This window comes from Sorghum bicolor, chromosome 10, assembly GCF_000003195.3.
Source record: "Sorghum bicolor cultivar BTx623 chromosome 10, Sorghum_bicolor_NCBIv3, whole genome shotgun sequence".
Lineage (NCBI taxonomy): Eukaryota > Viridiplantae > Streptophyta > Magnoliopsida > Poales > Poaceae > Sorghum > Sorghum bicolor.
This window is the reverse complement of record NC_012879.2, coordinates 7,269,132-7,320,492: the sequence shown is the minus strand read 5'-3', so window position 1 is coordinate 7,320,492 and position 51,361 is coordinate 7,269,132. Positions and strand designations below refer to the sequence as shown.

At 44.3% G+C, this 51,361-nt stretch overlaps 3 protein-coding genes and 2 long non-coding RNA genes across 7 annotated transcripts; all 5 read right to left on the bottom strand.

The window, feature by feature from the left end:
• LOC8080034 (MADS-box transcription factor 55) lies at positions 6,652-21,072 on the bottom strand. Its single transcript, XM_002436665.2, has 9 exons — positions 20,712-21,072; positions 18,239-18,320; positions 17,428-17,489; positions 17,226-17,325; positions 17,093-17,134; positions 14,507-14,548; positions 14,247-14,404; positions 13,530-13,876; positions 6,652-6,675 (listed from the first exon to the last, which is right to left on the bottom strand). The coding sequence occupies exons 1-8, from the start codon at positions 20,891-20,893 to the stop codon at positions 13,867-13,869; spliced, it is 678 nt and encodes a 225-aa protein (XP_002436710.1). The 5' UTR covers positions 20,894-21,072; the 3' UTR covers positions 6,652-6,675; positions 13,530-13,866.
• LOC8080033 (mediator of RNA polymerase II transcription subunit 6) lies at positions 28,533-32,305 on the bottom strand. The gene is made up of 5 exons (XM_002436664.2): positions 31,632-32,305; positions 31,363-31,537; positions 31,075-31,144; positions 29,237-29,346; positions 28,533-29,059 (listed from the first exon to the last, which is right to left on the bottom strand). The coding sequence occupies exons 1-5, from the start codon at positions 31,865-31,867 to the stop codon at positions 28,901-28,903; spliced, it is 750 nt and encodes a 249-aa protein (XP_002436709.1). The 5' UTR covers positions 31,868-32,305; the 3' UTR covers positions 28,533-28,900.
• Positions 35,160-38,701, bottom strand: LOC110431071. The gene is made up of 5 exons (XM_021449764.1): positions 38,611-38,701; positions 38,179-38,454; positions 37,430-37,722; positions 37,217-37,352; positions 35,160-37,096 (listed from the first exon to the last, which is right to left on the bottom strand). The coding sequence occupies exons 1-5, from the start codon at positions 38,699-38,701 to the stop codon at positions 35,160-35,162; spliced, it is 2,733 nt and encodes a 910-aa protein (XP_021305439.1).
• On the bottom strand, positions 39,333-39,706 carry LOC8080032. Its single transcript, XR_002448220.1, has 2 exons — positions 39,645-39,706; positions 39,333-39,564 (listed from the first exon to the last, which is right to left on the bottom strand). It is a non-coding gene; the product is annotated as an uncharacterized LOC8080032 (long non-coding RNA).
• Positions 40,709-44,506, bottom strand: LOC110430855. Of its 3 annotated transcripts, XR_002448244.1 has the most exons (6): positions 43,855-44,502; positions 42,519-42,664; positions 42,327-42,421; positions 41,224-41,287; positions 41,017-41,145; positions 40,709-40,929 (listed from the first exon to the last, which is right to left on the bottom strand). It is a non-coding gene; the product is annotated as an uncharacterized LOC110430855 (long non-coding RNA). The 3 variants fall into 3 exon arrangements; XR_002448245.1 differs by having other exon boundaries at positions 40,709-41,145; positions 42,519-42,691; positions 43,855-44,506; XR_002448243.1 differs by having other exon boundaries at positions 40,709-41,145; positions 43,855-44,499.

The window sequence follows — 51,361 nt, the reverse complement described above, 5'->3', positions numbered from 1 at the left end:
CTTTCCAAAAAGATAAATAGCACAATTTTTGGTTAAGCACATGTTTAGTTATAGTGGTTTGAATTACTGTTACAGTTTCTGTCTAAACCCAGACAGAATTGCATTGTTTGTAATGTAAGACCTTGTTAGTGGTAGATTTAGCTCTAGATGTTTATAACAAAGTTGTTAACAATTTCGTAAGATTTCTAGAAAGTACACAAACATAAATTATGGACATGTGAACCTCAAGTTATAGCTGTTTAATGTGGCATAACAAATTCTGTCCATGTTCTGGACAGAGATGTCTTCATGGGGTTAATTGACCTTGTTAACTTTGGATTCATCTTTAGATGATAATAAGAAAATTGTAGGAAACTTTATGAGCTTTCCAAAAAGATAAGAATCATGTTTGCTGGAGTTCTACAACTCCAGTTATGCTTCCTTGAATTGCCTATCAGTTTTCTGTTTGTAATTGTACTTCTACTGTTTGGTAGCATGAGCAGTTTTAGTTATGCAATTAATTCCATGATATAAATGATGTTAGCTGTGAAGCTTGTATATAGAAAAGATGTAGATAATTCACTAATATATATTGTGGTAAAGTTTCATTTCATTTGGCTAAGTGGTTTGTGAGTTACAGTAGTATGAATTTCATCCTTTAAAATGCTTGTTCTCTGGAAATTCCTGGACCAGATTATATGGTTATGCATGTTTGACTTGGTTAACTTGTTAATCATACTGAGATGATTAAATATGAATTGTAGATAATTTTATATTATTTCCAGAATGTCCTATTGCATAGTTTTTGGAGTTGTGTAACTCCAGTTGTGATTTAATTACTGAGTTGTTGCATGTATGTCCAGAATTGCTGAAATACACGAATGCTTAATTGCTTTACTTGGTGTGTGCTAACTATGATGCATGACTTTAGTGGTGATTAAGTAATACACTTGTAAACTTGTTAAACTTGTGTCATGATTAATATGTTTGCTCTATATAATTGGTTGTGTGATGTTAGCTAAATAACTTTAGATGCCTCTGTCTTGCATACTTTTATGTGATGCATGTTGTGTTATTATTCTTTATATTCATGCACTTGCATCTTGCATCTCATCTAGGTGCGCTAGATGAATCACGTGAAGGGCTTGGTGTGGGAATAAACCCGAAGACGGTGTTTGGTGGACCCATCCCGAAGGTGGAAGGACTGAGCAAGTGTTGCGACCTAAGATGTCATCAAGATGGAGTAACTAACTGAACTGACTCCGTGTTGATCCCAGGCAAGCCCCGGAGCATTATAAGTCTCCCACTACTTTTGAATGCAATTGAGAATATATGTTATATATGTACTGTTGCATTAAGTATAGGAGTTGGGTGAAACCCTTGCTGCATATAACACTCCTTGTCCAGCAAATATACCTATAACCCTATGTAGATTCAGGGTCGAATCTAAATGCTTAGCTATGCTTAGACCGGTAGAAGCCAGGTGATGTCCTGTCACCTGAGCAAGATAGGCGGACACCTGAAAAGATTGGCTATATATGCTATCATGGAAATAACCAAGTGATGAGGATGAATAATTGGAGACCGGGCGGGACGATGATAGAGAAGCAACAAGGCATGGAGGTCTTGGGTGCCTACCTATCCCCGCTTGTGTCGATTAAGGACCGATCGTTGACGGCCCTCTTGTCATGTTGAACGCATGCCCCACACTTAGCTGGAAGGATAAGTCGTTCCGACCGCGAAGCCTGAACACTATCCGGGCCGGGAGTCGAGCCGCCATGCGCTGTATTGGTGATGGTTGAGGACAATGACGAGGGCGCGGCGCGCAACCTTGGTATACCTTGGATACCTCGGTCGCCGGAACAGTCCTCGGGTACTGGCGGTGCCTGCCGAACCCGCGAATTGGTCCTGTATAGTGTAATATGGTGACCTGTAGCTCACTTGATCAGTGAGTGTGGTTTGTGTGGGGAATAACTCGCCAGCTGGTCAGAAATCGATTCGAATCGCCATCGTTCCTGGATAGTGAGCACTTGACTTGAGCTTCGTCATCGTAGTAATGTTTATGGAACACTTGGATGGTTATGGTACGATGATGATGTTGGAAATGCCACATCGAATATGGGTACTACTGTTGTATCTTAATCAAGTGATTGCTCTAGTACAAGTGCTAATATAGATGACAGGTAATGATTATTAACTTGAGCTAAATACTTGAAAAGTTACTTACTTGTAATCTAAGCTTTTTATGCAAAAAGTGTTGTCAAGCTAGCTCCACCAATAAAGCCTTGCATACTCCTTGGTGTCATATTATTTCTAGTTTATGACGGGTAAGTCTAGCTGAGTACCTTCTCGTACTCAGGGTTTATTGTTGATATTTGGGAACGCAATAAGGAATTGATCCGCAAGCGCACGGATATCGGTGAGCACTTCACTCGAGAAATTATCCAGAGTATCGTATTTATTTTTTTACCACTAGGAGAAAGAGTGCATCTGACTAACCGGTCTATTACTACTAACCTTTAGGCACAAAGAATGTCTTTCGATATGAGTGATAAATAGAGAAGACTGCAACCGTAGTCTCCTTCTAACCTTGGTAAGGATGATCGACTGTTCTAATGGGGAGGCTAACGGAATCTAGACAACACAAAGGATGTTCGACCCGCACCTATAAACCCTATCCTTCCTGCTAACGAGATGTGATCTACAAAGGTAGCTCGGAATTGTCACGTTCCTCACTACTACCACGGTCCAGCTAGTCAGGGAATATCTATGAGTACCCCAGCCTAAACACCACGTTTATGCCAGCAATGATTACTCTAAACTCTACGCGAAGAGATTAAAGTAAACTCATAAACCATAAGAACAATAAAACAAGAACTTACTAGAATTTAGAAGTCGAATTACTGAAGAATCCTAGGAGCAAGCTTCGGGTTAGGAGAACTTGATCCCGCAGGTACAAGCTTGGAGTAGACACCGACAGGCCGGGCTTCCTCCAATCTACACCTCCACTCTATCTCTCTCAATCTAGTAGAAACTAGAAGATCTATTTCTACCTTACATTGGTTGCTAAGCCTAAAAAGAAATATTAATTAGAGAAGAGGTTTTCCTTCGAGGGCACCCCTCAGTCTCTATGATAATTTCTTCATGTCTTCTCCAGGGGCCAGGGAGGCCTTGCTTATATAGTCCTCCCCTTCTATGCGTTTTTGGGTCGATAGGCGAGGTGGTACTATGTTTTTCTTGATCCAATAGGTCGGTGAAATATCCCGAGCGAAGAGAGTCCTGATTGGCATCCAGAGGGGGGCGGGCGCCCAGGTCACCAGGGCTGGCGCCCTGGGCCTGGCCCCGTTTCGCCTCCGCTTCGGTCTCGTGGCTTCTGGAGTCTTCTAGATGATGTAAAATCGTGCGGTGCGTTGATATCTCTATGTAATCCCGACATGTGGGCCTTTCTTCCTTATTTCCTGATAACCCCCTGCAGAAACAGATAAACAACAAAACTCGTGGAATTCTGTCAGATCAAACCCTAATTCTAGGTGTTGGTTGCATATTGGTCCTTTCTCTTGTTTATTTGATAATTAAAATTGATACTTAAGAACCGTCAACATTTATTCCCACTTGTTGCAGGTTGTGATGTATCATGGCTACTGCAAGAGTTGGATGACTCCTACCATAATAGAGGAGTAAGATCATGGGCATGATCCTTCTTAGTTACCTCATCTATGTTGCTTTTGTTGGAGTTGACCTGAATACTGGCATGTATTTGAAATGAGGGCAATATTAGTTTCAAATTACTTTGCTTCCGCTACTTTTTAACTCAAGTTGTAATAACTATATTGAACTCCAATGTATATCTAACTACTTGTGAAATGGATGTAACATGTGACTTGTTATGTTGAATCACTACGATCTTGGCTTGTATGATGGTTGGTTTGAAAACCCTCATGATTTCACAGACTACCGGGTTTATGAGAGTTCGATTATGTTAAAGCAACTGCTTTGGCGGGAGTTTTTCATAGTTGATCTCTTGTAAATTGGGCGGTTTGACATTGCCTACTCATCGACACATACTAAACCAACCGTCTTTATTGTGAATTATGATAAATAAAGAGACAGTCTTAGTGTCAAAGAAATTATTAGGGGCTTGTCATGTGTGTTGGAGTAGATTGGATAGAACTTAGTCTAATTTCCACCCCAACCTACTCCAACATATAGATTGAAGTGGATACGGTGCCTAGGGGATATGCAAGATAATAGCAAGTCCAATAGATCTCTTACGTTACACCCTCTCTATAAGTTGTTTTAGGAGAGTTAATTACAACCATTCTAGAATATAGAAAAGCACTATCACAAGATTATCTAAACTTAAGTTGTCTCCTTTCTTTATGCTGGTAAAACAATTTACTGTTAAGAGCATCCCCAACCGTTTTGCATAATTGGTTTGGCAAATAAGGGAGTTTGCCAAGTCTCAAAAAAATATGGCAAAGGTGAAAAAAGGCAATCTCCAATGGTTTGGCATTAATCACTTCGCGCCAATTTCCCAATCCCAAGTTTGAACAGGTTTGGCATATATGCCAATCCTTCCTCTCTTTTTGCCAAGTTAACAAAATTGCAAAGTCTAAATGCCAAACCGTTGGATAAGTGTTTTTAAGACTTTTTTGCAAATACATGAATGCAAAGCTTATTTGCAAAACGGTTGGGGATGCTCTAAAGGAATCATTAGGGGCTTGTAACGTGTGTCGGAGTGGATTAGGGCCACCCTAATAATCCACTTCAGCGTGTGAATCAAGGCATATATGACTGCATCCAAATAAGGTCAAGAGAATATACCCTCTCCGTACTCAAAAAAAAGTTATTTAGGACAGCGACATGGTCTTCAAAGTCTAACTTTGACTCCTTATTTTTATAGAAATATTTATCCGAAAATGGTATAGGTATATTTTTATGAAAGTATTTTTCAAGACAAATCTATTCATATGGTTTTTATATTTCTAAACTCAACAAGTTAAAAGTTATTCGTGATTTATATTCCGAATGTTTGACCTAAACCTTGTCCAAAACGACTTTCTTTGTGAGTATGGAGGGTGTACAAAATAAGAGCAAATCCAATAGATCATTTATGTCATTTCTTCTCCAGAAGTTGTTTTAGGAGAGTTAATTACAGCCATTTCAGAATATATAAAAAAACTTGACGGGAAGGGATAGACCATACCCTCATTTTTTAATTATATAAGAGGATGCAGGGCTCAAACCTATGGGCGTGATTGGTTGCGCAAACGGTGGCGTCCTAAGGCCCATCCGGTATGATTTTATGCACCTAGCCCGTGTTTGATTCCTCAACTCACATAGTTTTGGTGTATCTTCTTATTCCCCTCCGTCCCGGCTGAGGCCGTCTTCTCGAGGCAAGCTTCCCTCGCCATCCCGGATGGTGCGCTTCTTGGCATGAAGGGGAGGCGCGAGCGCGGGAGATTGGGGCGTCCCGGCGTTATAACCGCGCGCGGGGGTGGACATTAGGGTTACCTCCCCCATTTGGCGCCTCTCCTTCCTCCCCCTCTCCCGGTGCGGTGACTCCTCTTCCACCTTCTCGACCGCCCTCCGCCGTCATCGCCATTGATCTCCAACGGACCCTTAGCGGTCCTCCCCAGGTCACGTTGGTATACAAGTCACCTCCCTCTCCCCCTCCCCTTGTATGAGCTTTGATGTGTGTGGTGATTTTGTTTGCAGCTTGCATATGGAGCTAGGGTTCTTGATGTTATGTGATTAGATCTGTGCGGTACTTTGTGTAGATCTACCGGTCAACGACTTTGTGATTTCACATGTTTTAGATTCAGATATGTGATGGTTAAACCTTTGTTTTTTGAGCTTTGGGCACGTGGTTTGCTCTTGCGCTTGCACATGATGAAGCTTTGATTTATTACAAACTGAGCAAAGTGCCTAGGTTGATGATGTGAATGTAACCGTAGGCGCTAGAGGAGCACCTTTGAGTGTGGGAGCCGCGGCTTGTTTATCTTGTGATGGCTGAACTTTTGCTTGCATTCTGTACTCATAAGTAGTATTGGTGAATTTGTGTGATAAGCACTTAGACCTATGGCACTTTGCAATGATGTGTTATTTCTTCTCTTACATTTTTGTGCAGTTAATGGAACTTTTGGTGGTATCGAATTGCCAATGAACTGATATCTGAGGCCAATATGTTGAATATTACTTGCTATGGTTTAGTCTTTGTTTTTGCTGGTGACTAAAGTGGTAACCTCACCAAAACTGCTCACACCTTCTGTCATGCACCAAACCAAACACAGCTGGGCACATCAAGCCATACCATAAAACTGTCCACATAAGCAACCAAACACGATTCCTATGATCCAGTATGCTACACTCATTTGCAACCAAACAGACCAAGGTGCATGGTCTCATCTGGGATAGTTTGAGCCTGCACAGGCCCTCCATCCCGGGCTCCCGGCTAGCAGACCAAGGAGCAACCAATCACCCCCTATGTCTCTAGACCGAGAGCACGCTCTAGTAATCAGTCGCCCACGAGAGCACCTCATTCTAGTTCTAGAATATAGAAAAACACTGTTGCAAGGTTATCTAAAATTTGTGTTCTCTTCGTTTCTTCAGGGGAGATAAGGCACTTTTTACTTTTTTAGAAATAGTCTTAAAATTCTAAGTAGAGCAAAATAGATAAACAACCTGCTACTGCACCTAAATTTTTTTCTCGACCAGGTGCCCGTATTTCATTAAGAGGAAGGGAGTTATAAAAAACAACACAGCGTGCCTGATAGGCAGCGGCGAGTAGCCGCTTAAAACCAGCACAACAGGAAAGCAAAGAAGGAACTGAAAAACAGACCAAGAGTTTCGATTACAGGGCAGCACTCAGATGCGACCAGCGCGCAAGAGCCTCTCCAAGCGGCAGAAACCCAGCGGAGACCCAAACGTCAGCCTCGTGCAGGACATCGAACACCAAGTCGCGGAAGCTTCGAGTAACTCCATTGAACGTTCTGCCGTTCCGTTCTTTCCAGATGGACCAGGAGATGAGAAATGTCACGGCGTCGAACATCGGTCTAGAGTCCATGGGCAACGAGCCCCTTGAGCGTAGCCACCATTGAATCAAAGTGTCCTCTGTGGAAGCTTGGATTGACGCCCACCCAAGAGGCGACAGGAGGGCGAACCAGAGCTGCCTGGCCACAACGCAGCCCAAGAGAAGGTGATCTGCATCCTCAGGTTCCTGGCAGCATAAGACGCAAGCATCGTCATCCTGTAAGCCATGGCGCTTTCTCCGTTCCGCTGTCCACAATCGCCGGTGCAATGCGAGCCAAAAGAAGAATTTTACTCGCGGCAGCGCCTTAACACGCCAAAGCTCCCTAGCACCAGGCACCTCGATGGAGCCATAGAAGAACGCACGATAAGTCGAGGATGCGGAGTAGGAGCCATCGGTCGACCATTTCCAAACAAAACGGTCCGAGGCGAGAGGATTGAGCTGGACCTGACGCAGAAGCTCCCACACTCTAAGGAATTGGCATAGCACCGGCGTTGTGAGTGCGCCCACAATTCCTGATGCCCAACGGCTGTTGAGCAGCCCATCCTTGACGCTTAGCCTTTTACAGTTGCGCGACGCCGCTGCGTACAGGGCCGATGCGAAGTGGCATAGCGGTCCAACCGACGTCCAGTTATCAGTCCAGAGCTTGGTGCTCACTCCATCCCCTACGACCACTGAGATGCTGGCTGCGCTCATTGCTTGCACATGTTTATCCGCTATGGCCGGCAATGCTGCCCAGGAACGAGACGGATCGCTGCGTCGCAGCCATTCCCACCTCAGCCTGAGAGCGATTCCAAAGTAACGCATGTCGAGAACGCCAAGACCACCCAGTTGAGTTGGATGGCTGACCGTGGTCCAAGCGACTTTGCATTTTCCACCAGAGACGGTCTCAGCCCCAACCCAGAGGAAGGCACACCGCCTTTTGTCGATCTGCTGTATTGCCCATTGGGATAGACAAAGGCGATGCTCAGGTGGACTGGGATGGCGGACAGTGTCACCTTCGTTAGCAAAACCCGACCAGCCGAGGTCAGCATCCCAGCCTTCCAAGTCGGGATCCTTGCAGCAATGCTGTCGACCACCGCTAGCTCATCCGCCCTCCTTAGGCGGGTTAGCGATAACGGAATGCCCAAGTATCTGCATGGGAACGAGGCAATGACACAAGGAAACTCCTGTCGCGCCGTCTGGATCATTTCCTCAGAGCATCGGATGGGTGTGAGGGCACATTTCTCCATGTTCGTGACCAGCCCAGACGCCCCAGCAAACAGCGTCAAAATCTGTCGAAAGCATCTGAGGTCCGGAATCGTTGGCGCTAGCAGGACGACCAGATCATCCGCGTATAAAGATGCACGATGGGCGATTGTCGTCCCTGGTAGAGGTGTTAGCATCGCGTGTTGATCAGCTGCCCTGATCAGAGAATTAAGAACCTCCATGACGATGACGAAAAGCATGGGCGAGGTGGGGTCACCCTGCCTCAGTCCTCGGGTATGCGCAATTCTGCGAAGCGGCACCTTGGTGCTAGCCGTGGATAGTAGGATGGCAATCCATTCTCTCCACCGTCTGGGCAAGCCGATGAACTGCAAGATCTCCAGGAGGAAGTTCCAGGCGACCGAATCAAAGGCCTTAGCGATGTCCACCTTGAGCAGAACTGCCACAAACTTCTTAGAGTGAAGCCATCGACAAGCCAGTTGAACCGAGCGGAAGTTATCGTGTATGGAGCGGTCTTTAATAAAAGCGCTTTGATTTAGTGCCACTATGTCCTTTAGGTACGGCGCAAGCCGGCGAGCTAGGCATTTGGCGAATAGTTTGCTGAAGCTGTGAATTAGGCTTATTGGTCTGTAATCCTGTAGCCGAGTCGGTGACTGAGTTTTGCGCAGCAGAACCATCTGGGCACCATTTAGCAGGTGGAAGCTCCTGGCATCTAGCGACCAAAGGGCGTTGAAGGCATTGACGATGTCCCCCTTGATGATTTCCCATGCATCCCTGTAGAATCTGCCAGTAAACCCATCAGGCCCCGGCGCACGGTCCAGTGGCATTTCTCTGATTGTTGCCCAGATCTCAGCCTCAGAAAAGCAAACGTCAATGCCTGAAAGTTCCAGTTGCGGTAGCAGGTCTTGTAAGTGTAGTCCGTGGCTTCTGCTGAACGGTGTACCAAGAATACTGTTGTAGTAATCAAATATCAGATCTTCCTTTGCCTCCTCGGCAGAGAAACATTGTCCATCATGCTGGAAGAATGGAATGTAGCTCTTGCGCTTGCGGTGACACGCCTGCAGGTGGAAGAACTTGGTGTTCGCGTCACCCTCCTCCAGGAAACGGATCCTGGAGCGCTGACGTGCAATAGTTCGGGAGAGGGAAGCTAAGCCCAGCGACTGCCTCTTCAAACCCTTACGCAAGTCAGTTTCTTCTAACGACAGCTCCCTGGTGTCTTGTGCAGCATCGAGCTGAGCAATCAGCTCTCGGACCATGAACAGCTCCAACCGAACGCTTCCTATTTTCGTCATACTCCAGCTCTTGAGTGCTTTTGCCGTACGCCGGAGCTTGAAATCAATCGTTCTGCAAGCGTCTATGCTGTCCAGATTGCACGACCAAGCCTGTTGAACAACATCAAGAAAACCATCCATCTTCGGCCAGAAGCATTCAAACCGAAAACACGGTTTGGGCCGTAGCTGCATGTCTAACCGTAAAAGCAACGGTGCGTGGTCGGATGAGTCAGTGGATAGGGAGCGCATGTGGTGATCGGTGAACTGTTGCATCCAGAGTAGCGAGCCGAAAGCCCGGTCGATCCGTTCAAGAGTTGGATGGCGCCGCTCGTTGCTCCAGGTATACAGCCTGCCGTGCAGGTAGAGCTCTTCCAACTGAAGATCATCAATGACTCGACGAAACCTCCTCATAGAACGGATATTGAGGCGGTCATTGCTCTTATCTGCAGCCTGGTAGATCAGATTGAAGTCACCACAGAGAAGCAGTGGCGTCGGGCAGTCCGCGTGAATCTCACGCAGCTCTTCGAGGAACTCGGCTTTCAGCTCATCATCAACCGGTCCATAGACCATTGCCAACGACCAGGTCGGTTGCGCCGACACCAAGGATTGAATGTCAACGGTGACCGAAAAGCGTCGCATAATTTGACGCTGCACAGACCAGAGGTCACGACGCCAACCGATCAGGATTCCGCCCGCAACCCCCACGGATGGGAGGAACACATAATCAAAAGACGATCCCATTAAATCGCAGGCCACTGAGGGCCGAATTACATTTAGTTTTGTTTCCACCAGGCATACGACCGAGACGTGCTGTTGCAGGATAAACTCACGCACAACGTCACGTCGCGCCCGAGAGTTTAGCCCACGCACGTTCCAAATAAAGATGTTGTGCATTGTCATAATAACATCATTGATGGCGACCTTTATAAACATACTTAGGTGGCGCAAACGGGGTGCGAACCCCGCTGCTTCCTGCCAGAAAGTAACACCCCCATGGCCTCCCTCTTGGAGGGGGAGAGTGGCAGCTTGAATGCCACTTGGAACTCTTCGAAGGTCGCTGTGTCGGGATGCTCAGTCACAACATCGATGTCAAACTTTCGCATCATGATCTTGCGCGCCTGGTCCTCTAGTCGTGGTTCCTTGTGCCTGTACTTAGCCGCCAACCTAGCGCTGCGCTTAGGGATGAGTTCTTCATCTGTGCGGTTGCGGGACCTGGCCAACGTAGTGGTTCGCAGGCGCGGTGGCGACAGCAGGATCGGCTGCTCGAGCGGCTTCCTGAAGGAGTCGATGAAGGTGTCGACGTTTATCGGTTGGGCGGGAGCCTGCTCGTCCATCGGTGGCGCAGGCAGCACGACCAAAGATCCGTCCTCCTGGGCTCCCCGCGGTGAATTAGGCGCGGAACGTAAGTCTTCCGGCCCTGAGAGGTAGAGATTCACCTCCACAGGCAGCCCACGGTCGACCATGGAACCAGTGTCGTCAAAACGGTCCGGCCCGAAGCTAGGCATGGATTCCGGCCCATAGAGCGACCCAAGGTTTAGTTGTCCTGCCGGGGCGACCCAACTTTCGAACTCCAGGTCCAGAATACGACCCGAGTATCCTTGGGAGCAAAGATTGGGGGATCTCTTGTGAGGTAAGATATCAACGGTGTGTGGGCATACCTCAGGCGCTACCGGCGTATCGGGCAGGCCCTCGGACAAAGCTGCCTCCATCCGCATTGGGTCGTCCACTGTGGAGATGACAGGGTGTGGCCCGCCAATACCCTCGGCACTGCGCACAGCAAGCATGTCTGGAGAGCACGTCTCCCACGTCCGGCGGGCAGCGGGAATCTTGCTGCCAAAGATGCGACAGGGCGCGCCGCCCACAGAAGCGACCGGGCACGCGACGTCCCCCACCCGGATGACAGACTTGGCCTCCCGGGCACGGAATGCTGGGCCCCACCCATTACTCAGCCGCGGGTCTCCAGCGGCCCCCAAACGCGTGTTTCTCGGCCGACGACCACCGCCACCGCTGGGCTGCTCCCCGGGGTGGTAGCCATTGAAGTTGTTGTCCCCGCTGTCACTATCGTCGTCACGGTAGGTATCGTCTTCATCGTCATAGGACGGCGGCGGAGTATGCCAATCCTGGAATTCCACAATACGAATGTGCACAAGATAGCAAAGTGCGGGGACTTCTGTGTGGATTATCTCATGCGGTCGGAGGTATAACGGCGAACCTCCGTCGGTCGTGGTCTTCTTCCTTCTCGGGCACGGCCATGATCATCTCATCATGGATAAGATCAGGATGTGCACACCATGCTGCAACGAAGAGCTCACGCTCATCCTCAGGGTCCTGGACAGCGACTGGGCTTGCCAACTCCACACGCGCACAGGAGGATCCGAGGATCGCCTGTGCAACCTCGGCTGTATGCGCGTGCGCCGGGATCCCCTTCATTCCTACTAGGACCTTGAAACGGAACGCACCGGCGGAAGCCATGAATCGAAGCCGGAACGGCGCTCCCGCAGGCGTCGCAGAGGTGAGCACTCGCTCGAGGTCCAACACCGAGGAGAATCTCACTATGAAGTCGTCAGGTCTGGTGCGGCGCACGGACGCACGATCCTCAGTGATCCCGTAGAACTGCAGCAAGTGGTTGCGCACCATCTCCGGCGAGACGAACGGGCGGTTGCCCAGCACCAAAGCGACCAATGCCAAAGATAGTTCGTCCTCCGCCGCTTGCAGCTGCGGCGTACGAGGGACAACCACAAGCCCCCGCAGCGGCGACCTTGCGCGGGAGCGCGGGGATGCAGGCGGGGCCATCGCTCGTCGCAGAAGGGAGCGAGGTGGACCTGCTGGGCGCCTAGGCGGCTCGTCCCCGCATTGAGCCCCACCCAAGTCTTCGTCTTCATTAGATGCGGCAGGCGCCCCCACCGAGGAGCCTGCAGCTTGGCGGCCGTCGCCCGCGTCCTGAGGCTGAAGCGCCGAGGAATGCACCGCCTCCCATGCCGGCGACCCCACACGGGGTAGCGACTCCCCAGCCGCCGCGCGGGGGGTAGGTGGCAGGCACACTAGCGGCACGGAGGGGGATCTGCCAGTAGATGCCGAGCGCGCAGAGACCGTGTCCGCCGACTGAGCACGGCGAGCCCTGGCAAAGCGGCGCCGAGAGCCTCCTCCTTGGCTCGAAGGGCGCCCAGGAGAGCGACCACGTTTCCCTCGAAGGTGTCGACGCTGCCTGACCGGGAGAGGGCACTCTCTAGCTTGGTGCCCCACAGAGTCGCAGTTGAAACAGCGCGGCGGCAACCGGCAGTCTGCACGAACGTGGTCGGTGGCGAAACAGTTGAAGCACTTCCCCACCAGGTCCTGAGGCACCGGCTTCCGGGGAGAAGGGGCGCGCCGCCACCGACGACGACTCTGCACCTCGTGGAAGCCATCCGCATCTGGGGCCACGGACATGCGCGGCGGGTGCACCACGAGGGATGCTAGCCGGCGTGGAGGAGGTGACGACAGCCGGGCGTCGGCTGCAGGCGGCGCCATCCATGTCCCCCGTGGACGGCGGCGACGGCGCCTCCGAAGCCGGCGCGGCAAGAGAGAGTCCCTCCGGAGATCCGACGGGGCGTCCGAATCAGCCAGCGACCCATCTGAATCCGTGAGCTGCACCCTGTCCGCATCAAAAGGCACCGCGAGTGGGTCGAGGGAGCTTGCCTGAAGGACGGAGCGCGGGTGGGCGGCCGCTGCTAGCGGAGGGAGTCCGAACAGGGTGGATCCGGCAGTGGGGCGGGCGAAATCCTCATCCCCAGCCGCCAGAGCTTCGTGGCGGCGAGTTGGCGACCTGGGGTCCATCTCCAGGACGGCGGAATGGGTGGACGTCGGGGCCGGAATGGCCGCCGACGGTGCTGGTGGACGTCGGGGCCGGAGTGGCCACCGACGGGGTGGGTGGACGTCGGGGCCGGAGTGGCCGCCAACGGGAAGGTGGACGTCGGGGCCGGAGCGGGCGCCGGCGGAGCTCTAGCAAACTTTGCGTCGGCGTCGTTGAGAAATGATGCCTCCGACAAAATCTGGTGGTACTGCACCTAAATTTCATAAATGCTGCTAGTTTTTAGGTACACAAAAGATTTGCTGAAGCTTCCTTAATAAGCTCTAGGTTTCATATAACGGTGAAGTGCATAATACACGAACAATGTAGCCCCGGCAACGAAACAATACAGATATTTAGAACGAAGATAACGCATATACACCATTACAACTTCAGCGATAATTACTTTGAACTACAGACATGCACAAGGATAGCAGATTTGGTTAAACCAATCTCCCGTATGGGGACTATGAGACTATCCCAGTCTTTCTCTTCGTAGGAGCACTGATGTCCGCCCACTCAAGCAGATAATATCTGATGGTCCTTCCTTTAATTCAAGGCAACCTGCATGGTCAAAGAGTTCATAGTTGTAGTGCGTACCCTTTGAATTTAAGAATTCAATGGGTACAAAGAAAACCATGCATGTACTGTTTAACTTTTCATGAAAACTCCTTTCTACTTCCAAATGTAACTACTCCCATCCTATAACCAGTATTGGCTGAGAGGGTATTGAGCATGCTGTTTTTTATCGAGTAAACCCGATATGCATACTGTTTCTAGCGACAACTTCAGTATATATAATGACTCCGATCAAGTATGTAACCAACTTAAAATATGTAGCAAGGTATCAAAACTTCAAATACCTTCAGGGAGGTAACAAACAAGTGTTTCGTAATTGCTTATGCAAAGTATAAATGCTTTGGAGTACACTCACGATAACTTCAAGCATATATCAGAACCATCATCATTGTCGAGCGAGCTTCCTGAATGCAATGCAGTCATTACAGATTCAGACGACTGTCCATCTTCAGTGAGGATATTTTCTGCACCAGCACCAACCACCATTGTGCCAGCTGTTAACACCTGAGGCATCTGCTTAATTATAAAAATAAGAAAGGAATTATAAACATGCTCTTTGCTGCCAGGGGATACACTAGAAGTCTGCGCACTATATAGAGAAATATGATTTGTTACTTGTTCTTTTAGACGCCTGTTCTCATCTTCCAGCTGTGTTCCCTGCAAGAAACGGACAACAGAATTGCATCATTAAATCGTCCACTCATTTTAAATGTATTTGGTTCCATTTACGCATACACAGTGAAGGATTCACTTGTTTCAGTTAATTCCATTTGAAAAACTCAGGGAAAAAGTCACACTCTACTTCCAAACATCCCCACAAAAACCTGTTGAATTGCAGATGCTCCTCCATTTCAATGAAATATGAAGTATCAGTTCCAAATAGAAACGATTTTTGGCCCAAAAGAATATATAGATAGTTATGTGAAGGAAGATGGATTGCATGGAAGAATAGATTAATTATCATAGAAGAGCAATATTGTATATCCTTGTATAGGCAACTTTATCATACGTACGGTTTGCTGGGACTGTGAGAGCCATTACCGTGAGTTGCAATACCAATTTTATCTAATAATGGCGGCATGGCCAAGCAGCAAGGCATCGGTTTATAGAAAAAAAAGCTGGACAAGGCAACACGGAAGCCATGGGCCAGAAAGCTACGATGTTTTTTCCCCTAATAATGGAGCCCACCATCACAGTCTAATGACCGTAAAAGGGTCACTCTAGGAATAAATACATGTATTTAGATAAAAAAAGAGATTAAAAAGACACAAAATGTCATTACAGCTTATTACCAATATTTGGAGTCCTATTTCAGAGAAACCAACGTCAGAAATCCTATTTTGAAGAAACTACACGATTAGAGTCCTATAATAGTCAATTTCTCCTCATTGAGACTAGCATTAGGTAAGGCTTACAGAATTAGTACCCACCATATATGGATGGCCTACTAAGATGGACATACAAGGCCAAAGCTTTGCCAGCCAAACCAGCTAACATTCGTCATAGTTCAAAAATATTTTAAATGATAATACTACTTAGGCAAGCATCATAACAACTTTAGAAAAAAGTTGGCATACATTTGCTCGCTTTTTATGTGTGCGTCGATAGACTATGCCATCACCAGCTTCTTGGGAGTTATATCGGTTATATAGAGATGTGTAGGATTTTTTTATTTGTAACCCCTTTTTTGAAACAAATTCCAAATTTGACTCTGAATATATATATATATATATATATATATATATATATATTAAAAAAACTAACGGCCGCGCCATCATGCACGGCGCGGCATTACAACACTGCCGCGCCGTGCATGGTGGCATGGCAGGGGTGGCCACGTGGCCCACTCGTCTGGGTATAATTAATTCTCTAGAACGACCCCGCTTGTTTCAATAATTTTCACGATACATGTCGTTCATCTAAATAATTGTTTCAGCAAACACAAGGTACAATAAATACTACATACTAAGAAAGCAGTTGTTTCAAAATTAAAGACAAGATGAATATCTCCACAACGATGCGAAAAAAACGAGGAAGCTGAAAGAAGAGGAGGGAGAGAAGGGAAGGAGGCTAGGCGAAAGGTGCTGAGAGAGGGGGAGGGGTGGGAAGAGGAGGGGAAGGAGAGGGTGGCTCGGGCGGCCGAAATAGAGTGCCGCTCGCGCGCCCGAGTGCGGCCTCTTATTCGGCCCTGCCGCGCCATACATGGTAGCGCGGCAGGGCCGACACGTCAGCAGGCCAGGGTGGCCACCTCTGCCGCAGTGTTATAATGCCGCGCCGTGCATGATGGCGCGGCCAAAAGGGGTTAATTTTAAAAAAAATATTTTCAGTGTCAAATTTAGAATTTGTTTCAAAAAAGGGTTAAAAATAAAAAAAAACGCTCAGGAGGCCTCCTCTTGTCCGTCTGTGTTCAAATCATGGTCAGCTTCTAAAGGCAATGCCCAGAAGGCATCTCCATAGTGGTCAATGTGTGTTTTTTTAATAAACTGTACTATCCATTCTTAAGAGATTGGCACATGACCTACCACCCATGTCTCAACTGAATTTAATTTTACAATTTTCATAGGCCCATATATCACTGCTATATATGCATATCCTATGTAGCAAGCATCTCTCTTTTCGATCTACCTATTTTTCTACTAATTCAGTTACCAATCCTCTTTATGTGGTTCCACTAAAAATGATCAGCTTGTCCGACTAAGGTCACTTGGAAACATGGGATAATCTAAGCTGATCACCAGAGAGAGTTCGTCCGATTGAGATATCCTGGAACATGGGATAATCTAAGCTGATCACCAGAGTAGCTGGCAGGTATCTAGGCTTTGATCCAGGCTAGCCCTTATACTGGCTAGGCCATCATTTTAGGATGTTGGTTAAAATCTGAAGTTCTGAACTCGTAAAATTCAGGATGAGATTTTCCAAATAAAATATGGGGAAAAAAAAGAAAATTACGCGAGATCGTTTATTTCTTGAAACAACATTCTATCCCACGGGCCTGGGAATTGGGAAAATTTTCCAAGATTCTTGCAACTTCAATTTTGATACAAATTTCATGTAAAAATAGCATATAGATGAAATGGCAAGATCTCAGACAAGCAACTTAATTAAAATGTCATATTGTACACTGAAAGCCAATAGTTTGCTAGTACATATTATCTGATATAAAATTCACAAAAGCAATCAGGTTAAATAATCATTTCTCACCTTTTGTTGTAGTTCGCTGATTTGTTGCGTGAATAACTGGTCCTGAAGAGAGATGCATTGTATGGAAAAACAGTTATACACAAACTCAAACAAGAATCTGAAGGATGTAGAACTCCTTGATTAGTCACCGTACCTTAGTACTAAGCACTCTATGCAATCCTGCTTCAAGTTTCCTTTCCATTTGGTGCAATTCCTCGACACTCAATCCCTCAAGGTTTTCACCTCTCATCTGTCTACAGTATCGAACAGTAAAGTCATTTGTTAGCTTCAAGGGTCCCTTTTCTCTCAAACAAATATTCTTTGAATCACATGATCAATATGGAACAAAGCATAACCTAAGTCCATGAGTTGCTTCTGCAAGTTGCTCGTTCAAACCAGTGTACTTGCTCTGCTCTATCTGAAAATTTATAAGGGAAAATAGGATTACTATATGAGTAAAATCAAACATTAATTATACATATACATCCTGTTAATTCTCGTGACAGTAGTGCATGCAAACTACACTTGGAGAATAAGAAGTCCTAGACTGATTAACACTAAGATTGCAAGGAATACTGAGTACTATATGGTACTATGGAGAAAACACTTTTAGTTCACCCTTGACATATCACATTGAAGGAAAAAATGATAGCTTGATAAATTTATCACTCAGTTCCCTTCTCAGAAGATAAACATTGATTTTTCTACAGATGGTTAGATAAAAGTAAGTGTAGACACTAATATTGCTCATGATTAATTGATCAAACAGAAAAGAGTACTTTATTTGCAATCTTTATTCATTCAATGTATCTCCCCTTAGTTGAGTATGCCCAATGCTCATGTAGTCACTTACTCAAAAAAAATGCTCATGTAATCTGATCAATGATACTCTATACTAAGATCTATGAAAATTTGCATCAGCTAAGAATTGACCAAAGACGCATATGCATGATTTAATCACAAGGAACTACAAAAATGTAGTTCATACTAAATCATTTGCGCAATAAAAAAATGTAGCTGTCGTATATGCGGACCTACTAGCAGACTTCCCATACATTTCTAGCTTTTTTACATCTGTCCTTCCTGTCAAAATGCTTTACACATTAACCTACTAGTAAGAAAAGATCAAGTTAAAAAAGAAAGAAAAATATTGCTAACATAACATACATTCAAATCAATAGGAGACTGCTGATGTGATTTCCCCAGATTCTTAGAATGTGTACTGTACTTGTCAATGATATGATTCATACTGTCACAAAAGCAAAAGCAAACTGTAAATAATGAAGACATATAAAGGAAGCTTAGAATGTAAGGAGGATATGAAATTTGAAAACAGAGCAATATAGCAATGTAAGCATCTTCAGGAGTCAGCTTGAAATGCAGAAGTTTAATAGGAAACAATTCGGTTCCAGTAGGAATTGAGAAAAACATTCCATGTTGCAGCCAAGTCTAAGGTCAGCACTAAGCTAGAGGCACTTGTGGTGTCATATATATTAGTAGCCTCTGTCTAGTCTTTTAGTATTATAGTCACATACAGTGTTGGACATGGAAATGTATGGATCTAGTGACATGCCTGTATTAATTATCAAACTAAAGGTAAACATAAGCTAGAACAGCTAGAAAATAAGATTAAATCACATACCATATACCTTTTTTCACTCTAAACACAAAAGATATCTACAGTGTAAGGGGGTGGATCTCACCCACACACTTGCACCCAGAAGTAAGTTAGCAAGGCGAATGTGCAACAGAACTGAAAAAGATCGATGACCAAATTCAAACAAGCATTGTGATCTATCCCAACCAAAGAGTATTGAGGGGCTGAGCCCCATCGTGTATGTTAGATGCCAGAGATTAGCCTCATCGATCAACTCTCACAGAACAACCTAAACCCATGGTGCCCCACCACCATTGAACGTGCAGTTCTTGTAGTGTTTCTAGAATCTAGAGCCACAAGCTCCAAGGGCAACCATGAAATTGAACCCTTTTCATAGAGATTTGTGCACAGTGTACTCACTAACATGCCTGATTATGCCAGAGCCACAGTAGCAAACATCGAGGCACCTTGATCAGATGCTAGGTTTCAGAGCCCGATAGCACATACTGCATGCTTTGTAGCACATTCCATCTCATATAAAACACAAATAGATAAATTTCAAACTAAGCTTATCTTGTTAACTAAGAGCATCTCAAAGAGTCTTTCAAAAAATTTACTCTAAATCATCAGTCATTTGAGTAAAATTACTTTGTACCCTCAAATAGTTGTTCTATATCTTCTTTTTTGGACAACAATAGCTGTTCTATATCATGTGAGCAGGGCTGGTTAGAGAAAAATCTAAAATAGAAGATGACTATATTTGGTGATCCAATTAAAGAGGAGGGCATTTTTTTACTAAATTCTCTATTTCTATAAATTAAGAATGATATAAAGAGTCTCTCGGAGTATCTCTAATATTTTGTTCAATTTTCTCCTAGTCTATGTAAAATGTGAGTTCCATAGAAACAAAACATTATTGAATCAAGCAAGTGACATGTAGGCGAATGCGTCTTCTAATCTGAAGCACAAAAAATATATATTGGCGAACGCTCATAATCAAACATTCTATAGCTAAGCCGTACATATTTATATTGCTATTGCTAAGCCGTACATATTTTTATATTATAATAGCATGTTAAAATTTCGCTTGCGCACCAATAGCAAAATATATGGTAATAAGAGCTACTACCTACAACCTGATGATGGGTTAATAACCGGAGGTAGCACCAGCCACAAGCAGCAGTGTACTTGTCCAGAATAGTTTATCCCACCAGCACGAATAATCACGAAATGCTTCAGCCCGGGAATGATCAAGTCTCGTGCATGAGGCAAAACCGGCACATAAAATCACAGGTACGGCCGTGCTCCATGAGCTCTCGACCCGGGGAGCACGCCGTTTAGCTTATCAACAACCGCCACGCGCTGATCCAAGGAGTTCGATCAGCTCTATCGGCAGCGTTTTTACCGCAGGACATGCGGCGGACCAGAGAATTATCCGGACACTAGAGTGCTCTCGGAATCAACATGTAGTATATAAGTACTACGAGCTACAGCAATCTGCTATATATATATATATATATATTTATCAGCAATTCAGCACGTACACACCGTAAAAGACTAAAAGTACTCTGCGAGCTTTGCGATCGGGTCCTTGGGGGAAATACTGTAGAAAATTCCCCATTTCTATGGGACGTCAGGGAGTTTGCAGGACCAGAATCGACACAACGAAGGCTCTAGGTGTTCAAGGGGAAGCTTGATTTCAATTCCACACAACGCGTAGAAACCGATCGTACTCGAGAAAACGAATTCCCTCATAATTAAGCCAAACCCTATGAAAGAAAGGACTACGAGAGAGAAATCTGTAGGTAGCCACTAGCCAAGCTAGCACGAAACCCTAGCTAGTGCAAGGATCCGAAACACCAAGAGGCACCGTGTTGGCACTTGGTAGAAGAAGAGCCAGATCTGCAACAAATCGATCATTCCAAACGAGAAAACGCCATGGCGAGAAGTTTCGAAAAACGGCAGATGTGATCGAGGTCGGATGGGCGGCGGAGTGGAGCTGCGCGCGCAACGGTAGGCAGCCAAGCTAGTGAGAGTGCGTGCCTGGTGCTCGCGAACTGCGAGAGCTTGCCGGTGGCGGAGAAGACGACGAGCGCGACGTCGGCGTCGCAGAGCACCGCGAGCTCCTCCGCCTTCTTGAACAGCCCGCGCCGGCGCTTGGAGTAGGTCACCTGCCGCGCTGCCGCGTTCTCTATCCGCCGTATCTCCCGCCTCTCGCGCGCCATCTCTCTCTCTCCCTCGCCGCCGCCGCCCGCCGCCTACTGCTCCTCCGGCCCTCTCGTCCTACGAATGGCTTTCCAGGAGAAAACCGGCCGGTGGATGCATCTCGCGAGGAAGGAAAAGGGCCCCCAAAAACGCGAGGCTCATGGGCACGCCAGGCAGGGAGTACGAAAGCGACCCACCAATTGGTGAGAAGGGAGGAAGGAGGGACTTGACTAGGGAGGCGACAGTAATTGAAAGCGAGGCGAGGTGATGCGTCGGGGTCGGTCTTCTTTCCAATTGGCAGATGCCCCTAGCACAGTACTACTCCAAGGCAACAGGATTTTTCTTTTTCTTTTTTTTTTGGTTTGGAAATCCAAGGCAGCAGGAATTGAAAGCGAGGCCTTGTTTAGTTCCAAAAAATTTTGCAAAATCAACACTGTAGCACTTTCGTTTGTATTTGACAAAAATTGTCCAATCATGGACTAACTAGACTCAAAAGATTTGTCTCATCAATTTCGACCAAACTGTACAATTAGTTTTTATTTTTATCTATATTTAATACTCCATGCATGCGTCTAAAGATTCGATATAACGGAGAATCTGAAAAATTTTGCAAAATTGTTTGGGAACTAAACAAGGCCTCCCTTCCTATTGGCAGGCGCCCCAGCACAGCTGCACAGTAGTACAAGGCGATAAATATTTTATAAATACGTCCGGTTTAGTGCCTAAAAATTTTTAAGATTCTTTATCATATCGAATCTTACAGCATATAGTTTGCATAAAGTATTAAATATAGATAAAAAAAATTAATTACACAGATTAACTATAACTTGCGTGACGAATTTTATTCTTTAAACCTAGCTAGTTAATTTGTAGTTAGACAATAATGACTAAATACAAACAAAAATACTACCGTTTTCAAAACAAAAAATTTTTAGCAACTAAACAATAGTAAATGGATCAAGCCGAGGACACTCACTTGACCGCCGGTCGTTGTTTATGGCTCGGAAATATCGGCACGCTCCCGGCTGACACGCGGGGCCCCGTAGCGTGGAGGCGCAAGCCCAGGGGGGCCAGGGCCGAGGTTTTGAACCCTTCCTGATAAGGAACAGTAGTAGTAGTACGAGTACTCCACTGGCCGCAGCCCAGCAGACAGCAGGCACTGGCGCGCGCGTGTGGTAAACGAGAGCCGCGCGCGCGCGCCCGCCGCCGGGATTCACTGTTCCGGCATGAGCCGGGTGGCCTTTTTTTGACGCAGGCTCGTGTCCGTGTTGTCTGTCCACCTCGATCTCGGTGGGATCGGCGGCGCCGCGGCACACGGGCGGCGGGAGGGAGGGAGGCCAAGGCGGCTTTTTTCACGTCGTTGGCTCGTCGTGGGATAGCGCTGGCAAGCCTGGGCATACGGACGTGTCGGGGTTGCCGGGGCTGCCTGCTTGGCGTTGTAGCCTGGGCAACAGTTTCTTCTAGGCACGAGGGGCGAAGCGACGGGGCTGACGGGGGCCGCCGAAGGGGTCGATCACCGAACCACCGTGATATGTAGTGTTCCATCTAACCATCTACTTCTTGGGTCCCTTGCTTGCTTGGAGTACTCGAGTACACCAGTCACTGTTCGGCTTGTTGTTACCGCTGCGGCTGGCTGCATCGTCAGTCACGAGGTACTGTAGCACCGTACCAGCTACAGCAGCAGGCGCAGGAACTGCTTCGAGTGCGGGGATTTGTGTAGCGAATCGTGTCACCTTTTTTTATATATATTTCAAACAAAAAAAAAGACGTGCTGCAGCCTGTTTGCCGCTTGTTGCCCTGTTCCCCACCCACCCAGAATCTTTTCACCCATAAACACATGTACGGAGTATTATGGTCTTATTTAAGCCTTGTTGAGTTGGCAAATTTTTTGTTTCGGATATAGCACTTTTGTTTGTATTTAATAAATATTGTTTAATCATAAACTAACTAGGTTTAAAAGATTCGTTTCGCAAATTACAGTTAAACTGTGTAATTAGTTTTTGTTTTCGTCTATATATTAATGCTACATGCATGGTTGATGTGACGGAGAATCTTCAAAAATTTTGGATACTTTTTGATAACTAAACAAGGCATATATGTAGATTAAAAAAACTATTTGCACAATTTGGATGTCAATCGTGAGATGAATCTTTTAAGCCTAATTACTCATGATTACTCATAATTGCTACAGTAATCCTACATGTGCTAATGATGGATTAATTAGGTTTAATAAATTTGTCTCATAGTTTTTAGACGAGCTATGTAATTTGTTTTTTCAGAGAGAATAGTCTCTATGCTTAATCTAACTATCATATCTAAAACATTAGATATTTATAAAACCAAACGCTCCAGAATTAGTCTGAAATGTATATGAAACAACAAAAGAATATCGGTAGTTGTACCATCGAGTACAACATAATTTACAGATCCCACTACTACATTAATTTTAACAGAAGCAGGCGTTTTGGCTTTACCGAGGCGGGCAAAGCAACCGCCTCGATGCTAAGGTCACGGTTAATTAATCAGACCTTAACGGAGGCGGTTTTCTTGCCCACCTCGGTTAATAGAGTAAAAAATAATAAAAAAATTATGCCCGTCGGTGAGCCCATTTCGAAGCCCATCGGCGAGCCCGCCTACACCACGTGACCCACCGCCACCCGCATCCCCCTGCGTCGGCGAGCCGTCGGAGAGAGGAGGGAGGTGGAGCCACTAGATCCGGTCAGGGGAGGAGGAGGAGGAGCATCGCCACGACCCGCGCCCCGGCCTGATCCGTTGCCGCCGGTGTTGCTGGAGGAGGAGCGCACCACGGCCTGCGCTCGACCGGATCCAGAGTGGGCGCCGCTGCTGGGGGTCGCGCGCTCACCACGGCCCACGCTCGACCAGATCCGGAGGAGGGTCGCGCGCTGGAGGAGGGTCAGGCCGTCGTTGCTAGAGGAGGCCCCGCACGGGAGTGGGCACCGCTCTGCCTCGTCACGCACACGCCGGCGCCGCTGCTGGAGGAGGCCTCGCGCGGGATTAGGCGCCGCCCAGCCTCGCTGTGCATGCACCCCGTGCTACGGCCTTGCCAACGCCTGCCTGAGAGAGGGAGGGAGGGGAGAGGAGGAAGAGGCGCATGGGGAGTGACTGAGGGAGACGACAAAGGGAGGTTCATCACGGGGTGGGTGAGGAGGAAGCACTCGTGACTTCGTGACTCCGAGAAGGGAGTGCGGTGGGTGCGGCTGGTGAGGGGTGGGAGGGAGTGAGTGCTAGGGTTTGTCATATATATATATACTACGAAGAGTTATCGAGCCTGGTCTGGGCCTGCTGGGCCTGAGGAATATTAACTGAGATGGGCCTCTTAAGTGGACCGCCTCGGTTAATAGGGCTGTTTTTGGAGGCGGGCTCTTTTATAATAACCGTCTCTGTTAATTGTATTTTGCGAGGCGGTTTTGTGTAATCGTCTCGGTTAATAAAAAGCGAGCGCCTCGGTTAATGCCTCCATTAACTGAGGCGGTTTATATTCATGCCCGTCTCGGAATGGGTTTTGAAAAGGTCACGGTAAATATTTTTTTGTAGTAGTGTCCATTACCTCCAACCCTTACTTCATCATGTATGTCTCTTTATGACTATCGACAATAAGATCAAAGACCCAGAGTCACTATGTTCATGTGAGTGCTTAGGAGCACCCCTGCAAATAACGGCCATAAGTTGGCCTTTTGGCCTTCTTCCACTGAAATCGACACCTACAACGATAACCTCATTGTAGAAGTCAGCGAAGTCATCACATGTGACAAGATCCTATTTGAAAAACCATTTGATTTCATACTAGATTTATTTTAGCTAAATCCTAAGCAAACTAAATCTAAACTACCACACACTACTATAGGAACTGACTTTCAGTGCTAACTCATCACTGCTAGTTTCTTAAAAACCGACAATAATAGTGCCTGTTGACCCATCACTATCGGTTTATGGCTAAAACTGATAGTGGTAGGACCAACCGGCAATGGTATTCGAATCATCACTGCTGGTTCATATCACTATCAATTTTAGCCATGAACCGGCAGTGATGGTATTGGGTCATCACTGCTAGTATATGGCTTGAATCAGTAATGATATGTTGCACGGAAAATTTCATAACTTTCTCATATGATATTTGATGCAGATGAACTTTATACCAAAGTTGCAGTACTCGAAGAGATCTACAACCTTTTAGTTCAAACTTGTTTATTTAAAATCATCCGAATGTCCAATATATACCACAAGATTTTATAGAGTTAATGCTAAAAGAATTCATATGCTCTATAGTCACAGGTAAGTGTGTAGTGGTAGTTAAGAATCTCATATGGAAAAGCCACCAAAATAAAAGTTGTAGATCTAGAAAAGTTCCAACTTTATAGTTCACTACTTTTTTATTTAAATCTTTATGATGTCTCTCTATTTGATCTGCAAGATTTCACATAAGTTCGTAATAAATGAATCCATATGTTCTATAGCCATAAGTGGGTGTATAGTGATACCTAAAGATTTCGAATGGAGAAGCAATCAAATAAAAGTTGTAGATCTTAAAAAGTATGTAACTTTGTAGTTGACAAACTTTTCATTTTAAATCATCTATCTGGTGGATATTAAGTTTGATTTCTCAAATTTAAAATTCAAAATTTTCAAACAAACTTGGATGGAGAAATTCTTAAAACAAAAGTTATGCAACTTTGTAGTTGAGAACTTTTTCATTTGAAATCATATATCCAATGAAAATCACGGTTGAATTTTCACACATCTAAGATACAAATTCTTCGAATGACCTCGAATAGAGAAATAGCCGAAACTAAAGTTATAGATATTGAAAAATTATAAAACTTTATAGCTGATATTTTTTATTTGAATTCATTTAAGATACCCAATACTCATTTCAAAACTAAATTAACATAAAATGGAAAAGATGAATATCCCAAATGAATATAAATATTGAAGTGGTTAGAGGATGAACACGCAATGCTAAAGGTAGGGGGGGCTCGAGTGCCAACAGCCGTGTATTGCATGTTTTTTTGCATGAAAAATTGCATGACTTGTGACCATGTGGCTGCCCAATGGGTTCTCTCCTAATATCAAAAAAGTTTCCTATTTTTTTAGCATGTTTTGGCTAGGCCCACGAACCTTAGTAGGTAGAGCCTAAACAGAGATTCCGTTTATTTACTTATTGGAAATGCATAGGCGACCTGACTTGTCCGGTGGCACGATGCATGGTGGCGGGCAGGGATTATCGACCCAAAACAAATGTGCTTTTATTTTTTGCCTACCATGGCCCAAAAAATGTTCAAGAGTCTAGGAGGGAGTGTGCACTAGCGCAGAAATGATTTTTACCAATAGTCAAATCGGTTTTTAGGGTCAGTTAAAAAAACTGCCACTATGCCATCCACCCTAAAGATAGGCAGAGTCGGGCATAGAAAAGTACTTCTAGGACAATTCGGTTAGAGCATCTCCAAGAGATTAACCAAATCATTTTGTAAAGGTAAATATAGTTATTATTGAAGGAAAAAAACGTTCCCAACAGACTTTGTAAATGACTCTCTAAATTTAATAGCTCTCCATCTCATCTCCCTTACTCTCTACTTTTGGATAGCCTACCTCACTAGCCATTTAATACAGAGTCTGTTGGAGTACTTTAGTATTTTTTGTCAAATCTATTTTAGATAGTAGCTAAATCAGTAAATTCAGCTAGTACTTTTAGATAATCTCTTGGAGATGCTCTTAGGATAGCCACCTCTGAATATGGTATTATCGGGGCAGTTGCAATAAGAGAACCACCCTTGATAATCTATTTTCAAGTGTGGTTTCTATAAGCCAACTGTCTCGGTAAACAAATTTTTAGTAGCGGTTGTTATACTGTAGCCAGCTTTGAAAGTTATTTTCCAATAACGACTCTGGCAATGAAACCGCTTCTAAAAACACATTTTCAGAGGCTATTGGCTTAATCTAACCACCCCTAGAAATGTATTTACTAGTGTAGTTCGACTCAAACTGAAGCGTCCATAAAAATCAGTTTTAAAATTTAGAATTTAAAAATTCCCACCATATTTGAAATTGTGTTCTCACCAAATTTCAGAACTTATTGCAATTGATTCAAATTAATTTCATATATACTAGTGAACTAGTTAACTAATACAAACTTGATTTACAGAGTACTTGTAGCATACTTTAATTTAAATTACAAACTACAAATTAACATTGTGTTTCATGACAAAAAATGAATCGAAGGGTCGCTCAATCGCAGTGCAAACTTGGGATACGTCGCGTACTCTAAATTATAACCATAGAAGTAGCCGTTGTCTCATAGCACCACCGACATCAAGAACCTGCAGAAATCATTTTGAACTTCTTGAATATCCTTTTGGTCAATTGCAGTGGAAGGCGAAAATGTATGATGTTGCACAAAACAGAAGCATCAAATTTAGATTCAAATTAATAAACATATGCATATGATAAGGTTCAGCATATAAACTTACATCTTTAAGGGTTATTGTAGTACCACCCATCGGTTCTAACCCATTGCCATATAAAGTATCCACAAAGCACGCTTCTAGAAGGGAAATATGAGTGAATGGGAAAGTCTTATGGAAAGGCTAGATGAATTTAGACTAACCGAAGAAATGGATGAATTTACATGGATTTTAGATAAATCGGGTACTTACACCACTAGATCAATGTATAGAAGACTGTCTTTTAGGGGGTTACTAATAAGAGAATTATGAGACTATGGACAACTAAGTTACCAACTAAAATCAGAGTGTTCATGTGGATGGCCATTCAGAACAGGCTTGAAACTAGGGTTAACTTGAAGAAAAAGGAATGGAAAGGTAGCAAGAATTGTTGTCTGTGTGGGGTAGAGGAAATTGGGTTCTGTTTCAAAGAATCCTTAGGCTGAGATAGAACTCCTAGCAAGTATGCAGGATGTGTTTGAAAAACCAGGCTGTCCGATATTCAGATGAAAAAATTACAAGGATGAAGAAGTGTTTGCTAAACTTTTGGATGAATACTGAAGATATGGAGAGAATGAAGGGGTCATATAGGTTAGTTTTCTGTGCTTACGGAGATTGAAGGGGTCCTATAGCCTATATATTTGTTTTCCTATGCTGATAGAGAACTTTGCGTTGGTTTCTTTGTCAGGTCAAGAGCTGGTGTAGCTAGCTCCTCACTAGTTTCTTTTGGTTTTTGCTTTGGCCTTGTTTAGTTTCGACTCAAAAACTTTTCGTCACATCATATCAAATGTTTGAACACGCATTAAATATAGATTAAAAAATAATAAACTATATAGTGTGCATATATTTTGCGAGATGAATCTTTTAAGTCTAATTAGTCTATGTTTAGACACTAATCGCTATAATTACAAATGTACTACAGTACCTAAAAACTTTTGTTTCAAGAACTAAACAAGGCCAAGCTGGAACCCATAGCAAGATTTGGAACTCCGTATCTCTTAGCATTTTATAAAAGCTAGGTTTCTCGTCCAAAAAAAAAACATACATATATTAAGACATATACATATCCCTCTTAGGCCTAGACTTCTATACAAGCTATTACCCAGCCAACAAACTTCCTAGTGTCAAACTTATTTCACACCAACAGAAAATGGCAGTTGCAATTGGTGACAGTCTGATAGTCTGTATCAGGTCATATGGCTTGATAAATCTACACAAATATATATAATCACTAATGAATCTGTTGTCCAGCCTTGCAGATTTGCACAAAGGTAAAACTATAGCCACCTCATAAGTCATACAAGCTCAGTGGAAACAGGTCAACAGCAACAGTGGATAACACCGGATCAAATGACATTGGCCAATCTACAAGATTGCAAGCCCAGAGCAAATGACACTGGTCAATCTACAAGATTCAAGCTAGAAACTCAGAGACAGAAACATCATGCCACAAGGTTAGTTCTATCTTTGGCCCGTAAATAACCAGCAAGAATGAGCTTATAAAGTCCACGTCTGCAACTTTAAAACATACAGGCAATTGTGAGTCAGCAGATTTAAGCTACAAATCTTTCATTGGAATCTTGGTCTTTTAGAAGGACCTTGATCAATGATAGGGTCAAGTTGAGGCGGTGCCTCTGATGCTGCCACATCATCCGGTGCTTTCTCTTGTTCTGCTGATGGTGGGACATAGCCCTCGGGATAAGGTGGAGGTGGAGGAGCAGCCCCTATCTGAAAAAGAAAATGTGTTAGTTTTATTAAAAATATAATTAACCAACAAAGGAAGACACACTGCAGGTCAATGGGATCAACAGTCACAAGTTAGCGGAGGACGAATTGACACAGCATTTAGCCCCTGATCCAAATAACATGTTAAGTTAGCCAGCGCAGAGAAAAAAATCATATTACCTTCCGTTTCAAGGATGACAGGATATGATCAATTCGTTTGAGTTCCTTCAGGTCGATTGCTTCCTTTTGGGTCTTTGATTCAGAGGCTACTGCATCAGACTCAGTTTCCACTGCAATGTACAGACAGACATTCCTAGTGTCACCTTTGTTTCTTCTGAGTACGAAGAAGTTCAACAGAGAATCCGGAAGCAGCTACCTCAAAGCTGAAGCAACATGTGATTTATGAATACACACAGCAACTTTTTTCATGCATGTGATCTTTTATGCAACACCATAAAGCATTACCAAAGGCTCAAGATAAAAGGAAACTTTCCATCAAAACTAAGTTGCATCTGCTATTTTGTATCAGTTATGAGCTCCAGTGGCCAAGCCACAAGGAATTATTAAAGAAAATGGATAGGCCAAGTAATAATCAGGCAAATATATCAAAGTTAATAGTTCAGAGACTAAACACATTCTTGAAAAAACATAAATTATATGTGCATTTTTGTACCAACAGAAGTCAAGTATAGCACGCTCTACTACGATAGATTCAAAAACCTGTATCAAACTTCCACAAGGAAAAGAAACAAGTACAACATGTTATCCACCTCAACCTCAAATGAAACATTATACCATGACAGAACCCATGATCCATGTGCTGCTAATATATGCATAAGTTGCTGCTAGTTTCTAAGCACACCACCAAAAGAAAAGAACGGAACTATAGACACACCTATCTAAGTGTTCACAACCAGTAGACGCATACTGCCAGCATTCACTGTGTCATGCCCATTATTCTAACCAGCGATAACAAGAATTACAGAACTACTGATTCATGTACTAGATTGTCTAAAGTTGATGAGTTCAGAGAGTTTAAGTGGTATTGTCAAATCAAACATTGAAATTAATACACGATTAGAAGGCTAACAGCCAAAAAATCAAGGAAAATGAAAAGAAAACACACTTGACTCAGTAACAAGGAATTCACAGGTTCCTGTGGCGAGTTAGCTGGTGTCATCCTAGTTGGTGGCAACAGCACAGCGAGTCCTGCTCTAGTCATGCTAGCAAGTTAGCTGATGCTGTTCTTTAGTTTCAGATGCTGTGTGGCCTTTTAAAGTCATGTACTTGAAGTCTACATGTTTCGTGGTGGTGGTTCCTAACTTCCTATGGTGATCTCACACAGCCCTAGCTGGAGTTTTCATGTGGTATGCTGTGGTGGTAACTAGGTGGAACTTTTAAATTTTGTTGTGATTTAGGAATAAAATTCAGGTATGCCCCCCTGTTGGAAAGAAAAAAGGAACTGACAGTCACAGGTGATAGGTAACCTATTTTTCGTTGGCAAACGAGATTGTAAGCCATTATTACAAAGAGAATTAAGTCAGAGGTTTAAATTTGGGCATCTGTAACTAATCCAACACTGCTTTCTTCAGTTTGAGAATGACAATTTTTTTGTAAGCAGTTTAATGATTTTGCAATTTAAGTGAGTTCTTCTACAAATCAGAATATCCAATGCTTTAAAGATAGTCACATGTTCTTATACATAAAGTTTATACATAAAGTTTATACAGTCTTCCACATGATAAATCCATCACAGGTTAGTGGTGCAGGTTTGATTCAACAGGTAAACTATAGCAAGCCATGAAGAAGTATACCAGTTGATTGTTTCAAAGGAGTATCTCACTAGAAATTAAACACAAAGTTTGGCCAAATATGTAATCTCAATGGAGCTTAAGACATGGAATTCTTTAATCAGGACTCATGTACCACCATGGTGATAAGACACCTTACACTCAATCATGTGAGAAACAAGTAAACAGAAAATAAATGTACAAAATTGGTAGCCGCATGGATCATACCGTTTCCAATCTTCTCCAACTTTGAGCATGCTATGGTAAAGGCTTTTGATATATGATGCATAGTCCTACTCTGCAATATTACAAGAACAGTTCAAGTAAAACTCACTACAAGCCTACGACCAAAAATACACAATCACATTGTACATCCCAATTAAAATGTTCAAAGAATGAAAGGCTAAACTAACCCCAAAAAAATGTGGGCAAAACATTTTCATCGCATTGACAATCATAAAAATGTAAAACCTAGAACCCCATTGCAAAATATAAGAAAAAGAGGCGAGGATATACTATGCGTGAGGCAAAGACATTGCAGAGCTGTGGCGCCTGGTAGATGGAGCCGTCAAGGATGTAGTAGGCGAGCATAGGGTTTGATTTCTCGGGGCTCTCCCGCTTCTGCTTCCGGATCACAAACAGGTGCGGCTCCATCACTTCGCTCAGAAGGTACTCCATCCCGGTCATCTTCCTGCGCTCAAAAACACCACACGGATCGAATACCAATACCAAACCAAAAATTCAGACGAACTGGTGAGAGATGGGGAGCCAAGCTAGTGCTGTACGTCAGGTGAGACATGTCGAGGGGGTGGATTTGGCGCGAACGGAGGGACTCGTTGTTGCAGGTGATGTCGTAGAAGGGGGAGAGCGCGAAGTAGTCGAAGACGAGGTTGCGATCGAGCGGGTAGGTGTCCAGCCACAGCTGGTCGCGGAAGCAAATCCCCGTCATGTCCGTGCCCGGCGGGGGCGGGAGCGCCCCCGCGCCGTCGGGGCCCGGCGGGGGCAGCGGCGTCGCCGACATCGCCGTGCGGGAAGCGCTGTACTAGACGTCGGCCCACCAAATCGAACGGAAGAGTGGGCGCAGGCGGCGCTGCCGAAACGCCGAAACCAGCGAATATACCTCAGGTCCGGGTTCACCCTGCCCCCAAAATTTTCACGGACTAGCTCGTCCCACCTTGGACGAGCGCTGCTTCGTGCGGGGATGGATCGCAGGTCCCTGCGGCGTCGCGGGGGGGCAGAGAGCCAAGGGCGGCGTCGCGGGGAGCGGAGAGCCGAGGACGGCGGTGCGCGGGGCCGAGGGCTTAGGGCGACAGTGCGGGAGGCGTGCGGCGGCAGGCCGAGGAGCGAGGGTAGTGGCGCGGGAAGCTGAGGTGGTTCGTGTGGCGGCGTGCGGGGCGAAGAATGAGGACGGCGGCGCTGGGGTCTGATCCCGCGAGATGCGAGTGACGGGGAAGAGAAATAGAAGGAAAGAGGGAAAAAGAAGAGTAAAATAGAAACCCGGTCCCTAAACTTCTCATGATCCATAAACTTTCAAAGTATAAATGTCCGTGCGTTGCCACGGAAACACATACCGAGATAACATATATATGTGTGTTATACTGATGCCTAAAATGGATAATGCAATCTTGATGTTTCAATCAACACATGTTTTAAAATATAATGTACAATTAAGAATCTAATCTTTCAATAGTTCAACCAGGAGAACATGCAAAGCATGGACACCAAACTTGTAGCTGGTCAACAATCAAAGATGATCTAGAGGATTTTCAAGTTCAAGATACAACGTCTGGCTTCTTGCAACTGAAGCATGCAAATGGCTCAAGCTGTAGTTAGAAGTATCCTGCATATAAGTTGTTTGTTAATTTTTAAGTTAAAGTACTATTGATATCTTGAAAAAAAATGTATCAACGTGTGATACATTACCTCTTGAAAGGTCCTTGTTTGGTTTTGGTAATTGAGTGACAATTTAGGTGGACTAATAGTGTTTATGTGAGATACACAGGAGACTAGTCCACAGGTAATGATGTGATGATGGAGGAGCTCATTGCACATGAGACATGACATGGAGTCATGTGACCAAGGTGGAGAAGATCAAGATGAGGCTTGGCTTGATGGACCGGTTGCAAGAGTGAAGGGCAAGTCGGAGGCTTTGAAGCGAGGGACCGCGTGTGACGGTGAAGCTTGAGCAAGACTTGGCGCCGATGGACCGAGGCAACGGTGAAGAGCAAGTGAGGTCAAGATCGATGAACCAATACGGTCACGTGATGATATGAAGTGGATCATATCATTTGGTGATTGGTTGGTGCATGTGTTGCATCAACATTGGAGGAGATGGAATGGAAAGCGCAAGGCAAAGGTATAACCTAGGGCTTTTCCATTTCACCGGTCATAGGTGTAGAGAAGTATATGACCGGATTTAGGATAGATGGCCGTACTATCAAGAGGGGCAAACTTGTTTGCATATCGGTCATCTAGTGCCACTTGAGCGATCTAACTTTGCATACGTGTTAGGATCGAGTGGCGTGGCAAGTTTGAGAGGCTAACACCTTTGGGAAAATGTTTGTGAAAATGCTAACACACATGCACATGGTGGTGTACACTTGGTGGTGTTGGCACATTTACAAAGGAGGTGGAGTTCCTAGGGTTGAGAGGAGTGTGGGTTCGGCGCTTTTGAGAAAAATAAGTGTATATTTTCTATTGCGCCGGTGGGAATTTTGGAGAAGTCGCGGGAGTGTTTCTCAGTAGGAAACACTCACCGGACGCTCTGTGCGGAGGCACCGGACGCTGGCCTTTAGCGTCCGGTGTGCTGTCGGGTACAGAAGAGTGCACCGGACGCACCGGAGTGAGTCCGGTGCTCAGCGTCCGGTGTGAGGGGTTTTTGCAACCCTCTCTGCGCACGAGTCCGGTGAGCACCGGACCGTCCGGTGCCTAGCGTCCGGTGAGGTCGCGAGTTTGACAAACTCTCTGCGCACGAGTCCGGTGAGCACCGGACCGTCCGGTGCCCATCGTCCGGTGGTGCTGTGCAGGCGCACGTGCGAAGTAGCCGTTGGCGGCAACGGTCGACTTCAAACGGCTAGTGACACGTGGCGGTCAGCTGAGCACCGGACGCTGGGTGTTGAGCGTCCGGTGGCTCCTTGAGAGCGTCCGGTGCTCACGTGTTTTGCCCAGTGAAGGGGCAACGGCTAGTTTAGCCCTTGGGGCTATAAATAGAAGTGGTGGCCGGCCTTGGCTGGCGCTGAGCACCCTTGGGACTTAGTGTCCATGCTTGGGGAGTGCTAGTGAAGCCTCTAACTCACATATACTTGATAGTGATCATCCGATTGTGTGAGTGAGCGATTCTAGTGCGTTGCATTGAGAGATTGCATCGAGTGGCACTAGGTGTTCGTGTTGCAAGCCGGTGGTGCTTGTTACTCTTGGAGGTTGCCACCTCCTAGACGGCTTGGTGGCTTGTGACTCCGTCGAAGCACGCAAGGAGATTGTGCGGTGCTCCGGAGAAGAGATTGTGAGGGGTACGGTGCTCACCCCGCGGGGATCGCGAAGAGCAACTCTAGTTGAGCGAGACGTGAAGAGCAACAAGTGGTCCGGCCGGGTCAAGTGCTAGAGCTTGTGGTAAGCACTCCACGTGGGAGAGTGTGACTTGCGGGTCACCACTAGCAAGAGGACCGGCGGCAACCTTGGAGCTTGTCTCAACGGGGACGTAGCTTGGTGGCAACCAAGTGAACCTCGGGAGAAAATCATCGTGTCAACATTGTTCTTCCCGTTGGTTTGCAAGTCCCTAACACAAGCTTGTTTTTACATTCATATATTTGTGCTTGTGTAGTTGCTCTTGTAATTAGTTAGCTTGTGTAGCTTGCTAGTTACCTTCTTGCTTGTGTAGATAGAAGTAGTTCCCCTTTCGTGACTAATTTGGTTTGTGTAATCTTGTTAGTCACATTGCTTAGTTTGTGTAGCTAAGTAAGTTGCGCTCTCTAATTTGGCATTAGTTGCCTTGTTATTGAGCTTGCTAGTGAGCTTAGGAGCTTTGTGCTTTTTGCTTACTAGTTGTGTAGGAGCTCCTCAGTTTGCAAAGTACTAGTTGCATAGGTTTGTGTGACCTTGCTCCTAGAATTGGTTAGGTGAGCTCTTGCTAAGGTAGCACCTTGTTTGCTTGTTTAGAATCGTTTACAAGGTGCTAGAGAACTTAGATAGAGGGGTGTAGTCTTGGCTAGACCGATAGTTTTAATTCCGCACTTGTTTCGGTTAGCCGGCGTGTTAAAATTTTAGAAAGGACTATTCACCCCCCTCTAGTCCGCCATCTCGACCCTTCACCTCTTTCATGGAGTTAAAACCTCTTTATATACAATATTCTTTGTGAATATATCTTTTGTCAGTTTCTTCTTCCCCTTCCCTTTTTCTTTTCCCTTATTCACGTCCTTCTCAGCAGTCGGCATAGCTAGGATTTTAATGTTTGATCTTGCTATAGCTCTTGGTAGCGCCACATATAATTGGCCGTGCGAGAATACTGGTTCCGACAAGTATACCCCGACATTAGGGATAGTCTGTCCTTGTGCCTTATTAATGGTCATCGCAAAGCTGAGCCGAATAGGGAATTGTTTTCGCTTAAATTGGAATGGGAACATCTCATCGTCCGACGGGCATAAGGGTATGCGAGGCAGAAAAACCCGCTTTCCAGTGTGCTCTCCCAACACAATTTCTGCATCTATGGTATTCTTTTGGAACCCCCGTATGATAACTCTGGTGCCATTACAAAGTCCATTCGCAGGGTCAATGTTCCTAAGCAATATGACCGGACAACCGATCTTCAGCTTCAACACATGTGGAGGTAGACCATTGGGTGTCAAAGTATTGAGGAATTCCTCGGGGTAGTAGTTGTGTGGATCATCTACTGCACAGTCAAAGCTATGGTACACCATCTCATCTCCGAGGAAACGACCTATCATCTTCATATTAATCATATCAACACAGTCATTCCGTGTAGATAAGATCGCTCGAGAGGTGATATAATCTTTGCTTGACATATTCACATTGAGATCAGGGAATATGCAGTCAATTAGAGTATCAAGATCACTATCTTTCCCAGTGTGCGGTATGCATATATCATGAGGAAGATGGATTTCATCATCAACAGTCGTCTCCTCAGATCCTCCATCGACACGCAACAAGTATTCCGCAAACCATGGGTCCCTCTTTGCCCTCATGTTGCGCATCAGTTTTAGATGCCGCATGGAATCCCAAAGGTACGACATCCGTAGCGAGGCACCAACTATCTGAGCCCTCGATCCTCTCCGAACAACGGGAAGAACCTGTCTAAAATCTCCACCGAACACGATGGTCTTCCCTCCAAACGGCAACTCTGGTCGGTCCATTACATCACGGAGACTGTTGTCTAGCGCCTTGATAGCCTGCCTTTTTGTCATGCTAGCCTCATCCCAAATAATGAGAGATGATGCTTGAAGCAGCTTGGTGGTACCACTTTGTTTTGTGAAGGTGCAGAAGGCCCCATTATCAATGGTGAGGGGAATCTTGAAACGCGAGTGAGCGGTTCTACCACCAGGCATTATTGAGGCTGCGACACCAGATATAGCTGTTGCCACAACAATCTTTTTCTGACTACGTACAGTAGCAGTAAGTGCTCTGTACAGATAAGTCTTTCCGGTCCCGCCTGGACCATCCACAAAGAAGAGACCCCCGTGTTTGGTATCAACTGACGACATAATCTCATCGTATGCAGCCCGTTGCTCCTCATTAAGTGTGTCTAACATAGCCACATCATCCTCGTTAGCCACAATGCTTGCCTCCTCAAAAATCTCTCTAGGAATATCACGAGAGGCGTCATATGTGTTGTCAATACCAGGAAGTGGGTACATCTTTATATCCTTCTGCATTGACTGTAGCAATTTTTGAATATCTATGAGGACCATCTGCTCTACCATGAAGGTGGACTGATTGTTGCGCTTATAGTCCTCTGACATTGCCTCCTTGTGTTTCTCCCACAGTCCAAACACATCGCTGGGCTCACAAAATACCAATATTGTTGCAAAGAGCCTTCGCAGTGCATATGGCATCATCCATCCAGTTGCCTCAGTGAGACTCTCGTTTAGCCTGTTGTCCTCTTCAATTAAGCCCCTTCTTTCTGCAGCTTCACGGAAGGTCGGTAGGATTTTACCATCCACGGTCCTTAGACACTCAAAGGAGGTTGCACCTGCCACGTGGTTTAGGAGAACTCTAAGATAGTAACGCTCCCCCTCACCTGGATTGGCAGACACGATTCTTCCAATCTGTCGTAATGTATCACGACGTACCCTATTTTGCCAAACTTTGCCATGTGCTTGCCATGTATAAAACTCGGGGAAGTCTCGATACAATATACCTCGAGCGGTTTCAGCTATCCTATTCTTCTCGAAGTATGCTGTAAGCATTGACTTGTCAGCACCTGGACGATCAAGCACTCGTCGAATCCCTTGGCGCCGGTGAAATGACACCATGTGCATGTCTGGAAGATGTAGCTGTAGGGACAAAACAGAAGGGTATCTATCACTCAAATCAAACCCATATATCCTCCACAATGCTTCTGGGGGGTTACCCATCTAGCATCCCTATACTGTTTGATCTCATCAACATTAGTTTCACTATCCTCCTTGACAGCCTCTCTCATAGCCATATATGCCCGATCATGACCCTTGTAAATAAACTTAAACAGATATTTGACCGCCTTGATGCTTCCACATGCCTCAACATTGATGTGGCAGTTGAACAGATGAAGGAGATATGGGTTGTAAGGCACGACCCATCTGTTGTCAAGCTCGTGTCCACGAACTTTTTCTTTTTGACCATCTTCACGCCGTTTATAAACTGGATATGAATCCTTGCCTTGTACTGTGACATCACAAAAAGGTCTAGGGTAACGGTTCTTGCAGGAATCATGACCCTTTGTGCATGGACAATTGCGATTAAGCACTCCGCAAGGGCCATGCATCATATGTTTGGTAACCATCTTGTACAAGACTGGGTACTTCTTCTTGTTCGGGAGCTCAGCTGAGATGAGACGATCATACTGCTCTGGGCACGTGATCTTGTACTTCCTATCCATGATTAGTAAAAAATGTGCATGCGGCAGACCCCTTTTTTGAAATTCCACAACATAAACGTGTGCTCACACCTTTCCAAGGATATCCTTTTTTAGTAGCCTATCCTTTAGCTCTTGTAGTTTTGCTCTAAAGACTCGAACAACAAGATCTGGACGATCCTGTGGTGTCTGGCCAGGGTAGAGTTCATGCTTGATCTCATCCCAGTTTGGGTTACATGTCATAGTGAGGAAGATGTCCGGTTTACCAAACCTCCGTACCAGAGCCATGGCATCCATGTACCGACGCCTCATGTCACGTGGGCCTCCAATAAACGATGAAGGCATTACCGTCCGCTTTCCAACAGCTTCTGCTCTGCCTTCACCTGCATGTAGGCTATCAACCAATCCTTGGTAGAGGTCTGCCCTAATATCATCTTGATGGTTGCGTATATAATCTAATCGAGAACTCTCGATCTTGATGTATGTGTCAACTGCAAACTGCTGGAAAAGACGCTTGCCATACAGTATGGGATTAAATATTCCTAGGCGCATGTGAAACTTGTAGCAATAGTAGTCACGCACAGACACACATAATCTACCAGGGGAGTCTACAAAAAATAGCCATGAATTAGAGTAGTTTGTAAAATAACCACTAAGGTACATGTATGTGAAGTATGTAAGTAAGAAGAATAACATACCTGTTTCTTCTTCTAACCCACTACGAGCCTTCTGTAGGGCACGATACTCGATGACTTCTTCCATACTAATTCCTTTCTTTGGAATATCCATGTGCCACCCAAGCTCACCCTTAGGAAAGAATAGAGGGTATGAAAGAGCATCGTAACATCCATGATATGAGCGGATGCCGTGTCTACTTCTATCTTTCCCATGTAGGACAACACTATTTTGGAACTGACCAAGGAGTTCGCTTCCCTCGATCCAAACAGTAGCCACCTCTGAAGTTGATGGCACATTGTATGTTCTCTGGTCTAGCCTCTGGTCAAGGTTTAGCATGACATGGTAGTCCTCAAGGTGGTCAGTTTGGCCCACACTTCTAAGATGTTGTGAGTATGGGTTGTCACGAAGGATGGCCACCAGCCTCTCAATGACTTTCTTATCCTTTTGGCACTTCTCTTCACGACATCGTTGATAACGGTGCTCAAGGCTTGGATCATCATCGTAGAAGTAAAGCTCAAGATGTCTTGCCTCCTTACCATCTTCTCTACCAAATGACCTTATGTTGTGATAGATTTGTCCGTGTGCACGAAAAGTGTATATGCCACTGTTTTTCATGCTTGCAGTAGCGCTATCGAGGCGACAATATAGAGAAGTGAAAGAGAAATGTCCATTGAAAAACCTAATGCTATTACGAAAGTGCCTAGCATCTGCATCGTTACTTGACCAAAGCCTCATCAGCTCATTAGGTACATTCGGTTCATTGAGCTCGATCTTCCCGCTGCGACAACAAAACCCAGGTGATTCATGCTCAAACCTTTTCGCATTGCAGTGGTCACAATTTGCGATAGGTTTTAGCATATGGGTATCAGTAGGCATGTTACTATACACCTCGTCACATTGGTTAGGTACTTTAGGGATAGACGCCGTATCTTCCTCAAGGTCATTGTCTTGGACATCGTCATCATCTTCCTCATCTGAAATAACATTTAAAGACACAATAGTTTAGATGAAGCAATGGAAGATTTGATTTCTATTTGGTCTTTTGCACACATACCATGCCCAGCAAACAGGTATCCCTCATCCTCTTCAAATATATCTCCCTCATCATCATCTATGGTTGTCAAAGATACATGAATTAGTAGAACTATGGGTAAAAATAAACAAAGGAGTTCAAATAGTTTATAGATTGTTAGAAAACAATATAAATTACCACTATCATCAAATAGTGGTGTCATCAGTGTGTCTGGCCTAGGATGAAGGCTAGGCCCTATCCTTTCTGATAAGGGCATGTTGGTCACAACTGATTGAGGCAAGGGTGTGTTAACATCCACTTGCCCTTCAGCCATGCATTCACAATCATCAAACAATGGTGTCATCAGTGTGGATGATGTAGCTGATGTAGCTTGAATGTTGGGTCCTACATTTTCTGTTAATCATGAAATGACCAAGGATCATTAGGTTAATATGTTATATAGGTCACCTAGGGATAACAAGGCATTCATATTTACCGTTGTTGGTCACAGCTGAATGAGGCAAGAGTGTGTTAACATCCACGTTAACATCCACTTGGTCTTCAACTATGCAGTCACCATCTTTATTAGATGTCCTTGTGTTCGAACCAATACGACGCTCAAACCTCGTGTTATGATAGGTCAATAATGCATGTCTTTGCCCAGATGGAATATGTGATCTACGTGTCATATGTTCAGGTACTAACTCATCACATCCTTCATCCTCGACCATATGAGGTGGAGAAATATAAAGAGGTGTTGCACTGGACTCTGGGATAACCCAATCACTGGATTTTGTCATGGATCCATGAGCTCCAGATGTGCCCGTAGTGGGCCACACAAGCACAGGAGTAAATAATGGGTTCTCCATGGCGATAGACTCTGGGTGCAGGGTGTGCTTTCGTAGTTCTTTGAATTTTTTCTTAGACAGTTTCAATGCCTCCTTACGCTTGGGTTCACTATTGTATAGCCTTTGGCGCTCGCGCCTTGCTTCTCTTTGTTCAGGAGTCATATTTTTGTACCATTCACTCTTGTAGTTACTTTGTGATGTACTTTTTGTACCAATAGTACTATCCTTCTCTATAGTCTTCATTTCTAGCTCATCTATCAACAAAATCATATAAATACATTTATTAGCTATATTGTGTCATATCATTGCACAACATCATTTTCAGAGACCTAAAATATTTCAACATCTTTAATTACATGGTAATTGAGTGGACATGTTCTCATCAACTATATTGTTGGTATAATAGGAATCATTCCTATGGAGCCAATCATCTGTTTCACCAGGATCAACGTTTTCCTTATTTGATGCAGCATCGTCATCTACAAAATTTTACACATTATATATATTTATAAAAAATAAATGTCAATTTATCATGCCATGACAATAGTTAGGATTTCACATATTACAATTTGTAGTTACAAGAACATGTTGGTTTTTTCTCTGATGGTATTTTTCACGACGCCTCTTGTTAATTGCATCCTTTTGTTCACGCCATCGAGCTCTATCCCTTTCTCTCTTATGTTCTTTAGCATCAGCTGCAGTTAATTTAATAGTAATATAAGTTACCATACACAAGTACATGCTATATAATATTTGACACGATGTTATATTACCTTCTTTGGCAGCGTTAGTCTTGTCTCCCAATGGTGCACGAGAATTATTATCCATTATATGAATCTATAATAAAAATATTGGAATAATTAATATTATTTGCAATTAGCAATTAAGAGCTAGCAGTTAGTAGAAATGGTAGAAAAAAATAGAAACCAACAACCACTAATTCCAGAGTGAAATCACTTCATAGGATAGAATACAACGTAAAAAAATGGGATTTTCACCATATATACTGGTTTGAAAGTAACACTAAAAACACTACATTGGAAAATATTTGCTCGCACCCAATGAAGATATTTGGCTGCATGAGGATATGTTACATGGCACTTGCTTCAGGTTGTAATCAAATTTTCCTTTATATTAGATTCTCTTTCCCTTCAGTTTAGACTATCAGTTATTCATTAATCTTTGCTCGGAGGTTTCAAAATAAATTTGTTCCATATATGAATATTCAAGTTTGCTACTTATTATTGACAAAATTAGGAGTAAAATATTATACACATGGTGTTACCTTCCGGCAACAGGAGAATATTAGTCTATTTGAGTTTGAGAAGAGAAATATATAGAAGTAGCAGGTCTGAGAATAATCAGGATTGATCTCATATAGGGACTTACAATAAACTGCAAAGCTGCACAGTCTACGTGTTCCTTCAGAAATAAATTGGAACATGTCACCTCGATTAATTATTATATTATTGTTCACATAAAAAGTGGTCATTAGCCTTCACAATTTAAGTAAGCAACTTCCACTTCCAGCTTTGTGTCCTGACTGACTTACTGACAGAAGAAACCTCCATTGAGCAACTTACCGTGGGCTTGAATTTCTAACAGTATTTCTATTATCCCACCAAAACTCAAGTGCCTGTGTTTTTGCATGCTGTGCCTAATAGTGTACAGTACATGCTAAATTGACTCAAACAGTCCTATTGCTTATGTGTCAAAATAGAGGCTACAAGTGCTTGATTCTTTGTGTTTGGTTTTTTGAAGGACGTGCAAAGTGAAGCAATCCTGATGTTAGGCCCAATATATGGATTTTGCAATGGCAAAAGAATTACTGATTCACTTAAACCCGTACTCTGTAGTTACATATGTAAACATTTACCTAGCTTGACAGACGACAACAGCTTGTTTGGTATGCTCGTCCAGTAGCGTATTTCCTCTGAAATCGGTTGAAAACAAAATGCTCAACCTCCTTTTCTGCGAATAGGGAAGGTAAGTGGTTTTAGCTTTCCATCATCCAGCGATAGTTCATATTCAGTGAGAACAATTTGAAAATTGTACTGCGTATACATACCAGAAAGTTATCCGTGGATCGATCAAATAGTGATCTGTGCTTAATGGACCAACTATGTCAACAGTTAAGGTTGAATTCTCACAGACAAAACTATCTGTTGTGGCTAGTTGTTTCTTCTTCTTCTTATAAAAAATCTTTGCAAATTTCTGCATAGAAAACCAAAAGTTACTGATCTTCACTATGTGTATGATCAGTAAGCCACACAATGTAAGGAAACTAAAGGAATCACAACTAAGCATCATATTATGAGTACACACAAGCACTTTGTTTGATAATATGGTCTATATTGGAATATCTTTAATCTGTCACATGAAAAAGGAAACATAGAAAAACCATGTTGTTTCCCCTGGTGTTGAAGGCCATCTGATAAGATCATATGCAGAAAGGCGTGTATACCAAACAAAATTACAAGGAATCAAATCTCCTTTTTGCTACCATCCTGGAAGTTCAGATCTCTAAAAAAAGTGCTAACTGCTCAGACAATCCTTGAATTAGCAGGATACTACTATATAGGCTTAACAATTAACATACATGCTAACAATGTCTGCTTATCCTAAATTAGCAGTAGGCTTAATAATATAGGCTTAACATACATACTACTAATATTTTTTTAGGAATTAGCAATAGGCTTATCCTGATTTAGCAGGAGACTTAAGAATATAGGCTTATCATGGATACGGCCAATGTGTGCCTATCATAAATTAGCATAAAATAAATTAGCAAGAGACTTAAGAATATAGGCTTATCATAAAATAAATATGGAATCCCGGAGTAGCAAGCCCCAACCTGCCAACTGCTCAGGATAGAGCCTACTGCTACTTGCAGGCAACATAAGCTCATCAAGTCTGAGATATACGTACAAGATTAATAAAATAAAAAAACTATGATCAATATCAGTCGGAAAGAAATTTAACAAAGTTAATCTTGACTCAATGTTAGAGGTAAGAAATTCACAGACAAGAAATTTAGCCAAACATTCCAAAAAAATATAAGGGATCTGAGAATACAGCAACAAGCTGCTCCTCCTCAGGGAGAAAGCCACCAAGACTAACTGAATCCCAAAACTCACTGAATTCTCGTTGGTGACTGGGAATACGTAAAGCATGTTTAAGGAATTAAGCGGTGTAGTTGATTAATCAATAACTGAGGCTGATTAAGATAGTGTGCAAACGTGATATGTAATCTGAAAATTTCAGCAACATAACACAACAGCAAGCAAGCAGAGGCAAGCAATGTGAGTCATCGCACATATCAATCCATACATAGTGAGTAGACATATGCATACCATATGGAGAAACATAGAAAATAAGAAGAGGAAAAAGATCGATGAGCCTACCAGCTCTGGAGGGTCGATCCAAGGGAAGCCAGATGGCCTAAGTCGGGGGCGAGTTGCTGCTGCCGGGTTAGGCAGTGGCCGCGCTGTTGCTGCAGCGGTGGCGCGGCCGTTGCGCGCGGCGGCCGGAGGTCGCAGGTGGGCCGCAGCCAGCAAAGGGCGCAACGACGATGGGAGCGCCGAAGGCCGCAGGCGGGGTCAAAAACAGCAGAGGGCGGAGGGGTCGCGGATTCGCGTCGCTGCTAGTGGAGCAGCGCCTGGAGGCGATGCCTGAAGACGTGGCGAGTGCGTCGGCGGAGTAGCGCTGCAGCGTCGGCGTCGAGCGGCGGCGGCGGCGGCCCTAACCCTGGCAGCGATGTTGATGAGCGTGGGCAGCGTCGGGCGGGCGGCGGCAATAGCGCCGGGGAGCTGACGGAAGCTACAGCCTCGGCGTCATATGGTCGGGGCTCCAGGATAAGAGCGTGGTACCGTCGCTGCCGATTGGGAGCTGAGTGGCACCGCCGTTGCCCATTGGATTGGAACCGCCGCTGTTGATTGGGAAGGAAGGATGGGCAAACCGGCGCTGATTGGGGAGGTTGCTATGCCTTGGATCGATGACGTGGTGGGACCGTAGGAGTGAGGAGGTTTCGGGAACAGGAACCGGTGGAAGTGGAGACACCTTCGTAAAGCGACACGGCAAAGGGAGCGCCGGGCGGTCACGCGAGCGAGCGAGCGAGCGTGCGAAGCCGGTTCAACGATTCCCTTTTCAATTTTTTAGTTGTAGATAGATAGAGATGTTATTCATGTGCTTAAAGTCTATTGGCGTCTCAAATCAACTCGCTATGAGTTTTGTCCATGCCAAACGCGCATGGATATAAGCACAAACTCTTCCATGTTATTGGCAGCTCGCGTAGTGAAAATCAGAGGCCATAGGTTCATGGACATACTGATGTCGCAAAAAAATTTAGGCTGATGAACTGATGCCTACCGGCTGGACTGATGACCTGCCTGGCAGCGCCTAAAACATGAGATTGGCAAACAACAACATTTCACTGATTCTTCACCATCTTTTTAGATGAATATGACAAAAATGAATAGCAAATTATTGTGCACTTAAATTCCCAGCCGAAAAGCTCATTTTGGAGATAGATATTGTCTTAATCCAGTATTTAACAACCGTCACATATTATAGTAACAGAGGTAAATTCTTTACGCAATGCATACATAGAAGATCTGGAGGTAAAATCTATCATTTCAGTCACTACACAATATCAGGATATCCATCCCCTTCCACTTGGGTTGCTCTTTTGGAAGACTTAGAGGTAGATGGCTTTGCCTTCCTTGAAGATGCGGAGTTAGATGCTTTCATCTTCTTGGTTATTGCAGGCCTGCCTGCAACTGTGCTTGTATTCAGTGGAGTTAGCCTTTGCACATGCCGGTTAGATATGATAAAAGCTGGATCTATTAGAGGACTTGGGGTTGTGACAATGAGGTCTCTATAGTTTCCTATTACAAGGATAAAATATAGTTAGTGAAGGATTCTTGTCAATTATAGAGAGCAATAAATGTACGAATTAGAAATCAGACCTCTCCAAGCATTTGAGAAAGCATTGTGGTGCTATCTTGTGCCATGTCTACAAAAGCTATTGGTTGAGTGCTCGAGATGTTTAGTGGGTCTAGTGTCTCATTTCCAGTGACTTGCTCAATACGGACTTCATATGTAGGCACTTCATTAGCAGCTGCTCTCATTGCCCGTTCTTCTGCCTCTTGCTAAAGACCACTTGATTCACCTTCAGTGCATTTGAATTGGTGCATAGTCTTGTTCTGCAAATTAGTATAGAAAACTAGGATCTTTTCACCAACCTTCGTAGGCTCGTACTGCACTTTAGGAAGCTCAGCCATTTCATTAGCTACAATGTCATCCCAATTAATCCTAGCAGGAGTGTTAACATGCTTAAAGTACACTATGAAGTGTTTAACCTTGTGCACAATATCAACCATGGCATTGGTGTCTTGGTCTTTAAGGAGGATTCTAAGGCCATCCAGGAAGGGCAGCTCACGTAACAACCAGTGAAACCTAATACTGTCTTCTTTTTTTTAACCTAATTGCTGCACAAAATCATCAAACCATAGAAGGGACCAAGTCTCTGTCTCCAACTCATCAAAAAAATCAATCTTTTCATCCACATAGCTTCTCAGATTACCACTGCCAACAAAAATTCCACCATGGTGAACCTCTACAGCGAAACACCGTCACCTACATTGCCGAAACAAAAACATCACAGAAATAATCGATCAATAAGTCCACGATGACAATAAGTCCATAACATGGTAGATGCATAATAGTAGATCACTATATTTAGATCATGGAATCCGATTATAAACAACTATATTTAGATCGGCACTCTCCACAAAGTAACAATCCGCATGCACAATAGTAGATCACTATATTTAGATCATGGAATCTGATTTTAGACAACTATATTTAGATCAGCGCTCCCCATAGAGTAACAATCCGATGAAGAGCAACTTCAACAGCTTGGCTATTCTTGTTGTGGAGGCTATTTTAGAATTTGCATAGCAAAAAGTAGACTCCAACAGATGTGCTATCTAGTTTTGTAAAATAGAAAGTTGGCTATTCCTTGATTTTCGCTGGCCATATATAGCCCACAACTGACACAAGCTATATGATTTTGTAAAATAACAAAGCTGTTGTGGGTCTCTTCTTTTTAAAGAACTTTTCTATTTTGCAACATGACTAAACAATGAAATTTGGCTACTAAGTTTAGCCAAGCTCTTGGAGTTACTCTTAGATCACTATATTTAGATCATAGAATCTGATTTTAGATCACTATATAGATCATGCGGTCTAGTCAAGATGAGTTTTTAGATGGCGAGAAGCTTATAGTAAACCGGTGCAGGGTGCCCTTTCCACCGCAATAGCACCTGCATGGTGATCCGTGAAGCTTCCCAACTTGCTGTCATGAGGTAGCCGTCGCGCGCAATGAAGAAGGCAGTGTCCGGATGCGTGATCGTGTCTAGAGGAACCGCGCCACTGCGAGGAATAGCACGATCATGTCCAGGGTACCGAGGCGGCGTGAGGAATACGAAGGGTGTATGATTAGAAGTGAATCGACTATTCAAGTCAGGGGCCTAATTGGATTACGGCAAAGGGCTTTGGCTGCTAATGGATCTTTAACGAGCTGATTTGAGACCAAATAGAGTTTAAACACGGGAATGACATATTTTAAAAGTTTATGGACCGGAGTAACACCCCATGGAAAGTTTAAGGACCGGATTTGTATTTTACTCGAGAAAAAAAATACCATAAAGTTGTTTATTTGTCTAAAAGAACATAACCGAAAGTTCGCTGAGCTGAGCTGAAAATTCTATTTTAAGAGGCTTTTACATGTATATTATTTAAAAAAGTTGAGTTCTCACATATACTACTGCTCTAAATTTTTTTGTCCTCCATATCACCTTTGTTAGATTTGGCTCTAAAGGTGTCAAACTACGGGTATAAAAAATAAAAAATGCCTGCAGTGTAACACTGTTAGACCCAACTATGATAGAAGTGGTGTAAAGGGCAAAAAAACTATAGCACCTTTGAGAACTCAACTTTTTAAATGATCTATGAGTAATTACCAACTTTTATAATGACATACGAGCTTTATATTTTTTTTGAAAACTTCTAACTATGGTTTTAATGAAGTTTTTATAGATTGCATTGAAGACGTAGTTTGCATTGAATATCATTTCTAAACCAAACGCAAGACAAGGATGACCCTATCCTCCTATGCAGTCCACTTGGATTATGTACCTCAGTTCATCGAGGCTTTGGTAGCCGAGTCCGATAAGTAATGAAATCTGCGTTCTCAAAAAATAACGAAAGACCTCAAAAGTGAGACATGATTGTTAGGCTATCTTCAGTGAAGGTTTCATGACCCAGTTTCTAACACATCTATATTTTAAAATAGTGTAGAAGAGTTTCATCTCCATAAAACTCTCTGTACTCTAATAAAACTTTTATCACATCTCTTTTCATTAATATAGTGTCATATCAACATATTTAATGTCTATAAATCTCTAATAAAATACCATTGAGACTAGTCTTATGTCCTACCATGTCTCTGAATCAACACTATCTCGCTTGGTGGTGATTCCGCCAAATTTATTTTCTTTTCTTTCTTTTTGTTCATGTATACACAGAAGTTGGTGTCAAAGCCGAACCGTGACTCTATGAGTGATGGGTATTACAGTTCTTTTTTTTTTCTAATTTGATACTCTCTCCATTTTAAATTATAAGTTACTTTATTTTTTAGTATATCTATTTTATTATGCATCTATTCATCTAAATATAATAATATATCTAGATATATAGTAAACTAATGAACAAAAATGTCAGAGTGATTTATAATTTAGAATAGAGCAACTATTAATTTTGACTATTTGACTGAATCTTAATTTGTGAAAATAGTGAATATCTCCTTTTCCTTACCCAAAACGTATTTTTTCGAGGGATTGCCCAAAACGTTTTTGAAAGCGGGATTGCACTGTCAGTTGCGGTGGACAGATAAAAACGTGGCGTGGCGTAGCTGGTTTTCCCTAGCTTCGTGCCTTGGTACTTGGTACTAAAGCATGGGCATGCAGGAAATCAAATTTTCTGGATGTACACTTTATTTTAGTAAATGTAGGCCTTCTTTAGTTCGTAAAAATTTTCAAGATTTCCCGTCACATCGAATCTTTGGTCGCATATATGGAGCATTAAATATAGACGAAAATAAAAACTAACTGCACAGTTTACCTGTAATTTGTGAGATGAATCTTTTGACCCTAGTTACTCCGTGATTGGATAATATTTGTCAAATAAAAACGAAATGCTACAGTAGCCAAAAACAAAAAAATTTGCGAACTAAACAAGGCTTTATTTTGGTTGCCAAAAAAAAAAACAGAGCTTATCCATGTCACCGGCCATAGCCTTGCTACCATCTTCTCTATTTCTAGCGAGCCTCCCCCATCCTAACCTGGGCCGATCGTCCTTGCCGCCGCTAGCTCCCCTGTCCATCAACCATTCCCACCCCTAGCCTATCTGCCTCCCCAAAGCTCCTTTCCTTCTAAACTCGCCGAGGTTTGGGAAGAAGGAAGAGAGCTCGCTGAAACCCTAATTAGGAGGAGGAGGAGGGGCCTACCTAGTGACAGATATAGAGACAGATCCACCATTGCTGTCATCCGATTTGGTGGCGCCACCACTGCTGAAAGTCCAAGTTTGGTTTTGGTAATTGATGACACCGAGTTGCTAATGCCATTGTGTTTAAGTGATTTGAGTTAGGCACAGCAACACATGTGATAAAGGAGAAATGTGACATGGAGTGGTGGACACATGATCACAAAGAGATAAATCATGAAGTGGAGATCATGGTGATAGACAAGGAGTAAAGTGATCAAGGCAAAGGTATAAACATAGGGATCTGTTTTTGCCGGTCTAAGTTGAGTAGAGAAGTGATCGACCGGATTTAGGATAGATAGCTGACTATCAAAAGAGAAAATCATGATCATCTCTCGAATCAAGTGCTACTAGGTCAACATCTTGAGCATATGCATTAGGATCTAGTAAAGTGCTAACCTAACTTCTTTGATGAAAATGTCTGTGAAATGCTAACATACATGCACAATGGTGGTGGACACTTGGTGGAGTTAGCACATTTGCAAAGGAGGTGGAGTTCTTAGGGAAGAGAGGGGTTTAGGTTCCTCTCTCCCTCCCGCCGAGCTTGCTCGACGGGATTCGACGCTTTCGGGAAACTAAAATGTTTATATTTTCCATTGCACCAGAGGAAGTTTTCGAACAATCGCGCAAGCGAGAAACACTCGTCGAATGTCGGGTCAAACAACATCGGACGCTGGACCCACGTTTGACGCATGCAGCGTAGTGTGGCGCGACTCGAACTATGTGTCGGAGCATTCGATACTCGCACTATAGCAGTAGGGTTTCGTCTGTGAACTCATCGGACGCTGAGGGTGCGTCCGATGCCCCTTCGTCGGACGCGTACGATGGCTCTACAAGTTTGTAGACCTCTCTGAGTAGCGAGCGGTGTGAGGTGGCATGTCCGATGCATGGTATTGACGCGTCCAACGCATGCACCAAAAGTTTGTTAATGTTCCAGTGACAGTTAGAGATTAACGATCCATGTTTCAAGAGAGACACGTGGCAGCGATCTAACTAGTGAGGCAGGCAAGCATCGGACGCTCAATCGCGTCCAACGGGGTGGCATCGGAGCGTTCGACGCCCCCGTAGAAAGCCCTAACGGCTAGTTGTCAGGCTGACCTCTTTAAATAGAAGGTGGTCGGCCTTGGGGGCTTCTCTCTTGCACCTTCAAACACTTGAGACATACTTTGACCTAGAGAACACTCTCTTGAAAGGTCCAAATGGCTAGAGGGGGGGTGAATAGCCTATTTTAAAATTCTACAAACTTCAACTAGACAAGTTGATTAGTAAAACAAAAGGCGAAGCTATTCTAGCACTAGCACGACTAAGCTATGCGAGCCACCTACACAAGTCTAGCAAGAAAGCTAAACACAAGTTACAACAAGAAAGCACAACTACAAACTTGCTACACTCCTAAACAAGCTAAGCAACTAGCAAGATATACAAGAAAGTAAAGGAGTGGAGAGTGATTGTTATACCAACGTTGTAGAGTAGAGATATATCCAATCAATCACTCACAATCACAAGAGACTCCTCGGCAAGAGATGACACAAGATTTTTTACCGAGGTTCACTTGCTTCCCGGCAAGCTAGTCCTCGTTGTGGCGATACACCCACTTGATGGATCACGAGCTAATTGGCAATCCAAAGCCAAACCCTCAGCGGGTGCCGCACATCCACTCACAAGATGGGGATGCTCCAAGCCACGAGCAATCCACTAGAGTAGCCAATTGCGATCTCCCGCGGGGAAGGCTCAAGAACCCCTCACAAATCACTTGGTGAGGCTCGAAACAATCTCCAATCACGAGCTCAACACCACCGCTGCTCCAAGCCGTCTAGGGCGTCGGGAAACACCCAAGAGTAACAAGAAATCCGCAGCAAACTCAAGAATCAAGTGCCACTAAATGCAACTCTCAAAGCAATGCACTTGAATCTCACTCAATCTCACTAGGATGAGCAATCAAGCAAGGAGATGAGTGGAGGGAGTATTCTCTAGCTCAATGTATGACTCAAGTATTCAAAATGTGCAAGAGTTCACCTCCCAAAGCCGGCCACCAACTATTTATAAGCCCCTCAAGAAAACTAGCCGTTGGTTGTTTTCACTGGGCTGTAAACGGGGGCACCGGACGCTACTATGTGAGCACCGGACGCTCGACACCCTGCGTCCGGTGCACTAGAGTTGGCCACGTGTCCTCTTTGAATCTCGCGTGTCAGATCCTAACGGCTACCTGCAATACACCGGACGCTCTGCAAGTCCACACCGGACGGTCCGGTGCTCACCGGACTCGTGCGCAGAGAGGGTGTCAAACTCGCGACCTCACCGGACGCT

Bases quoted from the DNA above. Each gene is read 5' to 3' on its own strand.
- LOC110431071 (XM_021449764.1), bottom strand. From the start codon at position 38,701: ATGGATATTCCAAAGAAAGGAATTAGTATGGAAGAAGTCATCGAGTAT. The intron at 37,723-38,178 runs GTAAACCGGACA...GTGATGTCACAG, and splicing joins GGCTCTGGTACGGAGGTTTG to TACAAGGCAAGGATTCATAT. The intron at 37,097-37,216 runs GTATATTGTATC...CTGCCAATCCAG, and splicing joins GATAGCTGAAACCGCTCGAG to GTGAGGGGGAGCGTTACTAT.
- LOC8080033 (XM_002436664.2), bottom strand. From the start codon at position 31,867: ATGTCGGCGACGCCGCTGCCCCCGCCGGGCCCCGACGGCGCGGGGGCG. The intron at 31,538-31,631 runs GTACAGCACTAG...TTTTGAGCGCAG, and splicing joins CTCGACATGTCTCACCTGAC to GAAGATGACCGGGATGGAGT. The intron at 31,145-31,362 runs GTATATCCTCGC...GTAATATTGCAG, and splicing joins ATGTCTTTGCCTCACGCATA to AGTAGGACTATGCATCATAT.
- LOC8080034 (XM_002436665.2), bottom strand. From the start codon at position 20,893: ATGGCGCGCGAGAGGCGGGAGATACGGCGGATAGAGAACGCGGCAGCG. The intron at 18,321-20,711 runs GCACGCACTCTC...CTTTTGTGACAG, and splicing joins TCGCAGTTCGCGAGCACCAG to TATGAATCATATCATTGACA. The intron at 17,135-17,225 runs GTACGGTGACTA...ATCTCTCTTCAG, and splicing joins ATAGAGTGCTTAGTACTAAG to GACCAGTTATTCACGCAACA.